Source organism: Glycine max, chromosome 3 (genome assembly GCF_000004515.6).
Source record: "Glycine max cultivar Williams 82 chromosome 3, Glycine_max_v4.0, whole genome shotgun sequence".
Classification (NCBI taxonomy): domain Eukaryota; kingdom Viridiplantae; phylum Streptophyta; class Magnoliopsida; order Fabales; family Fabaceae; genus Glycine; species Glycine max.
The window spans coordinates 4656098-4709613 of record NC_016090.4 but is presented as its reverse complement, the minus strand read 5'-3'; the positions used below and the strand labels follow the sequence as shown (position 1 = coordinate 4709613).

General features: G+C 31.2%; 2 protein-coding genes, 1 non-coding gene and 1 pseudogene across 3 annotated transcripts; 3 read left to right on the top strand and 1 right to left on the bottom strand.

Annotated features, from left to right (window-relative positions):
* Nucleotides 1-3384: 3384 nt before the first annotated feature.
* LOC100784015 (putative disease resistance RPP13-like protein 1) lies at nt 3385-7874 on the bottom strand. The gene is made up of 3 exons (XM_003521954.5): nt 3973-7874; nt 3734-3832; nt 3385-3646 (listed from the first exon to the last, which is right to left on the bottom strand). The coding sequence occupies exon 1, from the start codon at nt 7731-7733 to the stop codon at nt 3993-3995; it is 3741 nt and encodes a 1246-aa protein (XP_003522002.1). The 5' UTR covers nt 7734-7874; the 3' UTR covers nt 3385-3646; nt 3734-3832; nt 3973-3992.
* A 15003-nt stretch (nt 7875-22877) lies between these two features.
* On the top strand, nt 22878-26553 carry LOC100783480 (CBL-interacting protein kinase 2-like; annotated as a pseudogene).
* A 19549-nt stretch (nt 26554-46102) lies between these two features.
* Nucleotides 46103-51217, top strand: LOC100810213 (TATA-box-binding protein-like). Its single transcript, NM_001255866.3, has 10 exons — nt 46103-46379; nt 46664-46779; nt 47519-47606; nt 47928-47999; nt 48637-48687; nt 48981-49025; nt 49188-49280; nt 49830-49931; nt 50018-50091; nt 50700-51217. Coding segments are annotated over exons 2-10 (603 nt in total). The 5' UTR covers nt 46103-46379; nt 46664-46702; the 3' UTR covers nt 50701-51217.
* Nucleotides 51218-52612: 1395 nt separating this feature from the next.
* On the top strand, nt 52613-52700 carry TRNAY-GUA (transfer RNA tyrosine (anticodon GUA)). The gene is given in 2 exon segments: nt 52613-52649; nt 52665-52700. It is a non-coding gene; the product is annotated as a tRNA-Tyr (tRNA).
* Nucleotides 52701-53516: the final 816 nt, after the last annotated feature.

The following is a 53516-nucleotide window of genomic DNA, read 5'->3' as shown; positions in this document are numbered from 1 at the left end:
CTGAACTTGAGGTGCATAATGGCTTGCTTTTGTGCTGACAAAACAATGAGATTATATTGCATCTTTTTATCTGTTCTCATCTCATCCTCTTATTGTGCTCGACTAAATTTCTTGTTTGTTGTTTAATTTACCTTGCTTGTATATTAACTAAAGTTTGTTCGTCAATTGTGACTTGTCATGCTACTTGTAGAGGTGATTTATGTGAATTTGACACTTGTAAGCTGATGTTATAATTCTCATATGCATATGAGGTTGTTCTATTCTTTCAATGTTTATACATATATTGGCACGTTGGCTTTACCTTAGTTGGTTTGATACATGGTAAAATCTCCTTGGTATATGGTAAGTGTTAAAGGCTGGGATTACTTTCAATGGTAACTTTATTTTATGCACATGAATTCTAAGATTGAATCCAAAAAAGACCAAAGCTGTCTGATCGAATTTTGGTATTGTGAATTGCATCAAATGAGGTGAAAATGTTGACCAGAGTACAGCATATAACAACTTGAACGTGGGGATAAAATTGCAGCAAACCATTTTACTTTAGCCCTATGCATGTGCCTTGAAACTTTTCATGAAGAATTAGGTTCGAGGTTACTTTTCTACTAATTTCTATTTTAATTGAAGAAATATTCAATGCTCTCCCAATGTGGACATTTAGTGCCTATTTATTTTGAGAGAATTTTGAAATATTTTAATGCATTCCTTTTATTAACAAACTTGAAAAATAAAAAGAAATGTTTAAATTTAAAATTAACTATAAAAAAATTGGTTAAATGAGTAATATCCAACTAAACTAAGAAAAAAACTCGGTATTCTCAAGTTTGAGTAATAGATATGCATTTGTATTAAATATTAAAAACATTATTTTAACCGATTTGATTAGGACAGTTCCCGTATAAGATATGTGAAATATTTAAAATCGATATTCAATCATTTTTCAAATTTATGAAAATGAAAATGGTAAATATGTTGATATGTTTTTTATAGTCTTAAGAGTACTTATGTTTAGATATATTAAATTAGTTAAGGGATATTTTAGAGATGATAGTATTAAATTAAATAGTGTAAAATTAATTAAAATTTATTTATATTTAATACTAGTATATAAGATTTTTTCTTTTTCTTGTATTCAAGATTGAATTGGGTAAAACATATTTTCAGTATAGTTAAAGCAATAAGCATAAAGAGATGTTCAACTTTAAAGAGAATATTCTGAAAGGCATGCTGGACGCAATTTGTAAAAAGCTAGTGTTTACACACTTTTTTAAAAAAAATGTAAATCCATATTTTGGGTACTTTGTTTAAAAATGCTTATAGCGTTGGACGAGCTGGATTTTTTTTTCAGAAAAGATAATTTGTCCTTCAAAATCTTTTGAACATATAATTACCCATGTAATACACTGTTAGTTAATTCACAGATTTTTTTAAAAATTATTATTACCAAAATTTGTATGATATCATCGATGTTTTATATTTTTATTTCTTTTATATATATATATATATATATATATATATATAAATTATTACATTGCTTAAAATTATTTATGAAAAATAAATTGAATTAAATATAATATTCAGTAAATATTCAAGTATATATAAATATAATTATCAACTTGTATAACAGAGATATACTTTTAGATATTGTTTAGAAAATATTACTATTAGCTTTAAAATGATTTATATATATATATGTGATATTTTAAATTACTTTTTTTTGGTGAAATATTTTAAATTTATTTGTATCAAAATTATTATATATCTTAAATATTTATTTTTTTGAAAAAATAGAAATAAAATTAAAACTTAAAATTGAGATCAATCTAGACAGATTAAATCATATTTAAATTTTAAACTACATCAATTGAACAATTAATTAAGAAAACCAAAAATTGTATAAGATGATATTACTCTTTTTCAAAACTAATCTAATCTACTCCATAGACTCCTCTTAATTGGACGGCTTTTAGGAAAGTGAAAAGAAAAATATAAATAATTAAAAAAGTAAATAATTCGACTTTGTGGAAGTCATAACCGCATCCTTTATCATCCTTCTCTTCTCCTTCCCCTCATTGTTCCACCTGAGACATCTCTTTAACAAGTTGCCCTATTTTCTAATATGAACATAATATATTGTCTCTTTGTTTTCTGATCATGCAATTGCACTGATTTATTTTCTGTTATTCTCATGATTGGTTCCAAATTATTATTATGTCATGCACTTCATCATGGTGCGTTGCATTGATATTAATCATGGTTCTACGAATCTTTGTTGTACCCCTAAATTTCATTGGCTTCTACCTTTTTTTCTGATGGGAATTAATTAATTAACATTGGTTTTTGAAGTGCTTGTTAATTACAGGCACCATGGAGTAAAGAGTGGGGCTTTTGTTTCTGATTTTGTTGGGTGCTGATTGGGCTTGTCATGCAAGAGAGGTAGCAATAATCTCTGGTAACAATTGTTAAATTGACATTTTTCTCATCTTTTTGCTTTTAAATTTAATTATCGTGCTAAGTGAGATGGATATAACGTAGTTACAACCTCACACCAAATTTACTGTACCATAATAAAGTGTACCTGGTTCTTGTAGTAATAATATAAACAGTGATGAACCATATACCTTCTAAAACCAAATACCCATACCTGTTTCATATACCTAGTAACTTAGAGATAGAATGCAAGGCTTGTATTATTCACTCTCCTATATATTTATTTACCAAACTTTGGTGGAAATTTTAAGGAGTGACAGATTCATATTAGGTTTTAACCATCAATGGAAAACTGGAAAAAAAGAAAATGCTGACACTAACAACCAGTTATTTGTCAATAGGAAAGGAAGATTGGGCCTGAAGGATGTTGTGGAAAATTTAGTGTCTCTTTGATTTCAGAAGCTTTACTTTTTTTTCCAATACTTAAAAAAATATCATCTTATTTTTTTACCTCATATCATGTTTTGAAGAATGTGTTTTGTTACATAGTACTCATACTTTAATTTGCTTCATGCATCTATATCTGATACCAATATATTGATATATTTCACTGGTACATATATGTGAAGTGACCAAATCTTTAAAAAAATTATGAAAATTAAATATAGTGACATGTAACATAGAAGTAAGTATAATATAGAAATATAAAAAATATTGTTTCTTGATGAACCAAATTTGAAAATTGTTTTGTTTATAGATAATTTCAAGAAAGAAATGAGATTGATCATTGATAGTACCATTCTTATTTGTGAACAATAGGAAAAGATGATCTAAAATTTTTTGATTTTGTTTTTAGTAATGTCTAAGAAGTATGTATGTTCTTCAATTTACCGAATTGCAATTGTATATTTATTATGCTTTTATCAATTCTTACATATCTACATATCTATCATATTTTTAGAATAATCATACCACTATTAATTTATAAGACATGGGATAAGAGATAAGCTGAAATCATCCCATCCTTCAAAAGTTCACTTGGTACACCTTTTCATCCTTCACATTGTACCCAACGAAAAACCTCACAAATAAAAATTCAGCTATTGAGAAAGTGTCAATTTCACATCAATTAAATCAAAAGTTACATTTAGCACTAGTTCAAATTTAAACTTAGATTCATGGGTAGGTACAGTTTCTTCGGACCAATCAACCATATCTGAAAAACAAAAATAAGTTTATCAATGTTGTTACTTAGTACCTGTATCATTATATTTAAGTATTTATCAATGTTGTTACTTAGTACCTGTATCGTTACTTCTTCGAAGCTAGGGGTTAAGCGGCACTCTTCAGTGAATTTGATTTAGATGATATCACAAGTTGCCTTTGATAATTTGTTGATTCTCTGTAGATTCAGTAACATATATACAAGGTCAATTTCCATTTCAGAATCAATTGGATTTAGTAAAACGTAAAAGGAGAAAGACATGAAATGAAACATCCTTGACAGAACTAGTTTTCTAGTTGGTTAGACTTAGAAGATACCTGTTGGTCATCCTTGGTGGCTAAATCCATCTATCGTCAACCTGAATGCCAGGGATGTGGCAAATTTTAGGCCAAATTTGAGGGTGCTTCATGCGGCATTGTTTTTCCAGCAAAGGACATTCCAATATGGTTAATTTTATTAGAGAGACAGGAAGACTTTCTCCAGCCATATTCTCCAGCAAAGGACAATTGCCTATGTATAATATTTGCAGGGATGTGAGATGGAGAAGCCCCGTGCAGTCCAACATCTCCAGATTTGAGAATCCATATAGAAACAGACACGTAAGGGAGGGAGGCAGCAAACCCTCCTTAGGGAAGGACTTGATGCCATCACATCGACCCCCAACAGTGAGATGAGTAAGCATGCCCATGGATGGCCATGCTAGGCCGCTCAGTAGTTTCTCACAATTCTCAATCCAAACTGTTCTCAGGTTAGGTGGCATACCCCGTTTTGGAAAGGACTCAATTTCTGGGCAGTTGAATATGCCGAGATCTTCTAACTTTGGGAGAAGACTACTCATCTCATCAGGCAACGACTTCAACTTGTCAGAGCCCGAAATGCTGAAAGCAATCAAGTTGGGCGCAGGCAATCCTTCTCTCCAGAATGATACAAAGTTGGGGCATTGGTAAATTCTAAAAGAACACAGACTCTTAAATGACTCTGCCCCTGAAACCAAAAGATATTCCATATTTTCACAGTTTTCGATTTCAAGATCTCTGAGATTTGGAAAGGTAACCAATGGAAGAGATGTGAGTGAATCACAACTGCTTTCTATTGACAGGCTTTCCAGTAACTCATGTTTGTGTTGCGTCGGGAATTCCAGTTTTTTAAGATCCTTGATACGCAGAGTCTTCAGTGATTCAGGTAAACGACCACCAGGAAATGACACGGCTGACGAAGAATCCCTTAATGTTAAAGACCGGAGACAAGTTGGTTGGATGTTAGTGATGGCCTCCATCATGGACTCCACCATTGGGCTTCCTTCTACTATTATAATTTCTACCAAGAGAGGAAACGCATGCAGTGCTACTTTATTGCTTTTACTTATCTCCAATCTTTGAATGGCGGGAGCCGTTGGGAGAGAAGAGACAAGCAGCTCACAATTACTAATATCAAGTGTTTCCAGAGCAGGAAGGTGATTCGGCAAACTTCCCTCTAGTTTGGGGCAGTCACGAATGTAAAGATTTTCAAGCACAGGAAAAGCTTCTGAATCGAAGGAACTCCACACCTCCCAACAAGGCATGTTATCAATGGACAGAGATTCAAGGGAGGGAAAGGGCGTCCCAGAACGACAATCTTCATTCTTGTAAAAACCTGCATCAATAGTCTTCAGCCTATTCAATCTTGAAATTTCAAGGAACTTGAGAGAAGGTAGTTGCCCAAGTGAAGGAAGCATACTACAGTTGTCACAATCACTCAAGGCTAGATGTGTCATATTGCAGTAGGAAGAATTTCCCATCCAATCTGGAAATCTGGTTCCTTTATAGCCTTTTATGTGCAACAATTCAATGTTAAAGTGAGGCTGTAACTTGCAAAGCACATCAATTTCAAGTTGGAAGTTGGTACTGTTGTTGTTACATCCAGACCATTCCAGCCGTAAACTATTAATGTGTTTTTTATCCATTATCCTTGCCTCCAACGCTTCATCACTTTGGGAAACATTCTCCAAGTTCCTAATTTCAAGAAGACCACGAAGATTTGAAAGTCCTCCCAATTCTTTGATCCCATTCTCTTTGTGCTTGCCCACAACAAAGAAATCCAGATGTTGTAAATGATTTAATTTACTCATTCCTCTCGGCATCTCTTTTATAGGAGTATAAGCAATACCAAGATGACGCAAGTTAACAAGATTGCACATGTCACTAGGCAACTTAGTCAGTTTGATGCAACCATACAACTTCAAAGTTTGCAGATTGTATAAATTACACAATGACTTTGGCAGTGTTTCTACACTTGAATGAGAGAGATCTAAATAGCGCAGATGGATCAATTTACCTATTGAATCAGGCAAAGAATCCAAACTTCGGAAGTCATGAAATGATAAAACTCTCAAGTACATAAGCTTCGACACTATGATACATTGTGCCTCCTCATTGTTGAATGGAGCAGCTTCAAAATTGATAATGGACAAGAAAGTTCTCAGAAATTTTGCTCTACCGACAACATCAAAGTTGTCCAAGACTGAAGAATTGAATTTGGCAAATGACAAATGACGAGTCTTAGTATTGATCTTTGTTTCTTTCCCAAGTTCTTCTGATCTAAAATAAAAATCTCCACCGACTGATGTTGCTAGATCATGCATGAGGTCATGCATCACAAAACATTTGACATGAGGCCAGCTACTTGAACGTTGGAAAAATGATCTCGAAACCAAATCATCAAAATACTCGTGACCAATCTCTTCTAAAGTCCTACCTTTCCTTGGTTTCTTCAAAAGATCTTCAGCCATCCACAACAAGATTAATTCATTTTTATCAAATTCGTAATCTTGGGGATACAACGAACAATAAACAAAGCACCGTTTTAAATGTGGAGGGAGATAATGATAACTAAGTCTCAGTGCTGGTATAACTTTACACTCACTTTCACAAAGTTCCCAAATGTCACTATTGAGAATATTATACCAATCCCCAATGTCATGCTTTCTTCTCAACATGCCTCCAAGGGACTGTGCTGCTAAAGGCAGTCCATCGCACTTTTTAACAATCTCCTTTCCAATTTTTTCTAGTGTTGTGTTCTCGTTCGATTCCAAGGAAAGACACGCATGGTTCGCAAACACTGACCAACAATCTTCATTCGACAATTGGTTTAGATGATAGGTTTGAACCGTTTGGACTACGGATGCTGTCTTTTCACTGCGGGTTGTTAGAAGAATTTTACTTCTCCTAATAATCCCACATTGAAATGGTTTCTTAAGAAGACTCCAATCAACATAATCCTCTGTCCAAACATCATCCAAAACAATTAGGAATTTTTTATCTTTCAGCTTGTCCATCAATTCAAGATGAAGTAGATTCAGATCATTCAATTTACAAGGCTGTCCAGTAACCGCCTCTATTATAGTTTTTGTGACCTTCAGAACATCAAATTCTTGAGAAACACAAACCCATGCCTTAAAATCAAAATCAAATTTCTCTTTCAAATTCTCATCGTTGTACACCAATTGGGCCAAAGTAGTTTTTCCAACCCCACCCATGCCCACAATAGGAACCACAGACACTTCACTACCGTCACTGTTATCCTCCGACAACAACTTGATTATGGCCTCCTTATCTTTCTCCCTACCATATATATGAGATCCATCTTCCAGAGATGTTGATGGAGCTTTCCATGACAAGTTCTCCACTGCACTCTCTTTCAAATCAAGACTCTCCTTGAGTTTTAAATGAGACTCAAGTGTGACAACTATGTCCTCCAACTTACTAACGATCTTCCTATCGGAAAAACGAGAAAACAAGTCTCTTACCTTGTTTTGGGTGGCAGCTTTGGTGAAAACATGGTCGAGTAAGTCATCGGCTTCATAGACAGCATGTTTGAGATCATTGAGCCAGTGTTTGACATTGGTGTTTGTGATCTGTTTCTTCTCGGCATCATCAAGCACAGCTCCAACCACTCTGAGAGTGGTCTCCAACTTTTGAAGCAACTTCTTGCTAAGCTTCTTTCCAAGGATCAAGTCAACAAACTCAGGTGAAGCCAGCCTGTCGAAAAGCACATCAAGAAAAGCAGAGAGAAAGGCACCACCGACCAGAGCTGCTGCCATGATCTCAAGAACAAAAGATGATCAGAGTAGAAAGACAAAGACAAGGGAATTGGTTGCTATGAACTGATGTGATGAGATTTGGCTAAGTCAACTCTCTTCACTTTCACTCGTTCTTGATAAGGTTTATTTATTTATTATTATTATTATGGTGGTGGGTGACTTATCACGTTGACATGTTGCTTTCTTGATATTTCTATTTTGAATTTAGCTCCTCTAAACTAAAGACTCCAGAGATTTAAAAAGTGATGATATTATTTCTAAAATGGATTATATTTCTAAAATGCTTTAATTAAAGTTAGTGATGGCCAGCTTTCTCGCTTTAAATGTCACCTCACTTTAGACTAGTTTCATTTCTGCTTCCAAACCGTGTGGAGCAGTGGTGTATGTTTTTTTCTTTCATTTCTGAAATTGCTTGCAGGTTTCACAAAACACTGATCCCTTTTCTTTGTGATATGTCTGGATGGCTGTAATGGTCTGTAAGACAAGTTGTATTAAAGCAGATTGTACATGTGTTTGTATGAACGGTACAAAAGTTGATTTCACAAATGTAATTTATATTTGGATATTTTTATTTCAAAAATAAGTTAGTAGTAAAATTGAAAATGAATTTTTTTGGTGTGATCCAAAAGTTACCTAAAAATATTTAACTTAGAATTAGTTCTAAATTTAAAATTTAAAATCAATTCCTCAATGTGAATATTTACTAAATTCATGTTAGTTTATATTTTAACATAATTTTAGAAAATTAAACATAAAATCTGATATACACGATTAAAGTTGTGATAGAGATGCGTTGTTCTAAAAAGATCTAATAACAAATCATGATCTCATAAACAATTGACATTAGTAGTAATAGTTTGTGTTTTTTAATTAAGTAATACAAGATTTAAATCATGATTAATCCTTACATATAGAATAAATAAATATGAGATTAAAAAATATTAAACCAAAACAAAAAGAAGTACTGAACAAATAAAAAGAGAAAGAATTGAACAAAGGAAACATGTTAATTGATCCCTAATAACATAATATTAATGAATTAAAGAGTTCAATATGTCCTTATTTGTACATAAAAAAGAAAAAACGTTTGTAGAAAGAAAAGTGTATGATTTTTTACTAAATAAAATCAATAAAATAAATAAAATAAATAATACACACTAATACAGTAAAGAATATTGTGAAGAAGTTGTAATAATAATAATAATAATAATAATAATATTATAGAGGAAGTGATTAAAGTAATTCCTTTGAAATGGTGTCATCAAAATTATCATTCAATTCAACTCTATTTTTATATGTTATATATCTATTGTAATTATTTTATGTATATTTTTATGAAATTTCTTGGTTTCTGATCATCCTTCATATCTTATCTATACAAAAATGTTATTATTAGTTAAGTAAAAAATATTTAGTGAGATTATCTCAAACAACAATACTAAAATGAGAGAAAAAGAAAATTTAAGTCAAGAAAAAAAAATGGTGAGCAAATGAAAAGGTTTTATCATATTTAAAAAAAGATATATTTTTCTATTATCATATTTAATAAATATAATTTCTATAAAATATATTTTTATTTTAAATCAACATCTATTTTGAGGTATAAGTTTTTATCCATAGTTGAAATGGACTTAATGAACTTCATATTAATTAATGACTATTATGCTGTTAAAATCTCGATCCAATGACTCACACAAATTTAAATTTTCTTTACATATAATATAAATAGATATAACTCTAATAATAAAAACTTTTTTTATTTATTTGTTAAAGTCTTGAAGATATTTATCCTCTAACTTATTTTTTCTCCTCACAATTATTTTTATCTTTTGTACTACCAAACAAAACCTTACAAGAGTACTGGCTTAGTAGAATTAAGTATCATCTCTTCTCCTAAATATTTGTTAGAGTCTTGTTAATAAAACAAATCTTATTTTAATTTTTTTAATCAATACTCTGTAAAACAAAGATGAAACACACTTTCTAAAAGTATTCCATTTTATTTATTTTATGAATAAGGAGTATTAAAGTGTATTTCACTAAAAAAAATCAAAATGAAATACAGTACATTTCTTAATAAGATGAAGTGAAAGAAGTGAGAAAATATATATATTTAATTTTCATAAATTTAGTAATAAAAAGAACGGAAAAAAGGGTAAACAATCATTTTTGCTCCTGAATATATAGACCGCTGACAAGTTCGTTATGAAAAGATAGAAAATTTAAATTTTAGTTTCCAAAAGTGAAAAAAGTGCAACAAATTCATTATCTATTAACTTCCATTCGTTACTTTTAATGAAAGAGCAAATGTAACACATGCACGGACGAATTTGTCAGTGCTCAACACATTCAGGGACGAAAATGATTATTTATCCAAAATATAATTTAATCTTCATTTTTCCCTTTTTTTAATCGTTGCAAGCACAATTGTGAAACCCAGTTTGGCTCAGCCATTTGGACCAATCCAACTGAGACCCGGTGGCCTAACCGAACCAGTTCCACTATTGGATCGGTCATGCAATTGACACTGGATGACCCAACCAAACTTGGACAGTTAGCCACCAGATCCGATCCCGGTTGGACAGATCCGACCTGAACGGTTTTACAAAAAAAACAATGGACCACCTCTACCGCGTCATTTTGATGTCACATTATTATCAATTATTATATTGGATTTTGAAGTATGCATGAATTTTTCTTGCTCAAATAATGTTAATTATATACTTATATATAATAGATACATATATAATTTTAAATTTTTATAATATATCAAGTCAAACAGTCCAATGACTGGTCTATTAGTTGGACCACTAACCCACTCACCAACTATTTTGATTGGGTCAATGACCGAATTGGGTTTCACAAGTATGCTTGCAAGCATAACATTATAATAAACATTTAAAAAATAGAAAAACAAAACTAAGTTAAAACAATCATAATAATAAACATAATAAATATTTTTTTTAAAGTATTTAGTATAATATTATATTTATAACGATTAAAAAGAAAACAAATTAATAGATAAATAAATTTATCATATTTTTTCATTTTCAAAATTAAAATTTTAATTTCCATCTTTTAAAGACAAACTTATCAATACTCAAGCATGAGAAGAAAATAGTTATTAAAAAATAAAAATGAAAGATCTTTTCTCCTCATTCAATGATTCGAGTCTTACCCGCATGAACCCTAGATTCTGAATCTGGAAAGAGATTCCCGTCCGATCGACATGTAAGGTACGACCACGAATCAATAACTGACACATGTCTTATCATTCGTGCAGCTACCATCTATATATGGAGCACAACACGGGAAGGCGTTAACTGGCTGGTACTGTGAATATTCATTCGCCACATGGCTCCATCTGATTGGATGACTTTGCTACTAGTCACAGGAAGAGCCCGCCTTGTGGTTAGGTGTTGAACGATGTTTGGCATACCATCATTTTCATTGTCCCTAATTCTCACCAATCTCACACCCAAAAGATTTTGTCACATTGTAACAAGGGAGCTGTTACTATGATTTAATAAAGGACCAAAAGGTTTGAACCATAAACTATACAGTATTTTTAACATTTTTAATATACTATTATTATATTTTTATTTAATATTTAAGAATATTTCTATAAGTTAAACCCATGCATTAAGTATAAATTAATTTTATATTATCATTCACTCATATATCATCATGAATATAATTTTTAAGATAATCATCATAATTATTATAGATGATAAAATATTATTGAATGAAGTTTTAAATTTTTATACACTTTTATTATATAACTTATTTTTTCTATTTATTAACAAGACATTACTTATATAACCCCATTTGTTGTCCTATTTCTCACTCCCACATCTAAGTTAACTTTGTTTTTTCTTCCTTGAATGTTTTGTCACCTTGTAACAAGTGGAATTGTTAAGATTTTTAAAAAAGCAAATTGTTTGAATGATAAATTAAATTTCAAACAATTTTAATATACTAATATTATTTTTATTTAATATTTTTAAGTTTTCTTAGTATTTAAGAATATTTATTAACAAGACCTTTTATAGCTATTTTTTTATGGAATGACTACTTTTTTTAGTAATGAGAATTTTGCATTTCTTTTCATTCACTATAATAATAATGATGATATCATGATTAAGCGGTTGAAGTTAGTTATTAGGAGTTATTAGAAGTTAGGTGAATAGTTACTTAGTTATGATAGTTACTTAGTTACTACTAGGAGTTACTAGAAGTTGGTTACTCAAGTTGGTTATTCTCTATATTTGTATAAATAAACCACCTTTGTAATACTTTGATGAATGAATTCGAAAACTATCATTCATTTCTTTCATTCTTGATATGGTATCAGAAGTTTTTGCTTTCGTACCTCTTTCTTCCTATTGAAGTTATTTCTTTTTTCTCTCATGGCCATGGCTGCCATTGATGATTCTAACCCCTTCATTCTTCATTCTTCATTCTTCCTATCATCCTGGCATTGCCTTAGTTTCTCATCCTCTTATCGGTGACAACTACAATTCTTGGAAGAAAGCAATGTGCATGGCTCTTCATGGGAAGAACAAATATGGGTTTGTCGATGGTTCAATTCCTGAACCTAATTTGGGTCACTCCACTCATGCTTTGTGGCATCGCAATGATAGTATCGTTTCTTCCTGGCTCCTTAATTCTTTATCCAAAGAAATGCAAGTCAGTATCTTACATTGTTCTTCTGCCAAAGCAATATGGGATGATCTTCAAGAACGTTTCGAGCAATGAAATGATCCTTTAATTTTTCAACTTAAGCATGAATTGATCACTTTGCAACAAGGTTCCATGTTTGTTTTCTCTTTCTACTCCAAGCTTCGTTCTCTATGGGAGTCATTATCAGAACTGAAGCCCTCACATAGTTGCACATGTGGAGGAATTAAACCTTGGTGCGATTTTGAACAAATGGAGTATGCTATGCAGTTCTTGATGGGGTTGAACGAATCCTTCTCTACTATAAGAGGTCAAATTTTATCCATGGATCCCTTTCCCTCAGTAACTAAGGTTTTTTCCTTAGTTGTTCAAGAAGAAAAGCAAAAGGAAGTTGGTGCTTCCACCTCTGCTAGTGAAGTTTCACATGCTTTTGCCTTGAAGCCTTCTTCTGTTGCACACAATCATCCTACCAATCGCTTCAAAGGATCTTCCAAGAATAGCCCCTTGTGTGCTCATTGTGGTATGCTGGGTCATACTCAAGATCGTTGCTTCAAGTTGCATGGTTATCCTCCAAATTATAAGAGGACTAGTTTTTCCTTAGAAGTCAAGAAACATTCTTCATCTTCTGAACCACCACACAAGGTTGCTCAACAAGTATCTGTTGATATGTCTCACTCACCATCTTCCTCTGGTGACTCGGGTTCCCAGTTTCAACTTACTGCCCAGCAATATATCCAATTGATGAATCTTTTAGAAAGTCATGCTACCAATGTTGTCATCCCTCAAGGTGTTTCTTCTGCCAGTGGTATGATCCTTTCTACATCCACTTCTAATTTTCTTCATGATTGTTGGCTTTTAGATTCTGGTGCCAACATTCATATTTTTTGTTCCCTTCATCATTTTCGATCTTACCAACTTGTTTCTAATAAAACTGTCACTCTGCCTAACAATGATGTTATACCTATCATTGCCATTGGTTCGGTTTGCTTAACCAATACCTTACTCTTGCATAATGTTTCCTACATTCCTAAATTCAAATTCAATTTAATTTCAGTTAGTGCTCTTCTAACCAATCCTAATTTGTCCATTTCTTTTTCCCAAAATGCATTTGATATTTAGGAGAAGCAAGCTTGCAAGAGGATTGGTAAAGGGGCTCTCATCCAAGGCCTTTATTTCTTAGATCTCAAGGACACTCTTGATTGCAAATTTACTTTTCCTGTTATCAATTCCCATACAAATTCCATTCCTTGTAAAAATGCTCATATTTGGCATTCTAGATTTGGTCATATCTCAGACAAAGTTTTCAAACATTTGAATAATAAAGTTGGTTTACACCTTTCTCCTAATTTTTCTTCTTCTAATTGTTCTGTTTGTCCTCTTGCTAAATTTAGAAGATTATCTTTTCCTAACTCTAACCATTTATCTAAATTACCATTTGACTTAATTCATTGTGATATATGGGGTCCCTATGCTCACCCTACCTATGAGGGAAGAAGAATTTTCCTTACATTGGTTGATGATTGCTCAAGATTCATTTGGCTATTTGTGCTTAAGAACAAATTTGAAGCTTCAATCTATCTGCAACAATTTTTCACCATGGTTCAGACTCAGTTTGGTGTATCTATCAAATGCCTCAGGTCTGATAATGCTAAGGAACTTGCCCTCACTCAGTTTTTGGCTTCCATGGGCACTCTTCATCAATTTTCCTGTGTTGAAAGGCCAGAACAAAATTCAGTAGTGGAAAGGAAGCATCAACATCTGCTCAATGTAGCAAGAGCTTTGTTTTTTCAGTCTAAAGTTCCTATCTCATTTTGGGGTGATTGTGTTACCACTGCACGTTTTCTTATCAACAGAACCCCTTCACCATTACTGCAACACTGCTCACCCTACAATATTTTGTTCAAAAAGGAACCTGACTATCATGCCTTAAGAAGTTTTGGTTGTTTAGCATTTGCTTCCACTCTTCCATCATCAAGGAACAAGTTTTCTCCTCGAGTAGTGCCTGTCATTTTTGTTGGCTATCCCCAAGGTTATAAAGGATACAAATTGTATAGCCTAGACACTAAGAAATTTTGTGTCCAGAGATGTTGTCTTTCATGAATCCATTTTTCCTTTTCAAACCATTTCACAGTCTCAAGTCATTCTGGATCCTTTACTTGATTTGGTTATTCCCATTCCCATAACTAATACCTTACCTAACCCTGACCAGACTAGTAGCCAATCACCACAACCAAATAATCACTTTAACCATGAACCAACTGATTCATTCTCAATCCCTGGCTCAGATCATCCTCACACTTTTCCCTCTGTCATCTTAAGAAGGAGTACACGCCACTCTAAGCATCCCTTATACTTGTCTGATTATGTAATATCACAATCTCAGGCTGCATATCCCATCCAACATCATTGTTCCCTATTGCCTCTTAGCCCTCCTTACAGAACTTTCATTAATCACATTTCCTCTGTCTATGAACCTTATTTCTACCATCAACTTGTTCCTTATCCTGAATGGCGTCGAGCAATGCACGAGGAAATCCAAGCTCTTGAAGCAAATTCCACTTGGACACTTGTTCCATTACCACCTGGTAAGCATTGTATAGGATGTCGATGGGTGTATAAAGTTAAATACAAAATGGATGGCTCTGTAGATAGATACAAAGCTCGATTGGTTGCCAAAGGTTATACACAACAAGTTGGGATTGATTTCTCTGATACATTCTCTTCAGTAGCCAAACTTACCACTGTAAGAGTTCTACTTTGTGTTGTTGCTATTAGAAACTGGTGCCTTCTACAATTGGATGTTAACAATGCTTTTTTGAATGGTGATTTGTTTAAAGAAGTTTATATGGAACTTCCCAAGGGATACAAGTCATCCAATCCTTCATTGGTATGCAAATTGAACAAATCATTATATGGCCTAAAACAAGCCTCTAGACAATGATTCTGTAAGTTCTCCACTACTCTTCTTAGTCATGGATTCCATCAATCCAAACATGATTACTCCCTTTTTACCATTGGCTCAAGCAATTCCTTAGTCATTTTACTAATATATGTAGATGACATCATCCTGTCAGGGCCCAATATTGCCACTGTACAAGCTGTTCAGACCAAATTACAGTCTTTGTTTCAATTGAAGATCCTTGGCCCTTTGAAATATTTTCTTGGCTTAGAAATAGCCAAATCCAACAGAGGTATCTCACTATCCCAGCGAAAGTATGCTCTATCTCTTTTGGAAGATACATGTTTCTTGGCCTACAAACCTTCCAATTTACCAATGGATCCCAATCTGAAACTCAATCTTCATGATGGAGACTTACTCCCTGATCCATCAATGTACAAAAGATTAATTGTAGATTGCTTTATTTGACCATCTCACAACCTGATATCATCTTTGCTGTGAATCGATTAAGTCAGTTTATGAAAGCACCTAGAGTTCCTCACCTACATGTTGTTCATCATCTTCTGCAGTATATCAAATCTGCTCCTGGACAATGTTTGTTTTTCCCTGCTCAGAACTCTCTCAACCTCACTGCCTTTGCGGATACTGATTGGGCCGGGCCAGTTGTGTTGATACCAGAAGATCCACTTCTGGCTTTTGTGTCTTTTTGGGAAACAACCTTTTTTCTTGGCATTCTAAGAAACAACCCACTGTTTCAAAATCATCCACTGAAGCTGAATATCGTGTCTTGTCTTCTGTTACTAGTGAAATTGTTTGGTTAAGCAAGTTACTTCTTCACTTTGAAGTTGATGTGCCCTCTATGATGTTATTTTGTGATAATAAATCTGCTATAAGTCTTGCTTCAAACCCTGCTCATCGTGAACGATCCAAGCACATTGACATTGATCATCTCATTAAAGAATATGTTTAGTCCAAAGTAGTCAAGCTTGTCCATGTCAAGAGCCAACACCAGGTTGCAGATGTTTTTACAAAAGCACTTCCAAGCCCGATTTTTGGTAAATTCATTGCCAAGTTGGGAATGATTAACATCTATTCACCAACTTGAGGAGGGTATCATGATAAAGCGGTTGAAGTTAGTTACTAGGAGTTATTAGAAGTTAGGTGAATAGTTACTTAGTTATGATAGTTACTTAGTTACTAGAAGTTAGTTACTAGGAGTTACTAGAAGTTGGTTACTCAAGTTGGTTATTCTCTATATTTGTATAAATAAACCACCTTTGTAATACTTTGATGAATGAATTCGAAAACTATCGTTCATTTCTTTCATTCTTGATAGATGACGATTGAGTTAAGTTCAAGTGAAGCAATTGTATGCATGAGTGCAAATTAGCTTATTTAGTTGACTAGACTTTTCTTATAATTCACAAAGGTTGTTACAGAAATTCAATGTATCTAATTTAAGTATATTAATGCATTAAAATCTATACATATATATATATATATATATATATATATATATATATATATATATATATATATATAAAAGATATATTTGTTCAATTCTTAATTGAAATTGTAAGAGAGATGAAGAACAAATCAAGGTTTTTTTCGTGAATACACTCTTTCTCCTATTTTTTTTTTCAATATACACCACTTTCCAATTTAATTTTTAGTCTACACTACTTTGGACTTTGTGTTTTGATTCACACCACTTTGCAAATGAACGTGGCTAAACTGAGAGCTACAAACTCAAATGAACGTGAATACACACTCTCTCTCCTTTTTGTTTTTTTATTAAATTTAAAATATTATAAAATATAAATATTATATTATATAATTTTTTTAATTGGTTTTAAAATTATTTATTTGTTAAATTAAATTTTATAATTTTGTTTTTTATTTTTTAAAAGAAAATGATATTATTAAATATAATTATTTTTGTTTTATTATTTAATTTACTTAATATATTTTTTAGGTGAGTATTTTTTATTTAAAATCTGAATTTTCTAATATAATTATTTTTAATAAAATTATATTACTAAATATAATTAGTTTGTTTATGTCATTTGATTTAATTAAAAATGATAAAACTTTTTGTTTAACAATTTATTTATAGAAGAACATTATATTGCAATATTAGTAAAATACTTGAACAATTATACTTGGTTAAGGAAAAACTTAAGATGGAGATATGTTAGGACAATTGTTTTTGTTATGACCATGTTGTCGGCAAATTCTACATTTTTTTCTACTTTCCCGTTCATTTTCTTCTTCGTCCATCTAAGTAGGAATGCGAGTTGAAACAGGAAGACTCTTTGTAGTCCTCTTTCTCCTTGGATAAGGACCCCACTGATCTCGTTCATATTCTTGCCACATTGATTCGTGTGGCAGTAAACCAAAGGAGTTCTCGTAGACGAGCAAAATGTGTTGTAAAGTGAATAGCATCGGTGCGTAGTTCATGGGATCAAGATTGACAAATTTATAGGCAGTCATGACATGAGAACACGATAAGTGTTTAGTCTAACATTCACCACAATCACACTTTTGGAATTGTAACATTACTCTAAATCTTCCAGGTGGTCTGGGTATTTGAAGTGGGGATTGAGTCTCTGTTATAATAAAAGTGTGATTGTGTGTGTCGAATTCATTTACAATGTGTGTATTAGATTCTTGCTGACCGTTATTCATTGCATCAAAGACGACTTCAGAATATTGTGAGCCGGGGTTGATCATTGCCTGAGTTTGTCGACCTCTAATAGCAAAGAGTTGTGCGGTCTTAAAATACGTCTCCTCAACCACGATGACACCGACAAATGTCTTGTATTTTTTAACATAGAATTAACAGACTCAGACAAATTGGTAGTCATATATCCCCAATGTTTCCCCTCATCGAAGCATTATACCCAATTTTGTTTAGGTAATTGATCAAGTCATTCAGTTGCACTTGGCTTATTTGCACGGATATCTCCAATATGTCACAAGTGCATCTTCTCAGTGTATGTGTAACCTGTAAATATTCAATCAATTTATTACGTTATAAAATTTGATTGAAAGTAAAGTTTAACGAATAAATAAAATAGATTCTCACCAGCCAGCATAAGTGGTTTCCTTAAATGTTTTCCGTTTGAGTTACCGAGAAGAAAGTTTTGTGCAATGTGGCGCAGGCAAAAGAAATGGGATGTATCCTGAACCCATAAGTTAGTTGGGTTGTTGTAGGCACTTATAATTGAGGGGTGTCTGTCTGAAATAAGAGAAATGTTAATTTGCAGAGTAACATGTCTTCTCAAATTCTTTAGAAAAAACTCCTAAGATGAAGTTGTCTCCCCTTCTACAATGGTGTAGGCAATCGAGAAGATATGATTAGCTTCATCTTGTGTATGGTAGTTATCAATAGTGTGTCAGTATATTTCCCGTAAAACCATGTACCATCTACTTGTACTATAGGTTTGCAATATGCAAAGCCTTTAATGCATGGACTAAATGACCAAAAGACACGTTAAACGTTCTTTTGCCCGGTACAATTTCTCCTTCCTCATACACAGATTCTGTTTGAGCAGCGACCACAATCCCGGGAACACAAGATTACAAAGCTCCCAAAAGTTTTGGCAGTTTGACATATGATTCTTCCTAATTTCCATGAATCATCTCCAACGCTCTTTGCTTTGCTAACCATGTCTTCTTGTAGGATGGGGTATAATTCATGAACATTTTGATCTCTGCAATCAACGTCTTGATGAAGACAGTTGGGTTTGTTTTGACAATTGGTTGGATGATCTATGCTATGACGTGTTTGTCGAGTTGCTGATGATCTTGTCTAAGCATTGGCGCGAGACAAGTGTGATGACCTTTGATACTCTTGATAATTCATTTGTTATACCTCTTTGAATTGCATGCGTCTAAGCTCCATGTACAACCATTTTCATGTAATTTACACACGAAGTTTAGCCTTCTTTGGTCAAAGTAAATTGTCATGTAGTCAAAATGATTTCTAATGTTGTATTCTTTAACTGCGCGAATACATTGTGCTTTTTCATTGAAGGCCATGCAACCTTGAGTGCATATTGGTGGTTGTACATTATGTTGCTGCTGAACAAAATGGTGTCGATCAATGTAGTGTGGTAGGTGGTCAAAGTTTAAGTCTACTGGACACCTAGGTTGGTGATACTGCAATGGAGGTGATGGAGGTGTCGTTGGTCTGCCAACACCCTCGTTATTGCTTTGGTCATCGCTATCCTCATTGATGTGATCAAAGAACTTTTGATCCCCATCCTCACTAAAATCATCCATGTTTTCATCATGAAATCATATAATGGGATCTTCGTTAGCGATGGGATGTTCATTTCGGTTTGATGTTTACGTTTGTGGTTGTTGTGAAGGTGGCGTAAAGGGATATGAAGGATGGTTTTGTTGGTCAAAGGAGGTTTGTTGAACATAAAAAAAAAGATGGATTTTCGGATAATAGTTATGTGTATGAAGTATAAATGTCAAAGGGGTCTTGTGTTTTAAGGTTGTTGTATGAAGATACTGGATTATTGAGGTCTATGTTGTTATACGGTAACTGAACAACTTTTTCAGTTGCTCGAGTAGGGAGACGGTTGTTAATTTTTTGAATGAATTGTGTAAATGTAATAAAACGACTGACGTAAATAAATATTGGGTTCGCAGATGTGTACACTGATCCACGAACTACGTCGTCTGCAATATGACCATTGTGGTAAATGATGGTCGAAATTTCTTTAGTGGAGCCATGGTGGTGCTTATGTGATATGAGTGGAAATACTGTGACAGTTACAAATCGAGTTTTGTTTTGTGACAAAGTTATTGTGTGTGATACGTTGTTGTCAAATGATGATATTATATATAGGCTGAGAGTGAGATTGGAAGGTTAGATGGGAGATGACACTCGGCAAAGTTAGGTAGGAGAGTTAGATTGAAAGGTTAGGTGAGAGAGTTAGGTGGCAAAGTTAGTTAAGAGGGTTAGGTGGGAACGATAAGTGGCAAAGTTAGGTAAGAGAGTTAGATTGGAAGGTTAGGTGGGAGGGTTAGGCAACAAAGTTAGTTATGAGGGTTAGGTGGGAGGGTTAGGTAGGATATTCAGTGCATGTGAGTGAACAATGTGCAACACCACACACATTAATGGGGTTGTCGATGCATGTCGATGCACGGGTCCATGGTTCACGTGAATTAGAATCTCGATGTGTCACACTACCACAGTCGTGTTAATGTGCTTTGGAATCTCGAGGCGTTACAAATTTGATTTGACGCAATTGTGCTTTGGAATCTCGAAGCCTTACAATGAGACAAATTATAAATGTGCTTTGGAATTTTGAGGCATTAAAATTAGATTAAGTGTATTTGTGTTCGGTTCACCAATTTCATGGAATAACACCTCAAAATAGAAGCACATCAACGTGGCAAAATGCTCATACAACTATAAGTAACACAAAACACGCTTAATAGAAATGCACAATTTCACACAACATACCTTCATAAACCAAATTCAATCTTATTATTATGTCATTTTTGGGAGAAACAAGCAGCCAGACCATTGCTAACTCTAGATTAGCCTTCATTTTTTCAAATGGATCAATCATTCACAACCAAACTGGTGTTTATTTTCAAAGTCCCACTCCGACACCAATGTGAGTTCCTGATGATTATTCTTTTGATACACTCAAGCGTAGAATGCACAACACCCTTCAACTAACTAATGATCAATTAGTGGATGAAATCTACTACTAACAATCATTCATAGATGCTGGTCAACAATATTTTTTTCAATCTCTACAATTGAAAAATGATGATGATGTTTACACAATGTTAATGTGCAATGAGCAATACTCGTGTGTTGACCCTATAGAATTATTATGTACCACCATTAGAACACCAGATGCTATACTTAACCTGCTTCAATCAACTATCACTCCTACTCATGATGCAATTATGTATTACAACGGGAAGTGGAACATACCACGTCAAGGTGGATTTTTGGGTTACTCCTTTACTGGAACAAATCCAATAAGATTTGGCATTCCTTCAGGATGTAACATGGACAAACTCAAGCATTTAATCAAGCAAGTTGCACCTATAGTGATTTCCCCTTATGGAATTCACGAATCACAATTGGTTAGATGAGTGTTCTTTCGACAACCAGGTCATGCTAAGTATTCAGAAAATTTAATTGAATATGAAATAACATGATTGAAAAATGACGAAGACGCGCTAAAGGTGTTAGCACAATCCAACTATTGGAAATGATTCTACACAATAGAAATTTTGATTACTTTTAACAAACCAGTAATCGAAATAGAAGAAGACATGTATCTTGCATAACATATTTCAGAACATCATTAGTTTTGTCATATTTGTGTTGTAATTGTATTTTTTAATATGTTTCATTATTTTCGACTATCATCTCAGTTACTACACTTTGAAATTTGATGTCTATTATATAAGATAGATGTATCAATTATTTTTTCACTATGTTTTTTAATTTATTTTAATACTACTAACTAATTTTCTTATTTTTTAATTAACGAACATAACAAAAAAATATCACCAGCACATAAATTTAACTCCAAAATTACATACAACATAACTAAAAAATTGTACTATAATTTTATCCAATTTTTTTATTTTTCTTTATCTGTATATTTTTCTTTAAAAAAATAAAATAAACAAAATTATAAAATTTAATTTAATAAATAATTAATTTTAAAATCAATTTAAAAAATTATATAATATAATTTTATAATATTTTAAATTAAAAAAAATAAAAAGGAGAGAGAGTATATTTGCATTCATTTGAGTTTGCAGTTATCAGATCTCTTTGGTCATGTTCATTTATAAAGTGGTGTGAATTAAAACACAAAATCCAAAGTAGTGTAGATTGGAAATTAAATTACAAGGTGTAGATTGAAAAAAAACAGAGAGAAAGTATATTCAAAGAAAAAAATCACAGATCAACCCGCAGGTAAAAATCAAATCAAATTCAGATTCTATCATTCATGAGAGAAATCTTGCCCAATCATGATATTGAGATCTCACGTGATTTTATTTGTGTGAAAGATTTTGATAGAATTTTACTTATTCAATACTACTATAAAGTGGATAGTACAAAATTTCGAACCAGTATAGAGTATATCGATATTCGTTTTTATGACTTTACATTTCTTAATTTCTAATGTTATACAAAGCTTTTATACTAAAAAAAGTAGATCATCAAATGTATTTTTATTGAAATTCAGAATTTTTTTATTATGAAAATCTCCCTTATTAAATGTAACAAATAATTTACTCTATTATTTTTACAAATACTAGTCAATGCTTAAAGAACATTTAATAAAAAAAAATATTTATTGTTTTGAATACATAAAGATAAAGAATATACCATACTATAATATTTGGTCTTTAAAATGATTAAACACATGCTTGAGACAACATTTTTATATGCTAATAATGTGGGTTTGAGAAACACCTTAGAAGTTAGAACTAGAAGGTGTTAGAATATTCTCTTATGCTCTTATTTATTAAACTTGACAGCAACTTCTGTCTTCCTCCTTCTTAGTTATAACGCCTCTATCATCGTCATTCCTCTCATTGCACCATAAAACAAAGAACACAAAGGCCTTAAAAAAAAACACAAAGAGAGAGAGAGGTCTTCGCAAACCATCTTGCAGGTAAATTGAGATTTACCCATTTCAATTTTCCTCTATATTTTTCTGAGTTATATTTTTTATCTTCATTCTTATTTGAAAATTTTGAAATCGGGATTCATTTTTGCCTTCAAGGTTTTTAAACTTTTCGATTTTATTATTGTGGATTTTAAAGTGATTTTTTCTTTCTAAGTTGTCTATCTTTCTCTTTGTTTGTTTCATGAGAAATATCGGCCATCATGGTGTAGGGGATTTGAATTTTATGCTTCTGACTTATTTGTAGTCTATTAGCGTATTTGATTTCACATCACAGATGTGATTTTCTGGAAATGTGATTTCATGAAGCTACTAGTTATAGCTTTTACATATCTCAGACATGATTTCTTATTTCTCAAACTGATTTCTAACATGCTATATATTTAATATGAAAGAAAAGACACATAAATTATTATAAAGTGTGTAATGTTTATTAAACTTGGTTTTTGTGTAGCATGAGAAGATCTAAGTGCACGTTCGGTCAATTTTTAAAAATAATAACATTTTTAAAAATAAACAGTAAAAAATTATGATATTTTAAAACCAAATTCTGGTATAGGTGGATGGTTGTTGTTTTCATGAGTTAAGCTCTCTCTTGGTGAGAGGGGTGTTTGTGTTTATTTGCCTTTTTCTCTTAACGGCAAATTTGTAAATTTTTTCCTTTTTTTCATCTGGAAAATTTTAATTTGTTGCCAATATGTATTGACAATAACTTAGTGCATGTGACCCAAGCATGGAAATTGGTAGATAGACTGCCAAAGTTTGGTAACGATTGTAATGGAAAGTGGAACCACATGCATCTGAAAAAGGTGGCAACTCAGTTACATTTATACTTGCCTATTTGAAACCTTACTGAATTTTCGTTTTCTTCTCGAGTGTCATTAAACTCTCCCAACTTTAGAAGATTAATTTGCGCAGATGAGTGTGAATGACTTGATTTGTGTATGTAATTCAAAACAGAATGCAGGTCTCACTTGTTTGCATGTTCCTTTTTTATGAATCTCAAGTTCATTATTGATGTATTTTGTTGTATTAGTGTGCTTTCTGCCATCAGCTGATTGATTGTTTGATTAAATTTTATTTCTTCTACATAATGTGTTGCCATCTCTGGTTTCGATTTATTCTTGATTTTTGACGATCTTACATTTCTGTCATACTTGTTTAGTCTTGTTTTGTTCTTCTGGGTCATGAATCGTTTATTTTTAAGAACTCTAAAAACAACTAGACTACCTGAGAGAAATGTAATTGATGTGCTAAATACTTTGTTTTTTAATCCAGTCCTGTTTAAATATGATCAAAACTCACCTAATGCCTTATGATTTTGGGATTGTTAAAAAATGACATCAGAAACAAGTTATAAAAATTGTTATACTGGTTATGTTTGTAGAAGTTTCAAGAATTTCATTCAGGAGTTTAGATTCTCTGACAATCATCCCAACTTATTAAATTTGTTCATCTTTCTTTCAGGTGTGTCTTTCATTGTATATTCTGCTGCTGGGTAATTGGAAGGCTAACCAGGTGCTGCTTCATTCCTTAATTATTCTTCAAACTTTCCAAGAAGTCCATATTCTTCATTGTTCTCTAGTGTCATCACCAAAATCAGGGAATAAAGATGTGCTTGACAGTTAAGAATTCCTTCACCGAGGCTAATGAGTTCGTGCCTCCATCTGAGCTATCCTTGTTCAACCTTGATGACATTGGATGTTTAGTCCACTGTCCATATCTATTTTTCGCTCGAGTGACTGAGGTGCCAAGAAATCTCAGCCATTGTGCAGTATCCAAACACAATGATTGTGAAGACGGTTGAGCTTTGAATTTCTTGAGCAGCAGTTTCCTGCTTCTGGCCGCGTGATTGCCTGTACTCAGTGCTATTGATATTAGCATTGATTTTCACCACAAAGTGTTTCTAGAAATGGAGCAAAAAGGAGGTGTGCTTATGCAACGATATGAACTGGGGAGATTATTAGGCCAAGGAACCTTTGCGAAAGTCTACCATGCTAGGAACATCATAACTGGCATGAGTGTGGCCATTAAGATTACTGACAAGGACAAGATTCTGAAAGTTGGGATGAGTGATGAGGCTAATCAGGCATCCACATGTGGTTGAGCTTTATGAGGTAATGGCCAGCAAAACCAAAATTTACTTTGTTATGGAGTATGTAAAAGGCGGTGAGCTCTTCAACAAGGTATCCAAAGGAAAGCTCAAGCAGGATGATGCTAGGAGATATTTTCAGCAATTGATCAGCGCTGTTGACTACTGCCATAGCAGAGGTGTGTGCCATCGCGATCTTAAACCAGAAAATCTTCTACTGGATGAAAATGGGAATTTGAAGGTCACAGATTTCGGGTTAAGCACCCTTGCTGAAACTAAGCACCAAGATGGATTACTCCACACTACATGTGGTACCCCTGCCTATGTTGCTCCGGAAGTGATAAACAGAAGGGGTTATGATGGAGCCAAAGCTGATATATGGTCATGTGGGGTGATCTTGTATGTTCTATTGGCAGGGGAGAGTTCAAATTTCCTAACTGGATTGCACCAGATCTACGCAGATTGCTGTCGAAAATCTTGGATCCAAACCCAAAGACAAGGATATCAATGGCCAAAATCATGGAAAGTTCTTGGTTCAAAAGGGGGTTAGAGAAGCCTACCATTACTCGGAACGAAGACCAAGAACTGGCTCCTCTGGATGCTGATGGAGTATTTGGAGCTTGTGAGAATGGAGATCCTATTGAACCGGCAAAAGACTCAAAACGTTGTAATAATTTAAATGCTTTTGACATCATCTCCTATTCCTCGGGTTTTGACTTGTCTGGTTTGTTCGAGGAGACCAATCGAAAGAAAGAAGCGCGTTTCACATCCGACAAGCCGGCCTCAATCATCATCTCTAAGTTGGAAGAAATTTGCATTCGTCTTGGGCTGAAAGTGAAGAAGAAAGATGGGGGTTTGTTCAAGTTGGAAGGTTCCAAGGAAGGAAGAAAAGGGTCATTGGGTATTGATGCTGAGATTTTTGAGATCACCCCAGTCTTCCATCTGGTTGAGTTAAAAAAGTCCAGTGGAGACACATTGGAGTACCAAAAGCTTTTGAAACAGGAAGTTAGGCCTGCACTTAAGGACATTGTTTGGAACTGGCAAGGAGAACAACCTCAGCAATTGCAACATGGAGTGGTGCAGAAAGAGGAACAACCTTCTTATCCTGGCATATCAGATGTTGCACCGCCACAAACTGCGTAATGAATCTTGTCCCTAAATTTGTTTTTGTGTTGTATGTGCTTTATGTTCTTAGTCAAGTACACTGTCATGTTGATAGTTGTCGCGGAATAAGGTGGTTAAGCATGTCTAGATTTAATTGCTCAGCTTGTTTAGTTAGTTGCTTATTTGAATTATTTTTTTTACCATTTGGGTGTTCTGTTGTTATAGCTGTATTGAGTCTATTGACTATGTTAGAAATGGCAATAGCATTTTTAGGCTTAAATGGCGTCCGAAACTGCTTGAGCATGTCTTTGACTGTTACACTGCTTTCAGGACCCCTTCTTTTTGTTGTCAGTGAAAAACATGGTCCATTCTAATTTGTAGATTTGTTTTTCTTTTCAATAAGGGTTAGAAAGAAGAGAGGGAGTAAAAAAAATTAAGCTCTAATAACTAATATTAATCGATTAAAAAAAGATTTTCTCTTTTTAAGGTTATTAATTATTGATTTATAGGAGCATCATGTATTTTAAAAATGGAATTTAATAATTGTTTTTTAATATGGTATTTACTAAAAAAAATTGATTTTAGTATTTACTTTTTTAATATGGAATTTATAAGAAAATGAAATTAATATTTACTTTTTTTAATGTGGTATTTACAAAAGAAATTTGAATTTTATAAAGTTAATATTTGCCCAAAAAAACCCACTAATATTTAGAGAAAGGAAAATATAATATTATATTAGTTATTCCATTACATGCTTTTGTTATTAATTTAAAAATGGGCTATACTATTAGGCTCAGTTAACTAATAAGGCCCTAAAGCTAATGATTACGAAATCAATATAAAAAGGTTTTTATTGCTTAAATTGCATTAGAAATCACATGAGAGTGCAATGTTATATTTTTCAATAAGAATTTTTTATTTATTTATTAACCAATGTCCTAAACACATTAATTAGTATTTTTAGGTTATTTTTAGAGGAAGAATCATTAGGTTAAAAACTTTAACTATGATATTAAAAGATGAAGAATAATTTTTTTTAGAGTTATAAAAGCAAACTTGTCTTTCTTCAATTTACTAAATTTTCTTTTCTTCATCTTTATATTTATTTTTTTTCCATTTCCTTCTTTATTTAAACAAAATGTTGTATTTAGGAACCTCCTTCACCCATCTTGTCGGATGAAAATCTGTATAATACTATACTTGTTAAGTATTTACAAATTTTATGAATATATGTGAGTATTCAGGAGTATCTAAGCATATTTGTTAAAATATAAAATGAAAAATAAGAGAAAAGAAATTAAAATCTATCTGCACACATATATACACACTAAAAAAATTCATTGATGTCGTTTGATTTTTAAATAAATATTTGGATAAATAATCATTTTTGTCCTTAAATATGTAGAGTGTGAACAAATTCGTCCTCGAAGGATAAAAATTCAAATTTTAGTCTCCGAGAGTGAAAAAGTGTAACAAATATATATATCCATTTACTATTATCCGTTACTATTAATGAAAAAGCTTGCGTGGTATATTTAAGGATAAATTTGTCAACGCTCAACATATTCACACGCAAAACTTCCTAATTTTACCAACAAAAAAATTAATCTTCATATTTTTTTTCTTTTTAATCGTTACAAGTATAATATTACAATATACACTTAAAGAAATAGGAAAATAAGCATAAATTAGAATAAACATAATATTGATTAATAATCATAATCTTTGATTTTCACTATGAAATTACTGAAAATATTTTTTTTGAAATACAACTTATAATGTATTGTAAATTATCATTTTTGTAAAAATTTTTTTGTCTTGTAATAGAGACAACTTATTATGAATATTCATTATTACAAAAAATCTATTATTAATTATACAAAAATTATGTTTATTAATCAATAATATTATGTTTATTATTATGTTTGTTCTAACTTATGTTTGTTTTTCTATTTTTTTAAATGTTTATTGTAATATTATGCTTGCAACGATTAAAAAAGAATATAATGAAGATTAAATTATATTTCGGGTAAATAGTCATTTTTGTCCCTGAATATATAGAATGCTGACATATTCATCCCTAAATGTGTCACGTAGATTCTTTTATTACGGTAACAGACGGAAGTTGACATATGGATAGATTTGTTGCACTTTTTTTCACTTTTGGAGACTAAAATTTAAATTTTCATCTTTTAGGAATGAAAATGATTACTTACCCTAAATATTTTGAATGACTTTCTCTTTGTTGGCCAACTATTTTAAATATGAATAAAAATATTTAAATAATTTAAAATTATGGATATCTGCAAGCAGTGTTATTAAAATCGAACCGACTGATCGACTGAGAACCGTATACATGACCCATCTAATTGAGTATTTAGACTGTTTGTGCATATGAATCGGTAAAACCTATCAATCCAAATTTAAATAAGTCAAAATCAACATTAACTCGTTCACTCAAACTAATTGATTTTTAGTTTGGTGTTAATTTTAAATTTTAAAAATGCATTGTTTTATGTGATAAGACCTCTCACTCTCTCAAGTGAAAATATAGTTATTAGATCCGACTCAAACTAGCCGTGTCAACCATTGGCCCGAAAATTGGACACCCAACTAATTTGAGGAATTTGTTAGATTGGTTATGCATGTGATCCAAGTGTTCCTGCCTGACTTAGTGTGATCCGACCTCGAATTGGTAGCTCAATGACCCGGTCGACTTGGCAGGCAGGTCATGTATTTTTTTTAGTTTTTTAATTATATATTTGAACAACATTACTCATACTATATATTGCTTTCTTATTTTACCAAACATAAATGCATATTGGAATTTGAGTTGATAAAGTTGTAGTCATTTTCTATTTTTTTCTTGCCTAATTTCTGTATGTATTAAATTGTGTTTTCATTGTAAAACAATGATATATATTTTAAATTCTAACTTAAGGTTATTTATACTAAATTTTGAAGAAAAAAAATGTTGCTTGTTTACAATTTCAAACAAATTCATAATTATGCTTCTAAATATGTTAAATTTATTAAACTTTAAATCTTAAGTGTACAAGGTTATATGTTAATAAAATTATTTATTTATTTTAATATAAACCGGATCATGTGAGTTAAATGATGATTCACAGTGTCAATTTCTGACCTAGTAATTCAATACCTCGATCTAATTGATACTGATACATGCACATTGCCCATAGTTACTTTTCATATATGCACATTGTACGTATTGTAGCTTTTATGTCACTTAATACTCCAAATCTCAAATGAAATAAGCATTAAGCAATAAATATAGGAAAAATACCAAAATTAGAACTAAGTGTTGTGATACAAACCAACTACCATGACCATTAGTAACACATCTATATTTATTAGATACCACTAAGCCACTAAGCATTATTAATTGTTCTTGCCAAAATATGGAGTTAACCTATGTCAGGATGGATGTGGCCAAGATGAGTTTTGTGATCTTGCATGTTGGACTGTGAGTATCATTTGTTAGGAGAACAATAGAAAAGACCTGTAAAACAAAGTACTCTGGCACTCAAATAAGTACATGAGTTAGGTAAAAATGAAATGAAAATGATAAGATAGAACATGGTATTTATAGTGTGTGCTTCGGGTCTTTGCTTGTAGATAATAACTAGTAGATAAGCTATGCCTTATAAATAATTCCTAACTTGTAGATAATAGCTAGTAGATTAGTCATGCTTTATAGATAATGTGTATCTTATAGATATTTGAGTACGCTTACGGAAGTTGCAACATTATCATTAATATTCAAATAATGAGATATTAGAGATAACGTGTGGGCTATCTGGCTCGGCTGTCAAGGGCTTTACATCCGTGTTCTTGTATTAGTGCTGACATGAAGGATTGACATGTGTATTAGAGTGTCACGTCACTTGTCACATTCATTTTGTGGACCATGAATGGTATATTAAATCTAGCATAAGTTATATTTTTTATTTATTAAACCTAATCTCTTCAATTTTTTTATTAAACTTAATCTACAACTATAACTTTTTTTTTAAGAATCTACAACTATAAATTTTTTTTTAAGAATCTACAAATATAACATGTTAAATATAATACAAGTATAGTATAAATACATGATGTTAACCTTAATGTTTGGAATTTAGAAATAAAGTTATATATATTTAGGTATTTTGTCATGACAATATGATTTATTTATTAGTGTTAACTTTATTTATTATTTGGAGTATTATATAATTTATCATGATAATATAATTTTTAAATTTTGAGTATAAATTAATCAATCAAATTTTTTTGATTATATATATTTTTAATTTTTTAATATATATTAGATTCAACCGATTCAATGAATAATCTATCGGTTTGACCCATCAACTAAATATCTTAACGAATTCGATTTTCACAACACCATAAGTATGATTCCTTTACTACTCATCTCTACCAAATTAATCTTTTGCACAATAAAATAAATAAGTTTTGGTATATTTTTTTCCGTCCAAAATAAGGAAAATTTAGATATTTTCTTTTTATTCATTTTATATTATATTTATTTAATGACTTTTTTTGCTGAATTTTATTTAATGATATTATTTTGTGGGGGCATTTAATAGAAAATTAGTTTTAATTAAGCTGATTTTTGGCTGCTTGTTTTAATTAAGCATTTATTATTACGTATTGGAAGAAGAATAATTGATTTTGATAGTATGATTTTATGTGTAGCGCATAATAATAATAATAAATTTATATTTATACTGTCGAAATATTAATAATTGGTCAATTAAATAAAAATAATAGATATAAGATTTCTTTTTAACAATTAACTAGTACATGATGAAGAGTGACTACAGTTGAGATAGAATTTACCGAAGTTACTATTATTATTATTATTATTATTATTATTATTATTATTATTTCTCCAATTTTAATGTAATATATACAAGTATAAATAAATATTTTACTATATAAATATTTCTTTTATTACAAATTTAACAAAAAAATAATAATATTACTTTTTATGAAACATTATAGTTTTATTGTTATAGCAATATATAATTGTTAATTTTTCTTATCAATTTGATGGGTGTCGAAATTGTTCAAATGAAGTGATGAAGGGTCGTGGTAGTCTTATAAATGTATTTTTTTTACTAAAAATTCAAACGCAAACAACAATTTTTTTATTATATAAATATTTTTTTATATAATTAGTTGAAATTGTTCCAATTTAATATTTTAAAAAGAAAGAAAAGTTATAATATATATAATAAAAATAAATAAATCAAAAATATTATAGTATTGATTTAAAAATAATTTTGGTTTTCTATTTTTCTAAATTTGTAATTTTGGTCATCTTATTTTAAAGTTGAATCATTTGGTCTCCTTATTTAAAAAAATGTAATTTTGGTTCAATCATACTAAACATAAAATAGATAGATAATTTGAAACAAAATAAATTTAAATATGGAAAAGATACTCTAGGGGTCTTTTCCTAGAGTTTGATTCCTATTCCTTTATGTTTGTGTTGAAATAAGAATATTATAAAAATATCAATAAAATAATATTTTTTTAACCTCCTTCTTAAAAAATCTTATATCTTAGATTCTAATTTTTTTTTCAACTGTCATATAATATTTTATTGCATATGATACCTAATGAACAAATAAAAATAGAGACTAAAATTACATATGGAACAAATTTAGAGAATAAAAATTATATTTAAGCTTATAATTGTTAACTAAAAAATAAAATATAAACTTTACACAACGAAAAGTAGTTAATTTTTTCAGTTTTAAAGATATGTAGTCAATTTAAATACTTAAATATTTATAGGTACATAAAAAAATTTAAAGAATTATTTCTGTAACTTCTATCGAAGATATTTGATGACAAAAGTTGTTTTAAAAATATTTACAAAAAAGTATAAATTATAATTTAACTAATTATTATAACTTATGTCCAACATAAAAACTTTCATGCATTGTACAGCTACAAACACTAGTCAGTAGGTAAAAATCTATATACTTTATGTATAAATGTCCATTAAACTATCTAATTCTATTAATGATATATTTTGCTTTTTTTAAAAAAAAAAGAACTATCTAAATCTAATCTAATTTATTATACATTTCACTTGAGATTTACATGTATGTACGAATTTTATTTTGGCATTCCTACGTGGATCTTAGAGCAACATTAATGTAAATTGTTTATATTGGTTTTTAAAATTAAACAACCTAATACAATTAGAGCAAATGATTTCTAATAGAGATATAAAGAAATTGTTTGTATAAGTAACTGCAAATAACAAATAAAAAATAGGGGAGTTTTGTATGAGTGAATAGATAAAATGAGACTCACTGCAAATAGGGGAACTAAAGTTGAATACAATGAAATAAAAAAAAAAAGTAGTGTTTTTAATCATATATGACAGCTAGAGTACCACTAAAAAAATAATTAATAATACAAATTAAAGGTATATTTGTTACAACTTGTTTTGCAAAAGAGGAACTTATTTTTGAAAAATAATAACTTTTTCTAGCTTTTCAGGTGTTTATTTTATCTTCTCAAAATAATTAAAAGTTGGAAAAAATCTAGAATCTAAATAGCTTTATATGCTTCTTTTAATTTTTTTAAGCTAGTAACAAACATAAATCCGATTAAGCTTTTTTAAAAAATCTCTAAAGAATGATTACTAAATTACTTAATACCAAATTCACTTCTTTTATTAATCTTAAACAATCTAATGATGTAAAAAACAAGTTAATACTAACTCGACCTTATATATAAGAAATAAAAGATAACATTTTTAATCCTAATCATAAGAAATATGCGATTACTATATTACTAGTTTTTCTTCTTATCCCTAATGATTACTATTAAAATAATGTATTTCTTAAGCTATTAACAAAACAAAGTAAAATCATTGATTAAAAAATTATTTTTTTGAAATAACCATGAATAATCTTGAAATAAAATTAAAATTTACCACAAATTAACTAATCTAACTAATTTTATTATTCTTAATGAATTAGATAATTTTTTTATATATTGGATCAGATTTGGGGGAGTTTGATAATTGATATGCTTATGTAATTTAAATATTTAAATCACATAGCAATTATCTAATTTTCTTCTCTCTTATTGCTTCTTTTGTGTTAGAACATTAGAAATTTAGCTTTTTCTAAGTTTATGTCCAATAAATGCTAAAGTTATCTAATTTACAGTGTTTTGGAGTGTATTTTTTTGTAGAATTACACAGTGGGAAGCCTGGAAGATGGTTGAAGAACTTGAGCAACTCAGCGCAAGGAGCCAACTTGGAGGTCAGGCTTAGCGCGCATCTAGCATCTTAACGCGCATCTGGCGGCTTAGCGCATAGTCACTTATGTCAGCTGGACTTTGCACGTGCGTTTAGCGAGCACATGCCGGCTTAGTGCACGGTCAATATCACAAAACACGATTGCGCTGCATTTTAAAAGGGGAAAGAGGGGAAAAATCAGGCAATTCTTTTGGGGGACCAAATTGAGAAGCTAGGGCACGAGAGAAGAGAGAAAACCCATTCACTTGGGGACCTCCCCCTCCATTTTCTTCCACACCTCTTGCTTTCTTTTTGTATTAGTAAGTCTCTCATGACAATGAGAGGCTAAATCACCCATTATTGGGAGCTCAACTATCAAACACTCTTGATGTAATGATTCTTACTATCTATTTAATGTTGTTTTTATGTGTTCATTGCTTCTATCTGTACTTATTTTTGTATGCTTGTGGCCTCATCATCCATTTGTATGCATAGTTAGGATTTTTAGTACTGGGAAGTGCTTTAAAACCTTAGAACTTGATAGAGCAGGCTAGAAAACTGTATGTTCAGGGACGGAGTGCAATGATTTAGTTTCTATTATGCTGTAATCTTAATGCAACTCGTTTAGAATAAGTTTGTTGAGGGACGATGTTTAAATAGAGTTAGGCTCATTCACTCGAGGGATCTTGGTTTGGGTAATTTATTTTCAGCATAAGAACACGAAATAACATTAAATAGTGAAAAACATTTAATGTTCCATCAAGAGTGGTTTCGGTAGGTTGAGTCTCAACACGCTCCGTAATTCTACTTCAACCGACAACTCACCCCCCGAGTGTTTGTATTCCATCTCATTAATGTGCTTTGCTTAATTATCTTCATTTATGTCAAATTTTATATTCTGTATCATTATTTGACCAATATTAATTTTAGTTCATTGATTGCTTAAAATTGGACATATACAAACTCTGAGTACAGTCAAAGTCCCTGTGGATGCAATACTCGGTCTTACCGTTTTATACTACTTGTGCAACTCGGTACACTTGCCGAAGAGCGAACAAGTTTTTGGCACCATTGCCGGGGACTTTGTTCTTCGTATTCGGTTGTTTGCATACTTCAATTTTAAAGCAATCAGTTTTATCTTTCAGCTTTTATTTTTATTTTTAACTATTTTTATTTTCCTTTATTCACTCTTACATTAAAAAAAAACTTTTTTTTCTTGAGAGTCTATGCTTGCAGGGTGGAACCTCAGAAGAACTTAATCCATGGAAGACATTTTAAAGATGGAAGATCTTTTTAAGAGGTGGACTGAGTATCTTGATAGCACATAATCAAGGGTCAGTCACTCACCACCGATAAATTGTGATTTTTGTGGAGGAGAGCATTGTAATGAAAATTGTTATCTCTACTCCATGAATAACTCTTGGTAGGGATAGGAGTTACTCCCTTACAATCAATATGAAGAAGAAATAACTCCTAACCTTGAAGGTGTGTTCACAGAATTCATGACATACCATGCTAGCTCTAAAGCCAATCAAAACTCAATGTAAAATCAGGAAATTCATGTTGGCAAAAGCTACTCCATGGAAAATTATCAGTGGGAGCAAGAGTTACAACCCTACAATCAATATGAAGAAGAAAAAGGTTCTAATCTGGATAATTTGTTGAAGCAATTCAAGGAAACAACTGAATCTACTCAACGAGCATTTAAAAGTTTAGAAATTCAAGTTGGTAAGCTAGCAGAAGAAGTGGCCAAATTTATGGCCACAAGTAAAGAAAACTTTGTAGAGGTTGAAGCTTATGAGGAAAGCCTTGTAGAAGAGCATGATTCAAGAGAAAAAGATGAAGAAAAAAATTAGGAGAGAGCACAACAATGGGAGGAGTGCTCACAAGTAGAATTTTAACAAGAAAATATTCTCCAAGTCAATACCACTCCTCATCAATTGATTGACAAGGAAGAAAGGCATAGAGAATGTGATAAATCTTTAAGTGTCATTTTCTCCTTGATCACCAACACTTCCCTTGCAATGATATTGAAGGAATTTCAGGGATACATGATTTTCATGGAGTCTCTAGCTAAGAAGCAAAAATGAAAGGAAGATGTGCTCTATGTGACCTTCATGCCACCTTGAACGCATTTGGCCATCAAGCTAGTGACATTAAAGAAGAGCTTATTGGGAGGTAACCCAAGATTTCTACCCTTTTCTTCTCTTTTTCTATGACTTGTTTAATAATTGTGTTAGTTGGTTTATGTGTTAATGTGTTGATGTTATGTTGATTTTGGTTATGCCTATGACTTTGTGAATATTTGTGTTAGTTAATTTGAGTACAAATGTTTTTTTGTTGTTGTCTGATTGTGCTATGCACTCAGCAGTGTGCGCTCAGTGTGCAAGTGCAAGCTCAGCGTGAATGGGCAACTGGCTAAGCCAGCATGTCCCGCTAAGCCCAAAAACGTCTCTGTTTTGTAATATCTCGAATTGGGCTAAGTGCGCAGGCACTCGCTAAGCGAGTCATGCATTCTCGCTAAGCGGATTTTGCAGGAAATTTCCTTCTGCAAAACTCGCTAAGCCCCATGTGGCTCGCTAAGCCCAATAATATCTCTGGAGTTGCAATTTAATTGTTTAGGCTTAGCGCATAAGTTTTGGCTTAGCGCGCAAGTTTGGGCTTAGCGCACAAGTTTAGGCTTAGCCAAAAAAAAATCAAAATTTCTTGTGCTTTTATTTTGGCATGTTGTTTGAATTGATTGCATGACCGAGACATTGCATAATGGAGATTAATGTTGTGAAATTTTCAATTTTTGAGTGAGCACGCGTTATTGTTGAGTGATGGTTTTGTGAATTAAATGCATGTGAGTGAGTTGGTTAGCTTACATGATAGGAAATTGTGGATGAAAAACTAAATGTTTCACATTACCATGTGAGTTGCGTGCACCTTAATTGCCAGAGAACGACTAATTTCATTTTCTTGATTTTGCATGATTCTTGAACTATTGAGTGCATACATGATGTGGATATGATCAAGGCATTCTTGTTTATTTTAATTTCAGCCACTTAGCCAAATAGCTACCTATGCTAATGAATGATTGAATCACTTGCACCCTTTTGAGCCTAAGTGTGAACGAATGTTTCATTGAACCCTGAGCTAAATGTAAATGCTATCTTTGTGCACCCTATCTTAGGCTATAGGAGAGCATTATTATGGATCAAGATAAATTTGTTCCAAATTTGGGGGAGTGTTTTGGGTAAATTATGTTCCAAGAATATGAGTAACAGACACACAGAGAATCAGAACTACATTCTTTTATAATACCTATCATCGTAAAAAAAATGGAAATATGAGCTGAAAGCAAATGCATACAAAAAAAAATACCTTTGTGTGCTGTTATTTGTGGCATGTGAATAAAGGTTGGGAGGTCAAAGAAAAAGTGGTTCTTTAAGTAGACATGGAATGGGTGAATGCTCTCCTAGAACTTAAGTGTTTGAATCTAAGAAAAACCATGATTTTCTTGTTAACTCGACCACGTTACAAGCTTAATAAAGTCCTTAGTGATCCATATCGTGTGTGTGATTGCATTGAATAAGATGATGTGCAAAGTTGGGGATTATAACTTTAGTCGACTTAAATGAAATACAAATAACCGAAACACTTGTGTGCTTGAGAGAAACACTAGCCTTGTGAGAGTGAAACATAGTTGATCTTTCTGTGATACTTATCGTACTTGCTAACCTACTTCAATCTCTAAGTGCATTCTTTGCATGATTCCATCATGAAAACCATGGCAATTGTGAAATTGAGGGTTGGAAGCTGAAATTGTTTGAAAAGTATGCAATTATCATAGTTGTTGTGATTGGTTACATCTTGAACATTGCCATTGATATAACTTAGTCTAGTATTAAATCATATAGCAATTATCTAATTTTCCTCTCTTTTATTGCTTCTTTTGTGTTAGAATATTAGGAATTTAGCTTCTTCTGAGTTTTTGTCCAATAAATGCTAAAGTTATCTAATGTACAGTGTTTTGGAGTGTATTTTTTTGTAGAATTACACAGTGGGAAGCCTGGAAGATGGTTGAAGAAATTGAGCAACTCGCTATGCGCGTCAACAACGGCTCAACGCGAGGAGCCAACATGGAGATTAGGCTTAGTGCGCATCTGGCGACTTAGCGCACAGTCACTTATGCGAGCTGGACTTTGCACGTGCGTTTAACGAGCACATGCCAGCTTAACGCACGGTAAATATCGCAAAACACGATTGCGCTGCGTTTTAAAAGGGGGAAAATCAGGCAATTCTTTTGGGGGACCAAATTGAGAAGCTAGGGCACGAGAGAAGAGAGAAAACTCATTCACTTGGGGACCCCTCCCTCCATTTTCTTCCATACCTCTTGCTTTCTTTTTTTATTAGTAAGTCTCTCATGACATTGAGGGGCTAAACCATTCATTGTTGGAAGCTCAACTACCAAACACTCTTGATGTAATGATTCTTACTATCTATTTAATGTTTTTTTTATGTGTTCATTGCTATTTGTACTTATTTCTGTATGCTTGTGGCTTGATCACCCATTTATATGCATAGTTAGGATTTTTAATACTGGAAAGTACTTTAAAACCTTAGAATTTGATAGAGCAGGCTAGAGAACTGTATATCTGGGGACGGAGTGCAATGATTTAGTTTCTATTATGTTGTAATCTTAATGTAACTCGTTTAGAATAAGTTTGTTGAGCGATGATGTTTAAATAGAGTTAGGCTCATTCACTCGAGGGATCTTGGTTTGAGTAATCTATTTTCAGCATAAGAACATGAAATAACATTAAATAGTGAAAAACATTTAATTTTCCATCAAGAGTTGTTTCGGTAGGTTGAGTCTCAACACACTTCATAATTCTACTTCAACCAACAACTCACCCCCTGAGTGTTTGTACTCTATCTCTTTAATGTGTTTTACTTAATTATCTTCATTTATGCCAAATTTTATATTCTGTATCATTATTTGACCAATATCAATTTTAGTTCATTGATTGCTTAAAATTGGACCTATACAAACTCTGAGTATAGTCAAAGTCCCTGTGGATACGATACCTGGTCTTACCATTTTATACTACTTGTGTGACTTGGTACACTTGGCGAAGAGCGAACAATTAGAGTACGTAAATATTTCAAAATAATCTCTATATATTACCTTCCTACCATTTGAGACTATAATTCTGTTTTTACCATTTTTAAAGTTGAGTTTTATTTGTTGACATAGTAGAATCTCATCCAATCGAATAAATTTTTATCTAGTGAACCTATGCTAAAGAAAATTAAAAATATAGTTGATTGATTGAAAATGATATAATATGAAGATTGTTAGTAACAAATTTGATCTAGCCTTGTTAATTGGGCAAATTATTTCAAGTAAGTACCCGTCCTTCCAAATATTCTATAGTTTTTCAAATTTTCCCTCCTAAAAATATAACTAATTCTATTGAATATTTGTAAAAAAAACTAAAGAAATAAACATATATTTTATCACTTACTTTCTTGTCAAAGTACATGCCCAAATGCTTTGTTTTCAACTCTTCCGTATAGTTGAAAGATATCATTGAATCTTAATTTTCCTTTAAAACCAACAAAAATATATATAATCAATGTAATTTTATTTTTGTCTATTAAAATGCTTCCTAATTTATATTCTGACAATAAAATAAATTAATAAAAAAATAATTATATCAATCAATACTATTATGGAAGAAAAGGAATACCTAAGTTTGAGATAATAAAGTTTCTGTAAAAACAACATTTATTGTGAATTTTCCATCCTCCCCTTCAAGTTGTCATTCTTTAATAAGAATTTTTGTGGAAGCTTGAAAAACATTTCTTCACAAAGCACCATATAATTGACCTTGTGACTTATTAATGGAAATTGCAAAACTTAGTTTGACAAGAAATTGCTTCCTAAGAAGAACAAAGAGAAGTCTCACACTCTTTATTGTCTTATGTTTAATTCTAGGCAAGAAAGTTTTTCTTCCAGCATGACAACTATTAGGATTTCAACATCTAATATGTTCATAAAAAAGTCCATGACATAGTAGTCTTGTCCCATTACACATGTCGAATTTAGGGTCTATGTTTCACAACAACATCAATGGTACACCTTTTTAACCTTTAAAATATGCGAAGGCAGACCCTTGGAGCAATGAAGTGCAAGTACTCATGTTGATATAAGTTGTGTGTGTCCCCTTCAACCTCATTAAATGATAACAAATTTTGTTCTTCCTTTGAGAAATAACTGATAATTAAATCATTAATTTTTTAAACATTTTTTATTTTTGGTGTCAATATGACTCTTTGTACTATATGAGACGCATCTAATGTATGAGATTCTAATTGGGGAAATGTTTCTTATATAATCTTTTGTATTAAAATTTCTCTTTCTCATGTTATTGCAAGTTGGTGGGGGAATTTTGACCATATCACCATGCTTGGTAGGTTCAATACCATTTTCAATCGCATGAGATTTTTAGCAAAATAATGATTTTGCAATGATCGCATGTTTTATCGCAAATGTAGGACCTTTGTGATGACCCATAAAAGAAACTTAACAATACATGTAAAAAACATTTATGTCTTAGTATGTTTTCGAACAACATAAAGTACTTAACAAAAATTCCCTTCTAATATCATTACTTCCCCCCAAATGGAGCATCACAATCTAAAATATTCTTTAATGAATAATCTAATGCTTTCAAAGCATATCTATTTTTCTTTGGTGTTTCATCCCAAACTATTGATGTTATTTCTTTAATTAGCATTGCAAGATCAAATTGTTTACTTATTGAGCAAAATGAATATGTTTCTACATTGATAAATATTTTAAATCGAGAATGTGCAATCTGACCACTAGGTAATAGTGTCGCAGTTATCCAAGATGAGATAGTTGCTAAGACAATATGATCCTTACTTTTCAAATTTGTAATTAAAGTGTGATAGAGGAGTGTTTTACTTGTTCCTCCTGGACCATTCACAAAGAAAACTTGATTTTGTTTATAATGGATAACATCCATAATGGCATTAAAAAAATTAATTTGTCATTATTTAACTTTTGTACACATTCCACATCTTTATTGGGTACTTGGACCAATAACTCCTCTTGTATAACCATTCGAATTGAATTGTTTTCAATGTCCTCCAATGATATTGTTGGCAAATCATAATTTGTGATTTCTCTTTCATGTTGAATCAGTAGGTCATTCAAATCTCTTAATAACATATTAGTCAAGATTGATCCCATGATTATGCTTGTTGAAGGATAATCTTCTACCATGTAGATGTAAAACTCATCCTAGAAAGTCATAACATTAGTTAGTTCACAAAAAGTTAATATAGTGACAAACAACCTTCTTAAAGCATAAGAGATTCGTAGACTTGATGTTTCAACTAAGCATTTATGAAGACTATTGTCACTTTTTAAAAAGCCTCAATGTTCAACCACTTTTTTGAATGTGGCAAACATGTGTTCATTGGGTGAAAGTAGGTATTCCCAATTGGTTGGACCTCTTAAATGAGATAACAAAACACACAAGTATAATTTCTTCTTTTTCGAAGGAGATACCGTATAGATCCTACGAACAACTTTCTTGTTTGACCTTCTTTGGTGTCATTCCTTATCTCCTCGATGTCAAAAATAATCCTAAGGAATATCTCTATACAAATAGTTCCTAGCTTATGGATCTCTACAGTTTAGAGCACAAAATTATGTCAACATGGTTTTGGAGTTACAACCAATGTTTAGTACATCAATGATTCTTTACCTGATGACAATGTGATAAATGGATTTGTAATCTCTCAACACACGAATATATTATGTAAAGAGTAAATCTAAATATATTCCGGAAAGCTTCTGGAGCACAAATCCATTGTGCATTAATATATTGTTGAACCTCCTCTACATGTGATCATCTGCAAACCTCCATTGCTACTTGATCATGGTCTCTGTAGACATATTTATACAAATATTTAACACCCTTGATGTTATTGCATACTTCAACATTAATGTTACAGTCATACTTCAACAACAACCAAGGGTTGTAAGGAACCACCCATTTGTTATCAACAATTATATTTCCATTTATAGGTCTTGGATCCCTAAATCATCTTTTGTACTTCGGATATGAGTTGTTTCCTTGACATGTATTTTTTAGAACTATTTGGGATACTTTTTCTTGCACTGACCTTTTTTCATACACGAATATTTTGCATTAAGTGTTCTGTAAGGTCCATGTATCATATATTTTGGTACGATCTCATGCAATTATGGTTCCTCTTCAATTTTTGATATTTTTGTCCTCACAACGATATCATTTTGTTATGAATCTCATAATTTGTCATTACTATTTAAGATCAGTAGCATGTGTACATGAGGTAAGGTAGTCCTCATTTTTGAAAATTTGTTACATGCATATAACTTTTAAACTTCCTAAGGAAACCTTTATTAATGAAATTATCCTTTAATTGCTCAAATTTTGCTCGAAAGATTCTTGTTAACAAGTCAAGACAATTTTGTGGTGTTTGATGAGTAGCAAGTTCGAAGGATATTTCACTCCAAGAAGGATTGTATGTCATTGCAAGAAAATTATTAGGCCTACCATCATGAAGAACAATAACCACACCATCTTCATAATGTTTGGTTAAGTGTCGATGATTACCAATAAACAGTGATGGTAATATTGTTCTTTGTATGACATTTTTTACATAGCAAATTGGACATGTAGATGCTAATTGATGTAATTGATTTTTTTGTATAATCACAAAGAAAATATGTTGTATAATAATTTTAATATAATAGCAACCTACAATATTTTCTCCTACATGCAAAGCATCTGTTAGGCCTTGATAAACTTCAGCATGAATATTATTTTGGTGATTTCGAATCCACATTAGTCTCTCTACATCAATCTTGACATAATTGTCTATAACATATTATTGTAAAAGTTAAATTGCTCGAACAACGTGGATTGATCATTTGAACAAATCTACAACGAACAAATTTATCACTTAAAATATTATATTACATTTTTTACAAATATATAGTTCCAATATTGTATAAAACAATGTCATTTACTTGAAGCATGTAGTTATAATATTCACGACATGAGATATTTTGTTTGTTATCATTTTTTGTGTTGAGATCCCAACCAATGTCCTAAAAGGAAATAATAAAGGATATTGTATAGGATCATATTATCCTACAATCTCTTGAATCTTCATCAAAATTCCATCATGTCTTACCTTCCTAATATTTTGATCACTTGTCATTGATTTTGCATCTTCATCAATAATAATTGTTGCAACTTGTGGTGTAGTTAGGAGTTGATATTATGGATAATTAGTAGGACACTCTTTAATAAGTAAATTACATTCTTGAACATCTGGACGTAGTTCAAGTTGTCTAAATACACGCACAAGAGGATTTTATTGATGAAGTATTTGTTGCAACTTATAAACCATAATCTAGTGAAGTTGAAAGTTTTCCAACATTCTATTTTGTAACTCGTGCTTTGTATCATAGATATACAGTTGCAAGAAAAATGGCCTAGAATCCTCATTTGGATAAAATTCTCCTATGTTGTGATACATTTTCCCTTGAGCACGAAAAGTATATATACCACGTCCAGATCCAAGAATGTTTTCATCAACATTAACACCTAGCAAAGTAAATGAAAGTACATGATTGTAACTTTTAATGTGTTGCCTAAAACGTCTTCCTTTTGATGAAGTGTCTAAAAATATTTGAAGCCACCCTCGTGGAGCACTAACATGTGAAAATGACACATTTCCACTAGAGCAACACATATCACACGATTCATGATAAAACAGACGTGCATGACAACGTCTACGTGTACTTGGAGTAGACAATTGAAATTTGACAATTCTTATGATATTTTGAAAATTACAAACACTATTATGAGTTTGTCGAAATCTACATTGCAACTCTTGCATTATGAAAAAAGTTACACCTTATTTAAATTAGAAGAAATTTAACGAATTTCTCATTTTACATAGGACTTGTAAAATATTTTGATTTTATCTACATTGATATGAACTAATATTTCTTATTTTCACTTATAGTATTTGAAATTGAAGAAGAAGCAAGAATATAAGAATGTTTAGCTAATATGACTAAAATGATCTAAACCATTATTAAAATTAAGATGGCTAACAAACAGGGATATCAATGCTTTTTTTTTTTGCCATATTAGTATATGTACAACTTATGTTGATATTGTAGAGAGTTTGTGTTATAACAATTGAGATGGTAATTAATAACAATTGGAATGGTAATGTAACAATAAAGATAACAGAGAATAGTATAATCATCGTGCCTTGATTGTTAGTTTAGTTTGTAGTATGATCAATTAGCATGTCTACGCCCATCATATTTGAGTTGTTTTTTAGTTAAAAAATATATACACTTAATATGTGCAAGTGAACATATATGTATCAGAGTATATCAAAGTTTGTGATAAAAGTATTGTGCTAACCTTTGTAATTGACATGCATGTTACTTGTCCTCCATGGTTATTGTTTCCCTAAAACCTCCTTAATTCAAAACCTGTATGTTCAAATAAACCAAAAATGTATTAATAGACAATAAATAAATAATATATACTTACTATTAATAAATGGAATTCCTCTTTTTTGTGTCCACAAATTTTAAACCATTTTATCATTTATCAGTTTTTAAACCTCTACTATCTCCTAATAACTTTCCACTACTATGATGTTGGTAGTTTGTTTTTTCAACTTCTAAGTTTTTTTTCTTTTTTTATTATATAAAATATATAAAGAGACAAGAATGTTTCTTAGTAGTAGATTATAATAAAAATATTGTGCTAACCTAGTAGGATATTACTTGATCCTGCTTCATCATCATTGTTTTCCTGAAACCTCATTGATTCAAAATTTGTATGTTCAAATAAACCAAAAATAACAATTACTAAACAAAAAAAATATATGCTTATTATTAATATACAATGTACTATTAATAAAGGGAACACATCTTTTTGATGTCTACAAATTTTAAACAATTTTATCCTTTATCAGTTTTTAAACTTTTGCTACTCTTTCCTAATAACTTTTTATTAATCAGATGTTGTTAGCTGTTTTTTTTAACTTTATTTTTTTGTTTTTTATTTTATTTAAAATATATAAAGACTAAAATAAAGATATTGTATTAACTTAGTAGAATATCATTGACATTCCTATTGCTTAGTTTACTTGAGACCTGTAATTACAACCTACTTGGTTCATAACCTACATGTTAAGTAAATAAAGAGCAACTATTAATAGGAAAAAAAAATTAACATCATTATTTTTGTTATGACTAATTTATTATATTGTTTTATAGTATTCTTTTCTATAAATAATAATTATATTGTTTTTAAATTTAGTTTTTATTTAATTCAAAGAGAGTATTATTTTTTGTTTAATTCAATTTAAAATGAGTATTATAAAGTTTCAGAAAAGTATTGGCATTATAATAACTTAACACGACATTTTTTTAATTTAATGATATTTTAGGTATAATTATGATTCATTTTTATTTTACTTTTCAAAATAATAAAAATATAGAAAAACAAACTAACAAAATTATCAATTTTGTGGATTTGAAAAATTTACAATCAGTGTTATTTAAAACTTTTTTATTCATGAAAAAAAAGTTATTTATTTTATTTTAAAAAGGAAAATACACACATGTATGGATGAGAAATTTGTATTATCAAATCTTTTTTCTTTTTTTTACACTTTTTTTCCTTGTATTCTCATTTTTTATTTAGTTAAAATTTTTCTTATCTCTTGACTTTCTTTGTTTTCTCTAGATTCTGATTTGTCTGTTTTCCTATCAAATTAGTTTCCCCCTATAATTAGTACTTCTATATATAATCATTTTCATCATTCAATTGACATCCTTTTCAATTTCTATTTTCATTTTTTTTATATTAATTGTTATGGAAGTTATCGTTATTGATTGACACAATAGGTCTAATCTTAAAAATCGAATCCATCTAAATCAATTTAAGATCAAATCAGATTTTAGGACTAAAGTGGATCATGCTCACCCTAAATATGACACACATGTAAATATATATTTAATATTTAATTAAATAAATACATATACACAAATTTTAAAAATTATACTTATACATATTCAAATATTTATATACACGTCTACTAATATATATTTTAGTAAAATTTTAAAAAATAGCTTAAAAATATAATAAAATATATAATAATATATAAAATCTATTAATTATAACCTTAACACCCAAACAAGATAAGGGCTATTATGCTACTTTTGTTTATATTTAAAATTATTTTATCTATTTTTAAAATATTTTTATTTATATAAAATAAGTCATAATAAAATAAAGAAAAAACCATAGATTGCACTAATAATAATTAAAAAATAGGATGAAAAAAAACACCCCATGGTTCATTCTATTTCTAATTTCCAGAAAGGCCAGTCAAGTCAACCAACACACACTCACGTGTAAGTCCCCTATTGGGCCATGCATGAACCAGGTATTCCTCTCCCACACGCTTATAAATAAGAGGTGGCAAGTATCAACCCTTTCGCTATTACCTTCAAATCTTTCCACACACACAACACAAATACCTCTCTTTCTCTCTCTTCTTCGCATTCTTCGGACATACAAAAACTCACACTCTCTCTCTCTCTTCAAATCAAAACCCCTCACAAAATTCACAACAACATACCCACAAATCCCAAATCCTGTCTTCTCATATAAAAGAACCCTTCTTTCGAATCCTTCCCGCTCTCTCTCTCTCTTACTCTTTTTCCCTATCCGATTCAATTCGCGCGCAGTTCCAAACCCTAATCCCTCTCTCCGAGGTCTGATTTCACACCCCAAACCCCCCAATTCTTGTTTTCTTAAACAAAATTTTTAAAGAAATAAGAGGGTTTCGTTTCATTGGGTGAAATTCATAAAGAAAAATGTTTTTTTTGGGGGGGTTTTTTGACTTTCGAGATCTGGGGTGTTTTTTTGTTTATGTTTTAAAGGTTTTATCTTTTTGTGTTTTGAGTTGAGAAAAAGAGAAGCGAAGTTGATTTTTTTTTTGTTATTGGTACTGATTGGTGTTGAACATGGTGGGTTTTTTTTTTTTCTTGGTGGGCAGCTCTGTGATTTTTGGGTTGATAAAAAAAATTAGGGTTTGATGGCTGACCAAGGATTGGAAGGGAGCCAACCAGTGGATCTACAGAAGCATCCTTCTGGGATCGTGCCTACCCTTCAGTGAGTATCTGATTTTTGATGAACAAATTACACTTTCTCTTTTGATTGGCTTCAATTTCAATTGCAAGCTTCAGATGGTTGAATCTTAAGTTGTGGGGTTACCCTTTTTGATAATTTGTTAGTGATAAGTATCCAACTAAGTCAACCGTTATGCTTGTAGAGCCTATCCACAGATCACACTATTGCAAGTTCTCAATTGTGTAGGAATTTTGCTCCCTTAAGTTTTGTGACTTTTGTCTATTTGGCACTTTAACAGACTTGTTGAGTGCTATTTTTGAATATTTATGAATACTTTACATTTCTTTTATTTTTTTATGTACACTTTCAATTATCAATCATGACTGTGCATTACAAATTTGGAAGATTTTAGATTGCATCCACTATTTTAGCGTTAGTGATCCCACTGCGTCCTGCTATGCCACTTTAGGAATTTCCTAATTGGGTTTTAACTTTTAAGAGGTGGCTGTTTATGTTGTGATCTACTCTCTACCATTTGTTGTATTTGATTGATAACATTTGCTTTTATTTATATTTGAATGTATAATAATTTTGCTTCTATTCACATTGGAATGCTAAGGATTTTGCTTCAATTTTCTCTGGATTATTTAACAATTTTTTTTTTGTTTACAATTTACTCTGGATTATGGAAATAAGTTGCTTCTATTTTCATTAGCATACATGATAATTTTTTCTCTATTTATGCGGAGTAATCTAATAATCAAGCTGTTTGTACCGTCAGAAATATTGTGTCCACAGTCAATTTGGACTGTAAGTTGGACCTCAAAACAATTGCACTTCAAGCTCGGAATGCAGAGTACAATCCTAAGGCAAGTATCATTTGCTTGTAGTGATTTTCGCTCAAATATGCTATCTGCACATGTTTACATGTTTCTTTTTTTGCTTTTGCATCTGAATTACAATAAAGATTAACTGGTGGTTGTGCAGTTGCCTATCCTGCTTTCTGGATTGTTTTCTGTTCCTTTCTGGACCAGAGAAGTGTGGTTAATCCAAGACTATTTTATATTTATATCCCACGTGATATCTTCTGCTTGCTATTCAGAATCATTAATTAGCAAATGTATTATACACGCCAGTTCTAATTGGTTGGTGGTATACTGTACTGATGTTTGTGATGTGTTTGTTTGCAGCGTTTTGCTGCTGTGATTATGAGGATAAGAGATCCCAAAACAACTGCTCTAATTTTTGCTTCTGGCAAGATGGTATGATCCTTTGCTGCACTGCTATGTCTATCTTTTAGATGATAGTAGTGCATTTTGTTATTTTTAATGCTGTCCTCAAATTAGTTCTATGTTAATTTATGGTTGTGTGGTTCTCTTGTTGAATTCTTTTTGGTATTGGTTTATTTTAATTAACTATGTTTATCAAATCAATGGTCAAACTGGTGTTATTTAGAAACTCTGTAAAATTCAGGCTTGCCTTTGCCCTTAGTATGTCATTGAAGGTGCTAGTAATGAGGTTGCAAACATGGTTGTCACTTGTCAGAATTCCTTGAATCAACTGGTTCTATATAGCATGATGAGAGAATCATTAATTTATGTAAAATGGAAATAAGGAAGATATTCTATTTCTAAATTTATTTTTACAGTTTTATTTAGCAGAAAACCATATATTTTCTCTTGTTTTAATAATTGTGCACAATTCTTGCAATTTACTATACATTTCAATTCGTGATTTAGATTATAGGCCTTCTGGTCTGTGATTCATAGTTTGCTAACCATGGTTGCAAAAAGTTGAAATTTGTCTCTTCCGCTTTCTGTAATGGCTCTTATTTGGTACCCTTCTTGTAATGGTTTCTCTCGTGAACTTTAAATTTAATTTTTTATGACTATTGACTAGGTTTGTACTGGAGCTAAGAGTGAACAACAATCTAAATTGGCAGCAAGGAAGGTTTGTACTGTTCTTTGTTTTTGTTTTTTTTTATTTCTCCACCATCCTGTTCATATTAATGGTTTTTCTCAAATGGAGGCCCTGGAGAACTAAACCATTTGTTGTAGCTTGGTTTTGAAACTGTTATTCCTGTTTTTGGTGTAGAGCTCTTAAATCATTGAAGGAGGCTGAATGGTTTTAACTGTTTTCATGTGTTTAAGATTGATCCTGAAATTATTTCTTCAGTTAGTGTTGTGGAGTTCATTCTGAAAAATTTACATTGTTTTTTAAATTTTCTATTTTTCCCCTTTCAGTATGCTCGTATTATCCAAAAACTTGGCTTCCCTGCCAAATTTAAGGTACTGCTTCTGCTCTTTCTCATAATCTTTGCTGAAATTATTGAAAAGCGCTATTTTAAAAATTTTCTATTTTCCCCCATTTAATCCATTTTGGTCGTTCTTTTCTCACTATAATTATGTAGTGTTTGATTACTAATTGGTTCTTTGGGTATTATGCTTTAGGATTTCAAAATTCAGAACATTGTCGGCTCTTGTGATGTCAAGTTCCCCATACGGCTGGAGGGTCTTGCATATTCCCATGGTGCTTTCTCAAGTGTAAGTTAGTTATTTTTTGGGAAAATAATTCATAGGGTTGGATTGGTTACTGGTGATTTTTACATTAAATTTTTTTTTGCTTTCACAATCAATGTTTGGCTATCTTGATGTTTAATGGCCACTTTTAAGGGTTTTTTTTTTTAATTATATACTAGATATGAAATAACCTCTGGAAAAATGTATTTTGTTTAAAGCACTATATATGTTGCAAAGTATGAAAAACATTACTTTGACTGATACTGAATTACAGAAGAAAAAGCCATAATTAATTTCCATGGCTACCAAAGATCAACAAAGCTGTTTTAATGCATTGCCCAGCATTGTAGATACTTATAGGATGGGGAGGTTTTTAGACTTTTAAAAATTTAAGTGGAGTGAAATGGTTAAACTTGACTAATAGTATTATAAATCACTTCGCATTTGTGATAAAGAAAGTATAAGTTATGGAAAGGGCCATATGTCTATGCATGTGCTTTGTCTAAAGTCTAGAAGTAGAGGAAAATGGATATTTGCTGATACTTGCTTGTTTGTGCCTTTGTGGTGGTATAGTATGAACCAGAGCTGTTTCCAGGACTAATCTACCGTATGAAGCAACCAAAAATAGTCTTGCTTATATTTGTCTCTGGAAAAATTGTTCTAACAGGAGCCAAGGTAAAAATTTTGCTTATATTTCCCCTTGTAATTTCCCTCCATTTTTTTGGTTCACTGAATTTATCTGTTTTCAATTCCATTTTCAGGTGAGAGATGAGACTTACACTGCCTTTGAAAACATATATCCTGTGCTTACGGAGTTCAGGAAAAACCAACAATGGTATGAATTTGTCTTTACATATTTAACTTTTTCAGTACATAGTACATACAGATGTAACTTCAACGATTTTGTTTACCCATCAGAATTATAAATACATCAAATCAAAATCAGACGAACTAAAGAGAAAGGCTAGAGCTGAGAGTTTTTTTCAATTTCTTTTGGAACCCAAGTTTAATTTCCTTTGGTCATGATGGATTTAACGGATTCATGTAGTCAGTCAGCCATATGGACTGTTTTTTCATGGATTTAACGCATTCGTGGATTTATCTTAGTAAATGAGACTTAAAATACACATCGAAGATTTGAATTATCGTGTTTTCATCCAGTGATATCAATTAATGAATGCGTGAACGATTGAATATATGGAATCCATTTCCTTATGATTCGAGTGAATCAGCCGGTTAATGCCCGTTTGTTATATTTAGATCCTGGACTTCACAATGCAGATACTTTTCTAGGTTGTTATTTTTGTACAAGTGTTGATGTTACACCTGATGTGTGTTCATAAAATGAATTGAATTTTTGTTACTTTTGAACTTTTTCATGTGATTAGCACTGTTTCTGGGTATCAAACAGTACATTCAATATTTTGATATGAATTATGGCAGATTGCTGTTTCAAGAAAGAGCAGGAGCAGTGGTCTGGCAGAAAAGTTCGTGGAACTGTAAATATTAAGACAAAGGAGATAATCTAAATTGATATATAAATTAAAGACAGCCTGTGTTGCCTTGTCTTAATTTTTTGATTGGTCATGATGTAGTAAAGTGGCAGACATTGTTCTATTGAATTGACATTTTTAAGAAAAAAGAGGATTCTGAGTCAGAATATGAGGGAAAAAAAGTTTGAGAGCTAAATGGAAAAGTAGCACATTGAGTCTGTCCCTGACAGTAGTTTGAAACTCTTTTGATAGCATCTACTATCAATTGAGCGTAGTGTGATCTGACTACTGAGTATGGAATATCTTGATCAACAAATCGAAAATTTGAGCTGCTAAATTTGTAAGTCTTTAGAATTTGGTTTACATTGATAGATGGAACTACTTAATGAGTATTTTGGACCTTTGGTTCTAAACTGAGGTGTAGTACTTCAGACTTTAGTGAATAAAGGGAATTTAAAGTTGTTGATTAAAAAATCAATGATTTTGTTACTACCATGTCTATTCTTTTACTGTCTAAACAATTGAATCTAATTCTCACTCCATTTTAACTACACTTTAAACAACCAATCAATACACATTCAAGTTTCTAAACATAGCCTGAGTGTTTTTAGTTTTATCTTAAATGATTTCATTTGACGAATTGATTTTAGCCTAAAATGATTATTATTTGAAGTAATTTTAAGAAGTATTTGAGTTGAATAAAAAAAATTCATATTGAGTTTTGTTATTCATTCTTAGGATAGGTGAGGATATGATAGAATAAGATAGAATAAAATAAGATATCATATGATAGAATAAAGTAAAATAGGATAAGATAATCTATTTTTTGTGCCAATAAGATATGATAAGGATATCTTATTTCTTATTTTATTGAGTTAGCGTAATTATAAAAATCATATATAACATAAAATAAATATAATAAATCATATCTAAGATTATCTTGTGGTACTAGCAATTTCATTTGAGATCAATTATAAAAATCACATAATGAAACTTTGTGGCTTAAGGGAAGTGAGTTCAGGTTTAGATATGTCACTCCAAGTTTATCTATGTATTCTTTGGTAAGTTATGTGTATTTATAATTATTAATAATATAGTTACACATAATTTTATCATTATACATTATATAAGTAATTGTTAACTATATAATTATGCAAAATTTTAATATTTTTTATTATTTTACTTGTTAAATATATAATATTTTAACTATAATACTAATTAATAAACAAAATTAAAAACTATACATTTAACTAAAAATATCATTCAATTTATTATCTTTACATTATTTATTCTTTATTTATTTTTTATATATATTATTTGAACTAAAATGTAATTAATAACTTAATTTATGATTTATTTTTTTAAAAGGAATCTATGATTTATATAAAATATATGAATAAATATATTTTATAAAATGTGAATGGACTCCCATGTTTTTTGAACATGATAAAATCTGGTGGGAATGAGAATGAGATTAAGTTTTATTTTTTTTGTCTTTTCTTTTTATAAACTTAAATCCAAATCCAAATTCATTCTTTAACAAGGACGGGATAATGATAGTTAAGCCCCCCAAGCTGTCTCATTGACATCACTTTATTCACCTAATATAGCTATTTATCCAAAGTTTACTAATTAGCATATTTCATTTCATCTAATATAATAGAATTTGTTAATGGTAAACTAAAAGGCAGGCACCTTATTCATCCTTAAGGAAAATGATAGAGACGTAATAGTTTGTCTATACAACTGTTTTTTGCTTTCACAACCATTTGTGTAGTTAAGTACAAATTCTGATGTTATAATGGTATTATTCGCATTTCAGTAGCTTGGCTATATAATTTTCCTGATAGAATTAATTATAAGCCGACCTTAGCTCAGTTGGTAGAGCGGAGGACTGTAGTTGTTTGAAACAGATATCCTTAGGTCGCTGGTTCGAATCCGGCAGGTCGGATTTTTTTGTTTTGTAATTAACCTATAATTATCAAAATAGGAAATATGCATTTTTTCCCCCCAAATATCAAATGTATGCATGAGTTAAAAGATAATTTTCTTAACTGATTTATCTTTTTCGATGTAGTTATTATTATTATTATTATTGTTACTTTTATGTAGAACTGATTTAGCTTTTGGTAAAACATATATGGATTTTCACACACATTTGATAGAGAAAAACTAGATTCATCAGTTGCATATATTCTGCCACATTTGTACAAGTACCAGCAGACTACTTACCCGTACATATCATTCCATCATTTCCATAATTTTCTTAACATGTTAAAACTTTTAAAAAATATATCTTTAATCAAAATTGAAGAACAGAACATTAAAGGCCAGTCCTAGATGGAAGCAAGATTTCAGTGATACCCTTGGCAGCAGCAGCAGTATTATTGAACCAATAATTCATGATATGGGGAGTGTCACTAGAAAAATAAAGATAAGAATTTTTTGAACTCAGATAGGAGAGAATTTACAATAATTAATGTACACTTTTCAATCAATTGAGGTAGCTAGACCCCTTTGGTATAAAGATAAGTATTAGTTGTTACTTAAACATTCCCATAACTTCATAAATGAAAAAATTGTACATTTATTCACTTGATAATTGTAAAGGATTACCAATTTACCAATGTATAGACACTAAAACACTCATGGAATAGTTAATCTTCAAAATAGTTTCAAGAAGAGAACCGTGCATAATCAAATTTTAGTCCTGGTGGACTTGCTAATAAGTTGAAGGAATAGCTGTTAATCATATATATATATATAT

Excerpts from the sequence above, each read along its gene's own strand:
- LOC100784015 (XM_003521954.5), bottom strand. The coding sequence starts at position 7,733 with ATGGCAGCAGCTCTGGTCGGTGGTGCCTTTCTCTCTGCTTTTCTTGAT.
- LOC100810213 (NM_001255866.3), top strand. The coding sequence starts at position 46,703 with ATGGCTGACCAAGGATTGGAAGGGAGCCAACCAGTGGATCTACAGAAG. Across the intron at positions 46,780-47,518 it reads GGGATCGTGCCTACCCTTCA|AAATATTGTGTCCACAGTCA; the intron begins GTGAGTATCTGA and ends TTGTACCGTCAG. Across the intron at positions 49,281-49,829 it reads CCCATGGTGCTTTCTCAAGT|TATGAACCAGAGCTGTTTCC; the intron begins GTAAGTTAGTTA and ends GTGGTGGTATAG.